Source organism: Chanodichthys erythropterus, chromosome 3 (assembly GCF_024489055.1).
Source record: "Chanodichthys erythropterus isolate Z2021 chromosome 3, ASM2448905v1, whole genome shotgun sequence".
Lineage (NCBI taxonomy): Eukaryota > Metazoa > Chordata > Actinopteri > Cypriniformes > Xenocyprididae > Chanodichthys > Chanodichthys erythropterus.
This window is the reverse complement of record NC_090223.1, coordinates 11386852-11458940: the sequence shown is the minus strand read 5'-3', so window position 1 is coordinate 11458940 and position 72089 is coordinate 11386852. Positions and strand designations below refer to the sequence as shown.

The 72089-nt window shown below is 38.7% G+C and overlaps 2 protein-coding genes across 2 annotated transcripts in view; both read right to left on the bottom strand.

The window, feature by feature from the left end:
* The window catches only part of LOC137017092 (zinc finger protein 271-like), a 6569-nt gene extending 3183 nt beyond the window's left edge, over positions 1 to 3386 (bottom strand). The window contains exon 1 of the mRNA XM_067381046.1: positions 3279 to 3386. Coding sequence (XP_067237147.1) covers positions 3279 to 3336 — 58 coding nt within the window. The 5' untranslated portion in view covers positions 3337 to 3386. The remainder of the gene's footprint in view (positions 1 to 3278) is intronic.
* A 26240-nt stretch (positions 3387 to 29626) lies between these two features.
* Positions 29627 to 61076, bottom strand: LOC137017076 (zinc finger protein 729-like). Its single transcript, XM_067381014.1, has 4 exons — positions 61001 to 61076; positions 55507 to 57171; positions 39019 to 39027; positions 29627 to 31907 (listed from the first exon to the last, which is right to left on the bottom strand). The coding sequence occupies exons 1-4, from the start codon at positions 61056 to 61058 to the stop codon at positions 30499 to 30501; spliced, it is 3141 nt and encodes a 1046-aa protein (XP_067237115.1). The 5' UTR covers positions 61059 to 61076; the 3' UTR covers positions 29627 to 30498.
* Positions 61077 to 72089: the final 11013 nt, after the last annotated feature.

Below are 72089 nucleotides of genomic sequence, written 5' to 3'. Positions count from 1 at the left end.
TCCCAAGTCGAAGCAATTAATCTGATTTTGTTTTTTAAATTGTTCTGATTTTGTCATTGAGGAGGTTCTTGATAGACTGTGTAATCCTCGTCCAGTCCCCACAGAAACACAGGCAGCCTGGCCAGTTCGCCAATCGCCGCTTTCCTCCGCCTGCCCCTCCAGTGGGCATTCCCCTGGTGTCCTGCCGAACCCAAACCCTGTGAGGGTCAAAGATAGATCCTCCGTTGAGCTCAGATGGCCAAGGAGAAAAAAGAAAAAGGCAGCCAAGCAATCCCATTCTCCTGAGTTTTCTGCTGCCATAGAGCCCAAAATGCCAATCATTGATAAAGAGGACTGGTTAATAGACTTTTGGGCTGAACTTGCTCCCAGCCTCTTCGATCTTGCTCCGGTCTCCAACGAGCCCGCTCCATCTTCCATGAGCCCGCTTCAGTACCAGTGGAGCTTATAATCGAATATGAGGGCATGTCATGGACTCCGTCTCCAGACCCCTCACCAGCGTTTGCTGAGCCCGCCCCAGGCTTCCACGAGCCCGCTCCAGCCCTCGCCAACCACGCTACCGCCCCAGCTGCCAACTAGTCTGCCTCGGCTGCCCACGAGTCCACTCCCGCTGTCCATGATTCTGTTCCAAGTGTTCCCAAGTCAACTCCAGCAGTCAACCAGCCAGCTCCAACAGCCCATGAGCTCACCCAAGCAACACACGAGCAGTAACAACTGCAGATTATGAGTTACCTGCGGTGAGTCCAACATAATGAATCCAAAAAACACGACACAGCGAATGCCGGTGGTAAACACTCGTGTTCCAATACTCGTGCACGATTTTTGGGAGGCGTTCCTTTGAAATGAGCTGTGAAGGAGGGGGGCTGTTCTTACGCATGCACTCATTTCAAAAACTCAGTAACAGTCTTTGGATTCTCAGTCTACGAAAAAATCCTCTCTATCACCTTTAAGATCCATATCAAAGGTTAAACCATTTTTGATGGTGATTTTATTATTCATGCTTTCATTTCTTAAGACTAGATTATACTGTATATGGGTGTATCTTGTGTCTTCGGCAATCGCAAAAATCAACATGTAACATTGGTTTTAGCCTCACTCTATTGGGTGCCTGTCCAGTACAGAATTGATTGTAAATATTTGATTATTGTATATAAAGCATTGCATAACTTCGCCCCACCATATTTAGTACAACCCCTTCATTTCATAAACCATCTGGTCTGTCAGATCAAATAAGATGATCCTAGACATTCAGAGTAAAACTGAGTGGTGACAAGCCATTTGCAGTAGCAGCTCCAAAGCGCTGGAATAATCTACCTCTACATCTCAGACTGGCTCCTTCTCTAAGTTATTTTAAATTAGACCTGAAATTACATTTACTGGATTTAGTCAAAAGGCTCTTAACAGATGTTTGTATGTCACTGTTTGTCTGAAAGTTAATTTTGTTATTTTATTTTATTGTGTAATCGTGCAGCACATTGGTCAACATTATGTTGTTTTAATTGTGCTTTATCCACCTTATTCCAGCGCCCCATGACGCTTTGCGTGAGTTATGGGTGTAACTTCCATTAAGATGTAAACAATTTTTAAAATGGGTACAATGAGATGACATTATTCTACTCACCATTCAACCAATGAACATTAAAAGGACATTTAAAAGTGTAAAAGCATCAACAAGGTACTTTCTACCGGCCATGAAAAAATGTGATTCTTTCCACAGCAATAACGGATGGGTTAAATACAACTATATATGATATATATCTGTATTATGTAACATACGTTGCCTTAATAAAAAATGTTCATGAACTTCAGCATTGCGTGATACTATTTCAAAGTGAAACCCATCATTTTTACAGATAATAAATTGTATCTACCTGTAAAAACAAACCTGGAAAGAGACGTGATGCTTTGAGGAGAAAAACAAGAGATTCTTTGTGCGTTCCAGTTAATTATTAATGGGATATATCGTAAATTATATTGGGAGAACAGACCACAAATGTGCAGTATATGTTGTAATTTTTCATACTATTAAAATGGTATGCAAAAGGGACAAAAGAAAATAATCACGAGGATAGAAAGCAGTGGCTGAAAAGAGCTTGTTATAACTTGTTTCGTTAAAATACCAAGTGTTACGTTATTCTCATGATGTCTGAAAATAAAACATGAAAGAAAAATTGACAGCTCATTCAGTCAAACTGACGGATAAGCTTTATTTGTAGAGCAACCTTATGATTTGAAATGATTCGTTTCATTCTTTTTAAGTTCCCCAAACCAGAAGTGTAACCCATAATTTGAAATGCAGTAGACTAGTCAGGAATAAGGTGGATATATAAATAAACTAATGAAATATTACAATCGTTTAGATAAAATAAGGAAGTTGCGATAGATGGCTAGTTTTTGATAGTTTCACCTCAAATATCTTCCTTTTATAATCATTGGAAGCCAAAATTGAAATCAAAAATAAAAAGATTAATATCATAGGCCTAACAGACCAGATGTTTTAATGTTTATTTCTCTCCTTTATCGTCACTCATTAAGCAGGTGCTTTCCTGTTGTGTGTGCTGTGGCTCCGCATGATAGGTCTCTCTCTCTTCTTGATTGCGAATAGCAAAAATGCATCACAGACAAATGGTTTAATTTGGGCGATCTAGCACAGCAAAGCAGGTAAAAACCAGTGCACCAAAGAAGACAGACACAGAGTGCAGTTCAACTATGGCACACAAGTTTATTGTCTAGAGGTGCGATATACATGGAAAATATAGGAAGTGAAACTGACAGCTCAGATTTAAAGACGAAGAGGGGACTATACGCTATTCTAAGTAAAGCAACATGCCCTTTTGACCATAATGCAACGGTTATATCCTTTAGGAGGAACTGAGAGAGGGCACAGGATGTTCTAGAATCTAACACATGCAGCCCCATGTTTTACTAAAGTAGTCGACCAATTCACTTGATACAGTTCGGTGTTCAATGTTTATCGCTTAAAAAAAATCACAATGTTGTAAACGATATTGAAAAATGTCCAAAGTTCTAGTAACACTGTTGCAAAAAATTGTGAAGCAGATATAAAATGTAAAATGAAAAAGCTAAAATAGTATTTAGTTTGAACTGGTGTTGACAGTCAAGATGAAAGTTTCTAAAAACCTCCCTTTACTGAACATTTGCTGAAAATTCAGTACCTGTTTAATAGTTTGACTGTTTATCTAACTGTGCAGAAGTGTTTTTGAATCTTTCTAACATGAATGTTGTTCAGCATCATGAATGAATGAAGAATAAACACCAACCTCTTTGTTCTTCAGTATCTTCAGTGTGTTTCATTCTGCAGGGTTCTGGATCACTCATGTTCTCACTGTCCTCTTTAATAAACTCAGTCTTTGCAGATTTCAGCTCTTCCTGATGCTCTGATGCTGGTCTGACGGGAATATCCCAGCATTTATTGGAGAACTGATGTGGGAGGAGCTTCACTGATGATGTGAGTGATATGGGAGGAGCTTCACTGATGAAACATGTCCTGGGAGGAGCTGCTCTGACAAATCAAAAATGTATCATTTATCAGTTTTTAATAACATATATATATATATATATATGACTTCAGATGCAAAAGCCTTTAAGTGCCATCTGAAATTTTCTTCTAAAATTAGCATTTTTATCAAGCTTGTATGTTTAAGTTTAGTTATTTCACTTTAATGACAATTAATAGGTCCTTTTCATTGCCATTAAAGTTAAATAATTGAACATAAACACACAAGCTTGATAAAAATGCTCATTTTAGAAGAAATTTTCTGATGCAACTTAGAGGCTTTTGCATCTGAAGTCTTCATAATATATATATATATATATATATGTGTGTGTGTGGCGACCAGGGCGGGCGAGAGCCGTGAGGGAACGGCGCAAGGCCGGTGGCACGAGATTTAATGAGCTTCACCTGGAAGGCGCACCGGCCTTGAGTCTCTCACTTTGGAGCTCCGGGAGCATAATAGGAGGAGCAACGACAGTGAAGGACGAGAGAGGACCTGGGGCCCGTTCTTCGTACGTCGCTAACTCAGTTAGCTGGATTTGATTGTTGACGATTTGGCATGATCTTGGATCGTTTGGTTCTTCGAAGCTCATCCTAGACTTGCTGTCATAGCAACAGGTCCGTAAGCTTAAACCTGCTCGGGAGCAGGCTTATTTCATGTAAACAGGATTAGACTGCATCTTTTTAAGCGGAGGTGATGTTTAAAGTCTGTCCCAGCCTCTGCTACTTTCCCACAAGAGTACCCTAATGTAAACCAGGGACAATAATAATGATTTAAAAATAAATTTGCAAATAACACTATAATGCCGTGTAGTGTCATAATATAGACACTGACAGTTTTACTCTGTGAGAGATTCATTCGTGAGGGAATAATTAATTTAATAATTTTTATTGGAGTCTTACACACATGATGTACAGATGTCTATGCCATACATGCATTTGTGCATTTGAACGATTTGAACCGCGACATATATTATGGGAGTGACTTGATGAAGCGCAGGAGATGCAGATAACTTGATCTTGACCCTTAAGAAACTTTAATTAATGCTGTCAAATATGCTTCAAAGGTAAATTAGTTGCTAATTACAACACTGAAATAAAAAATTGAATGTACAAATAATAAAAATTGTGAATATAGCCTAAATAATTGGGTAATCATGTAAAAAAAAAAAAAATAGTGCACATTTCATTTATCTAACATTTATGTCGTTCTTCTGTCATTTATTCGCTTGGCTGTTTCCTTATAAATGTCTAGAAATTCGTCAAGTTTTTCGTCAGGTGTCTTTTCTCATTCTATGATGTCATTACGTTGCCGTCTTGACTCCAGCCAATCGCTGCATTGCTGATCAATGTTTCTACTATCTTCAATGTGTTTGAAGAACCCAATTAGCTGGATCATGATTAGCACGATGATATCATCTTGGATGTGTCATTTGATCTCAGATGTAATAAGCAACGTACGAAGAACGGGCCCCAGGCCTGGACTTTATTGTATGTTTTATTATGTTTGTGTTTGTGCCGGCATTACTTTTGTTTTGTTCTTTGTTTATTTTATATTAAAGTTATGTTGAATGTTTGCCGGTTCCCGCCTTCTTCCCATATTTACGAACAACGTTACAATATACATACGTATACACTGCATTCCAAATTATTATGCAAGAGACAAATCAGAGATTTCTGTACAATAAACATTCAGATTTTAGTTTATTCTAAGAAAATGTTTGTTTGTTTATTTATCCATGTCTTTTTAGATAGCTGGTATCAATCTCAGACAAAAATAATTTGCCAGATCTATGGAAACCCTACTTAGAGGTTGTTCCACATTATTAAGCAAGTCACAGTTCTCATGTAATATGGGGAGGAAGAAAGATCTTTCTGAAGATGAAAAGCATGAAATGGTGCAATGTTGTGCAAAAGGCATGAAAACAACTAATATTGTGTGAAACTGAATGGAGATTATTGAATTATCATAAGATTTGTGAGTGATTTAGAGCACAGCAGAACTCGGTCAGATAAAGGCTTATTGAGGAAAGTTCCTGTCAAAAAAATTAATTGTATTAAAAGGGCAGCTATAAAAAAAGCCAGTGTTGAGCAGCAAACAGGTATTTGAAGCTGCTGGTGCCTCTGGAGTCTCAAGAAGCTCTCCATGCAGACTGGCAGTTGTGCGTAAAGATGCATTTTAGACACTCCAAACCAAACATCACAAAGAGAAACACAGCAGCGCTAGCATGGCAGCACCAAAAACACAAACACACCAAGCTTGTTCGAGATGCATTTGCTTCTCGCAGACCGTTTGGCACATGACATCAAGGCGCAGCAATAGCAATCCAAAAGCACAAGAAGTCATATGTTCTCGATGCATCTCGAACAAGCCTTCCATCAACAATGGCGGACACTGCATTACTATTGATGCTCATGGCTTTGCTAACCTATATCAGCATCCAAACACAGCGAATCCAACATGTTTGTGCAGCTCGCTGTTTTTTGTATATACAGAGATTACAATCGAGCTGCTATTAGCACAATTAGCTGCTATTTCAAAAATGGCGGTCAAGATTCTGTTCATTTTGTTGGGGTAACAGACACAGAGAGTGCAGTTCAATCATGGTACACAGGTTTGTTGTCTAGATCACAGGTGTCAAACACAAGGGCCACAGGCCGAATATGGCCCACAAAGGTGTCCAATCCGGCCCGGGGGATGATTTGAACAATAATAAAAAACAGTTATGCATGGTTCACCGCCCATAAATCCGAACAGTTATTAGTTTTATTTTGGCCAATATCTATTCTGGACTTGCAAACTGCTTTGCAATCATTTCCCAAACTGTCATTTGTGTGGAAATATTACAAAGTCTGTAAACAGGACGTTAACACAGCCACACACAGAATACAGACACAAAGAACACAGATGCGCCAACAGAGCAAATACCGTACCAGGCCAAGCTCACTCTTTGTGAAATATAAATATAAAAATATAGAAAAAATAGAAAAAATATAAATATTGAATTTTATATGAATGTAGCATTATTTCACAAAGCTATAAAGTCAGATCTGCTGTTTTTTTTGTAAATCTTGAAATTATACAATCTAATTAAAATCAAAAACAACTGCTCAAGTTAAAATGCAGTGGTGCCTGTATACCAAATGGCTTGTTATAGAACAAATAAACAACAAATAAATTAAATATAAATAAAAACAAAACAAAAACAAAACAAAAGAAAACTTGCAACTGGTATCAAATTTGCTCCCCACAAAAAAAATAAAAATAAAAATAAATAAATGTAGCGCCCCACTCCCTTAAACTTATGTGAAAGGGGCCCTGGATTCGTTTGTGGTTAGATCTCTCTAAATATTCTCTGATAATTATTAGCTTCGTTTCAATAAACCTTTTCTCTGCTTTTGGTATGCGTATTAACTGATTAAAATAACCACACTGTCTGTTAAATGAAATTGAACTTTGATTAGTTTACTTAAGGCAAAAATAATAAATAATAAATATAACAGAAAATAAAATGTCAAGTTTTCCCCCTTACAGATGCACAATAGTCAAGTTTGCCCTCAAAATCAACAAATTACAAATATAACACTTTGTATTTGTTCAATGTAATTAGTAAAGTTGGACAACAAATGCAAAAATGTCTCAAATATCCCTCAATATAATATAAAGTGGTGCTTTATACTCCAGTCCAACTATTCACCCAAATTGGTTCAATCAAACACAAAATAATATTCAGAAACTAATTTTCAATGTTCAAAATGGCCATAAACAAATTATGTAACCCGTTGCAGGCCTGATATGTTGCTGGGGTTCGTTGAGGCACAAAACAACTTGCCGCTTCGCTCAATGAGCAATTAAAACAACAGCGGTCTTACCAGCGCTAGTCCGCGATAGCTCTTGTGTGACGCACTTTCTTCACGAGGGAATTACAGTCCGGGAAGAAGGGAATGCAGACCGAGGAACCTGTCCATCGATGCCAGAGGAACCACTGAGAAGTCCTGGTATCTCAGGGCGCTATCTGGGAAGTCTCCAGTGAATTCAGTTAACAAAAGAGGCGATACGCGATGGTTTTCCACCATCGCGAGTCTCTCACGTGCTGATGAGCGCTGTTTCTTTAGAATCAGCCACGCAGCTGTGTTATCCGACGATCCGAAGGGAAATTTCTATCCCCTCACTCACAAACAACATTAAACCAAACTTAAATCAGTTCTCTTTTGGATAACTGCCGTAGAATGGTATTTTTACTACTTTAGTTTAACTCAGACGCTCGATCATACAGCCATAACTTCTTCCCCGTCGTCTCCCTCTGTCTCCGCCTACTTGTGCATTCAACCAATCCCGTTGCACAACAACCGCTAAGACTTATAACAAATGAACATACATTTTTTCTTTTCAATCAAAATGAACTTATACATACATACAATTAGGGGAAAACAATCCACATGAAATAAAAATATAAAATAATAAAAATTATATATAGAAAATGCTGACAAACCAAATGAATTAAACTGCAACTGGGCTTCACCCTCCCCCCTTTAAATGTCTGGATGTCCTCATACAGAAGTAGCCTAATTTCTTAGAATCATCACTACACTATTGTACTGCCTAATGTTTTTTGTGGCTAACTTTTTTGCCGATTTGAATAACTACTCCTCTGTGAACAATGGTTAGGGGCTGATCTCTTGACCTCCCTGGCTCATCATAGGTGAGTTTAACAACTGGCTTTACTCTCCTTTTTTCCCTAACTGGTTCACTTTCAGGTTGTTCACTACTTTCTCCTTCTTCCTCGCTTGAGTTTGGTGGACTTTCTTCTTCATTTTCTACAGATGAACTGGCTGAACTTGAAACATTGCTTTCTGCATCCTCTTCAGGTAACAAGTTCCCTTCCTCGTTACAACTGTCATCCTGGATCATGCCCCTTTCTTGGCAAACAGGTTCTGATTGTCTGGGCAATGCATGTTTTCTATTCAAGATCCCTTCCAGATATGAACTATAGGGTTTTGAAACATGGTACTCAAACTCAGATGATGTATCAGAGGATAGTACATCTTCATTTGGTGATGTTGGGGCATCAATATCAGATTGTTTCTTTCTCTTTGACCGACTTGTTTCCACTTTGTCTTGTGGCCATCTCACCAGCTGCCCTATGGGTAACAGTTGATCCCGGTGAAGTGTTTTGACTCTTCCATTTCCTGTTTCAGGTTTTACCCGGTATACAGGTAGGTTTGGGAGTTTTTCACACACTACATAAGGCACTGGACTCCATCTGGTTTGAAGCTTGTGTTTACCTTTCAACCCTAGGTTCTTGATCAGTACCCGATCTCCAGAGCTCAAGGATTGAAATGACACTCTTTTGTCATATGATCTCTTATTTCTCTGATGGACTTTGTTGGCTTCTTCTGTTGCTAACTGATAAGCACGTTTTAGATCTTTTTTCATTTTGCTGACATACTGTGAGTGCTCAATATCATCCACTCCATCTGGGGAAGTTCCAAAGCAGATGTCTACTGGTAGCCGAGCTTCTCTCCCGAACATTAAGAAATATGGCGAGTACCCAGTAGCATCATTTCTGGTACTATTGTAGGCGTGTACCAAGTATGGTATCTGTTGGCTCCAATTTCGTTTTTTCTCAGCACTCAGAGTCCAAAGCATGGATAAGAGGGTACGATTGAACCGCTCAGGCTGAGGGTCGCCTTGAGGATGATATGGTGTTGTCCTGGACTTTCTGATACCAAGCAGATTCAACAACTCCTTTATCAGCCGACTCTCAAAGTCACGGCCCTGATCTGAGTGAATGCGTGCTGGTAGGCCATAATGGATAAAGTATTTCTCGACTAGTATTTTAGCAACAGTGAGAGCTTTTTTATTCTTGCTGGGAAACGCTTGTGCATAACGTGTGAAGTGATCTGTAATTATTAACACGTTGCTCAAACCTTTTGAGTCTGGCTCCACAGAAAGAAAATCGATACATACCAAGTCCATCGGTCCACTACTTGTAATCTGATGTAATGGGGCAGCTCTTTGGCATGGACTTTTACGAGCAATGCAAGCGCCACAGTTCTTGATGTATTCTTGCATATCAAAAGACATCTTAGGCCAGTAGAATCGACTTCTCAAAAGTTCAGTAAGTCTCTCTACACCCAGGTGACCTAGATCATCATGCATGGCTTTGAGTACCACTCCTCGGAACTTTGTAGGTAGCACTAACTGAAAGAATTCCCCATCAGACTTCTTGGTTACTCGCTGAAGTAATCCATCCTTCATTAGTAGCTTTCCTGCTTCATGCTTCAATGCCATTAACTCTGGATCAGTTATTTTGGTTGGCCACTTGCGTTCTTTCAGGGCAGTTACAGCCTGTCTCATTGTTGGGTCTTCCTTTTGAGCTTTAATTAATTCCGCTCGGGACAACAATTCTAAAGACTTAAGTTCCAACCTGGTGGGATAGGCGTAAGCCTCGGGTATGGACTCTGGAGGTGCTCCTAGCTGTTCCACATATCGGGGGTTGGCTTCCATAGACACTTGAGAAATCACTTGCTGACATATGGACTTTACACCAGACACAGGTATGTCCTTCCACTTATCAGCTTCCTCTTCATCCTCAAACTTTCGGGACAGCAAATCAGCATCTGTGTTGGTCTTTCCGGGTCGATACTGAATGTTAAAATCATATGTAGCAAGAGCTGCCAACCACCTGTGGCCTGTTGCATTCAGCTTAGCAGAGGTCAACACGTATGTGAGTGGGTTGTTGTCGGTTCTGACCGTGAACTTCGCCCCATATAGATAATCATGGAATTTGTCCACGACTGCCCATTTCAACGAAAGGAATTCAAGTTGATGGATGGGGTACCTTTGTTCTGCTGGTCTTAACTTTCTACTTGCAAACGCCACTGGCCGCAATCCTTCGGGGTGCTCTTGATATAACACAGCCCCAAGGCCTTTTAAGCTAGCATCCACGTGGAGAACGTATGGCTTACTAGGATCTGCAAAGGCTAAGACAGGAGCATGTGTTAAGCAATAAATTATCTGCTGAAAAGCAGACGTGCATGATTCATCCCATCTCTCTCCAAAAGGCTGTGATTCTTTGAAGTAAGTCAGATTTGTCTCTTTGCTGGCCATTTTCCCTTTTTGTTTTGGCGCATAGCCCTTCGTGAGCTCTGTTAGTGGTCTAACAATGGAAGAGTAATTAGCAATGAACCGGCGATAGTATCCACAGAATCCTAAAAATGATCGCAGGGATTTCAGGTCTGTTGGTTGGGGCCAACTGATCACAGCCTCAATTTTGTCAGGGTCTGTCGCTATCCCTTCTTTGGATACTATATGTCCAACGTACTTAACTCTGCTCTGGCAAAAATGACATTTGTCAATGGACACTTTTAGCCCAGCCTCCTCCAGCCGATCCAGTACTTTCATGAGCCTCTCCTCATGTTCCTCCAGTGTCTTTCCAAAGACTATTAGGTCGCCCAAATACACCAAGACTTGGAGTAGGTTCATGTCCCCAACTACTCTTTCCATTAGTCTTTGGAACGTCGCGGGAGCTCCAGTGACCCCCTGTGGCATCCTCTCGAATTGGAAAAATCCTAATGGGCAAATGAAAGCGTTTTTTTCCTTGTCTGCTTCGGCCATGGCTATCTGATAATAACCACTTCTTAAATCGAGAACAGAAAACCACTGACTACCTGCTAGACAGTCCAATGCATCATCAATTCTAGGTGTTGTGTATTGATCGGGAACAGTTCGTGCATTCAAGGTTCGGTAATCAATACACATACGGACTGCTCCATTCTTTTTCCTTGCAATAACGATTGGAGATGCATAGGGGCTGCGGGATTCTTTAATGATACCAGCATTCAAGAGATCTTGGAGATGTTTCCTCACATCATCTATGTCCGCTGGGGCTAGCCGTCTAGAGCGTTCTCGAAAGGGTCGTGAGTCTGAAAGCCGGATGTTATGCTCTACTTCCTTAGCAAGTCCTACATCCCATTCCTGAAGAGAGAATACTTTGGTTCTTCTGCTCAACTTTCGTTGCAGTCTCTCCTTCCATTCTTCTGGAATAGGTGAATCCCCAAAGTTGAACAGTTTTGGATCAATCACTTTGTCACAAGTTTCACTAACAGAAGAAGGACTGACTGGATTTGCTAAGTACAAGTAACCAAGAACAGTCCCTACAGGAATAGTCACTTCTTTCATTGACTCGTTCTGCAGCGGTACAAGTAGCCAACTGGTTTCCACTTCATCACTTGGGACTATGACGGTTTGCACTAACACTCCAGCCGGAAGTGAAGTCACAGAAGAAGCATCCATCATCAGTACTGTTTTCCCAAGAGACTCTGTCAATTCCACCTTACATTTTGCACAGCACTCACCTCTGGGTGAAAGAGTCAGCGGTTGTGGACCCGGCCACTTCACACATCCAACAGCTTCATCTATATCAAACGGTATAATACCTGTCTGACCAAATGATGTCTCCTTCTCAGAGGGAGGCCCAACTTGAATACCCAGGGTGTGTGCAATGTCTGTTCCTGTTGACTCTTTGCATAACTGAGCCAAACGGGTGAAAAGACTGGCATTTGTACCAATGATCACTGCAGTCTGGTCAGGGCTTGTAGGATCAGGACAAATCAGTGCCAGAACTGAAAGACTTTCCGAAACACCCGTGGCTTTATCTGGAAATTCAATGTTCACTACAACATAGCCGATATATGGATAGCTAGAGTCACTCAAACCCCATACAGCCAAACCGGACACCGGATGGATTGGAACCTCTGGCAGGTATTTTCTGTACCACTTCTCAAAGATGATAGTCACTTGGGAACCACTGTCTAATAAAGCAAAGCATGGCTGTCCATTTATACGCAACTGTACAGTAGAGGGGGGTCCTATCAGTCCTTCTGGAATTTGCTTCCCACCAACGGAGGTAACTGCACTCTTCTTCGCTGAACAGGAAGTAGTACTCTTTCCTGTTTCTGAGGGCACTTCTTTTTGTCCCCATTTCATCTTTCTGTTTGACCGTATCAATTTTTGAATGACTTTGTCCTTATTCTCAGGATTTTGACATCTTGGGGCTATATGCCCATCCTCTCCACAGTTATAGCAAAACCACTCTTCGGACTCTGGGTACTGTTTTCTTGGACTTACCAGTTGTTTCTTTGGTATAGTGACATTCATAGTTTGGGCTGAAACTCCATCTTGATGACTGTCTTTACCACTGACTTTTCGTTGTAGGTTCTTCACTTGTTTTTTTAGAACAGCAATTTCTTCATCCTGTTTACTGTCACGAGCATCTGTTTTAGGACTGGAGGAAAGCTTATGATCCACTGCTGGCCGTGACTGAGTTACCATAGTGGCAAATTGGGACTTTAGCTCTTTTATTTCAGCTTTCAGAGCTTGAATCTCTTTGTGTTTATTATCAGTATCCACACTTGCGCTGACTTTCTGTACTCTGGTGTTCAATTTTGCCCGAGAAGCTTCATACTCTTCTTCAGCCCGGATTTCACTTAACAACTCAAGAAAGTTGGGAGGTTTTGTCTTCCTTTCCCGGAGTCTCAGATGAAGCAGCATCATATCATCACCTACTGTACCTCTCAGCAATTGCTCAACACGTACTTTATCTCTGAGATCTGCTGGTATGCCACCCCTCTGGACCACTTTGGTTAGGGCACGCTCCAGCCTCCTTAGAAAATCTGACAATTTCTCTCCTGCTTGCTGCTGCAACAAACGGAAGGCAAAATATAAGTCATCACCGGACTCTGCAGATCCAAAAGCTCTCTCAAGTGCATCCAAGTATTCTTCTGGAGTGACGTCAGAGTCAGAGTCACGCACAACTTTGACAATTTCTAATGCAGGCCCTCTTAAGCTCTCAATAATCCTCCTGTTTTTCTCTTTTGCAGTACATTCACTTTCCTCCACCATCAGACTTGCTTGTTCCATCCAGTGTTCAAACTGTTCCTCACCTGCAGGGGTAGGTATTGTTCCAGAAAACATTCTCAACCTTCTATAACCTCCCGTTTCACTTGAAGTTTTCCCAGTTTTTTCCAGCAAATCCCCAACAGCACGGATAATAGCATCGGGCGAGGAGTTTTCAGAAACAGCAGATGAAAACATGGCCTGAATATCTTCAGCTGTCTTTCCTTCACTCTGCAGTAGGGTGTGCACTTTCGTAGTGAAATCCTCAGAACCAGTATCATCTCCACTTATAATGACAATTTTCCAAGGCTCTGCTCCACCAACAGTCAAGACTTCAGGGGGTACTAATGTTGGATCTATTTTCTCCTTACTTTCACAGAGAACAAAGAAAGACTTGAGATTACTTTTGAACATCCTACCTCTTACTCGTACTCGGCCAAAGCACTTGATTGTCTGCATTGTCTCTTCAATCTGTGCTATCTCCAGATCTTCTGGTATAACAACCATTAGTGCATGGTCTTCACTTAGTGCTTCTCCCTTACACCAGCCCCTAAGCTCTTCTCTAAACTGCTGCATTTTTTTTTCCAATTTCAGATTAACCAGGGTTATTTCTCACTGTTAAAGCTAAATAATATCAGGGACAATTCTACAATCCCAGCGGTGCCTCCATTTATGTAGCGCCCCACTCCCTTAAACTTATGTGAAAGGGGCCCTGGATTCGTTTGTGGTTAGATCTCTCTAAATATTCTCTGATAATTATTAGCTTCGTTTCAATAAACCTTTTCTCTGCTTTTGGTATGCGTATTAACTGATTAAAATAACCACACTGTCTGTTAAATGAAATTGAACTTTGATTAGTTTACTTAAGGCAAAAATAATAAATAATAAATATAACAGAAAATAAAATGTCAAGTTTTCCCCCTTACAGATGCACAATAGTCAAGTTTGCCCTCAAAATCAACAAATTACAAATATAACACTTTGTATTTGTTCAATGTAATTAGTAAAGTTGGACAACAAATGCAAAAATGTCTCAAATATCCCTCAATATAATATAAAGTGGTGCTTTATACTCCAGTCCAACTATTCACCCAAATTGGTTCAATCAAACACAAAATAATATTCAGAAACTAATTTTCAATGTTCAAAATGGCCATAAACAAATTATGTAACCCGTTGCAGGCCTGATATGTTGCTGGGGTTCGTTGAGGCACAAAACAACTTGCCGCTTCGCTCAATGAGCAAATAAAACAACAGCGGTCTTACCAGCGCTAGTCCGCGATAGCTCTTGTGTGACGCACTTTCTTCACGAGGGAATTACAGTCCGGGAAGAAGGGAATGCAGACCGAGGAACCTGTCCATCGATGCCAGAGGAACCACTGAGAAGTCCTGGTATCTCAGGGCGCTATCTGGGAAGTCTCCAGTGAATTCAGTTAACAAAAGAGGCGATGCTGATGAGCGCTGTTTCTTTAGAATCAGCCACGCAGCTGTGTTATCCGACGATCCGAAGGGAAATTTCTATCCCCTCACGCACAAACAACATTAAACCAAACTTAAATCAGTTCTCTTTTGGATAACTGCCGTAGAATGGTATTTTTACTACTTTAGTTTAACTTAGACGCTCGATCATACAGCCATAACTTCTTCCCCGTCGTCTCCCTCTGTCTCCGCCTACTTGTGCATTCAACCAATCCCGTTGCACAACAACCGCTAAGACTTATAACAAATGAACATACATTTTTTCTTTTCAATCAAAATGAACTTATACATACATACAATTAGGGGAAAACAATCCACATGAAATAAAAATATAAAATAATAAAAATTATATATAGAAAATGCTGACAAACCAAATGAATTAAACTGCAACTGGGCTTCATAAATAAAACATAATTTTAAAAATAATATAGCCTAGGAAGTGAAACTGTCAGTTCAACATTAGTAGAGGAAGAGAGACAACATGTCTTATGACCATGATGAAATGGTCACATCCTTTAGGAGGTACAGAGAAGAGCACAGGATGTTCTACAATCTTACAATTTAATATAATATAATATACTCAGTCTGTTAACACCAACTGAAATGAACTTTAAGTGTCAATTTACAGGTGATCATCATAATAGAATTGATCAAAATGTTAAACTGGATCCTTAAATGGACTGGAAGCCAATGGAGCGATGCTAAGATTGGGGTGATGTTGTCAAATTTCTTTGCTCTGGTTAACATCCTTGCAGCTGCATTTTGAACCATCTGGAGGCGAGCAAGGGATGACTGAGGAAGGCCCAAATATAATGAGTTGCAAAAATCTAAATGTGATGTGATAAAAGCATGAATGACCTTCTCCTAATCTTAAAAAGACAAAACATATAAGTTTGGAAATAATCCATAATTGATAAAAACTATTCTTATTAACCAAATTTGTTTGCTTGGCTAAGCATAATTCTGAGTCTAAGATGACACCAAGGTTCCTAACCTGAGAAGAAATTGAGGAGAAATGATTGCCAAGTTCATTAATGAGCCCATTTCTCAATCTCAGGGGACCAAAAACAATCATTTCAGTTTTGTCTTCATTTATTTGGAGAAAGTTATTTTTTAACCATTTCTTGACATCATCAAGAAATCATGGTCCTTACCTGTTCAAATGCGTGTTTTAGCGTCTCATCCTGAGACTGCTTCAGGGGAAAATCATCGCGCTCCGAGAGAATAATTCTCTTGATTTCGCTCTGTTCCCCTGAGGCAGTACTCAGTGGTCCCAGTTCAGTCTCTCCCGCCTGCACACTCGCATTCCCTTCCAGTGCATTTTTTTCCCCAAGAGGCATCCGTACATAAAACCCCCAATAATTCCGTAAACGCTGGCCAATTTGTTCCCAAAATTAACGGATGCCGGAGGTGTGGATTAACTGCCACCTCAATACTATGTTTTTGACCTCGAAATTGAATAATGACTGGCACAATAGGATACTCCACCACATCCCTGTGCACACACCATACCTTAACCATGCGTGTCCAATGCCCCAGATTGTATCAGACTTTGATGGATTGAGGTTTGGTTACATCCTGAATCCACCAATGCCTGATAGGTACCCCCCTTGATACTCACAGGTATTTGATACCACCCAGCCTGACTGGGTTGGTATCAAATACCTGTGGGTTAAGCGGCTGGTGTGAAGAGAACAGAGAAACAGGAGCGGGGTCCACCCCGGCTGACGGCAGCCCAGCCCCCCGGGCAGGACTCGTGGCGCTGCATAGGGAACGTGGTTATTCTCACCCCGCCCCCGGGGCGGGACGCGAGGAAGGCCGGGTGGATGGGACCTGGATAGAGGGACAGGGCGAGAGAGAGAAGGAGATGGAAGAGAGGGAGAGAGAGAAGCCGATGGAAGAGGTTCGCTGCCCCCTGGGCACGCCACCATGTGGTCCTCCGCAAGATGAATAGCAGACTCCAGCGACGTGGGGCGGTGGCACTGGACCCACTCGGCCATCCTCCTGGGCAGCCGAGTGATGAACTGCTCCAGTACCACTCGGTCGATGATCATCTCCATGTCGCTGCCGTCGGCCAGCAACCATTTGCGGCCGGTGTCCCGGAGCTGTTGGGCCATCACGAAGGGTCGGCCGGACTCCGCCAGCTCCAAGGACAGGAACTACTGGCACTGCTGTGCCGCTGCCTGGGACTCCCCGGAGAGCAGCGGAACCAGCCACATTGGCCACTGGTCCCTTGGCCAACCACAGACCTCCGCCGACCTCTCAAATAGGTCGAGGAATGCCTCCGGATCGACCTGAGGCCCCATTTTGTGGAGTGGAATATGGGTGGGCACAGCTCGTTGTTCCAGAGCTTCTGGCCGAACCTCCCAGTCCATCCAGCTCCGGAACCTCTCGCGGTCTTCCTGCTGGACTTGGAGGCTGGTTTAGAAACCGCCTCTCCTGATCTTGACGTAAGTCCAGCAGGGCCTGATGTTGCTCTCGCTGCATGACCGCGAGGGACGTGATGAGCTCCACAAATGGTGCGGCGGAGGGCGTTTGCATGGCGGCGGCGTCCGTCTTCCTTCCCGGGTTTCGGCACCAGTGTAACAGAGTTCGTAATGAAAGGAAGGAAGACGACAAGGGTCGGCTGTGACTACTGGCTGCTTTATTGGCAGAACCAAACAAAAAGGCATGCAGACAGGCACAAAACAGTCATAAACAATATAATAATTCACTCCAGCAATTTCAGCAGGTCTCCAGGAGTGTGGCAGCCAGTAGTCCTTCTCTCTCTCCCTCGCTCCTGTTTCTCCTGTCGTTAAATACTCTCTCCACGCCAATTACTGCAACAAGAGACAGGTGTTTGTTATTTGCGCTTAACCCGCTCATCCACCGCGCGTCTCCTGAGGCTCTCCCCTGCTGCAGTGTTCACTGAACCATGCCCCCCTTGCCACAACCACTAATAACAGGAGCTGAAGAGGAGGGAAATTTGACCTATGATACAGAAAATTACCTGTCTCTAAGATATCAAGTGAACCACTGTAAGGCGGTACCCTTGATACCAATCAAAATTGTCATAGATACTGCTCTTAGCCTACTGATTAATCATAAGCCATCAATTAGGTAAACGTAGCTAGTGAGACACTCATTTCATGCCATGCATTGTAGATTAGTGATGGGAAGTCGACTCAAAAAGACTCAATTCCTCGACTGTCCGAAATCGCTCACTTGTTTACTGATTCTCAAATCCATAGCCTATAGTGCATGGCAGTTAAGTGCACTTGAAGCAAGGAGTGAACGAAATGAGGAGATGAATTTGTGTCACAGAGCTGTTGCAGAAACTTTGTCACATACATTTATCCTATATGTAGCTTACTTTAGAGATAGATAACAGTCATAGTTTGTAATTATAGCCTATATACCTCTGTGTCAGCTTTAGTAATGATGGTAGCTTAGGCCTAAATTAATGCACTAAATATAGGTTTGATTTTCTATGGTTAACCATGTTCATAATCATTAAACTAACCATAAACGTTAAAATAAAAATAAAAACTCACTTCAACAACAAAAAACACATAAGTGTACATTATTTTATGCATTTTTGTATGCATTGTTTTAATTTTAGTATCTTTAACTGTCCTGTCCAAGCAGTTTTAAGACAATGATCGTGTGCATTTAGCGTCGGGGAAAAAGAAATTAATTAAGTGTGTAAGGACTGCCAACTTGTCTTATTTATGACCGTTTTGATGTAAAAAAAAAAATTAGTTGAGGAGTCGATTCCATCGACTTCTACAGTGGGAGTCGGAGTCCACTCCAAATAAAACCTGGAATCGAACACCCCTAGATCCGTACACAGAAGCATCATGCCCATTCAAAGAGGTTTATTTTATTCAAAACTTATTAAAATATGCATCATCATATTGCTATATGTCCAAACGCCCCTGTCCTGTGGGCGGAGATTGTGGTCCATTTGGTGAAGGATGCAATTAAGCCTGTCCCTCCAGCCGAGATGAAGTCAGGGTTTTACAGCCCGTACTTCATAGTACCCAAGAAAGGCGAGGGGTTATGGTCAATCTTGGATTTGCGTGTCTTGAATCGGGCCTTTCGCAAGCTCCCGTTATGCCGGTCCTATTTATATCCAGATGCCGGGGTGTGGCCCAGCATGTAAATCTCACTGGCCAATTCCCATTGGCTTGTTTTGTACCATTGGAGGTGATTGGGCTCCCAAGCGAGACCCCATTACATCAGTACCGACGTAACTTCTCAATAGTAACCTAGATGTTCTTTAAAGGTGCAATATGTAACAATTTTGCAGTAAAATATCCAAAAACCACAAGTCCAGTGTAATATATTTTGTTCACTTGAGTACTTAAAACATCCCAAATGTTTCCAACTATTTGTAAATCATGAGAAAATTGCAATTTTAACCAAGGCTCCGGGACGTGTGAGGAGTCGCCTGTCAATTGCGTCATATCCGTGTTACCCTTTTCCAGTTTTATTTTTTAGAAACCATGAAAACACCAAAGACGCTTTAATATTTACATGTTTTAATAGACAAGTGAACAACTGTTTTGATATATTTATAGACAGAAAACAAATTATTGTTACAGAGCTCATTGTTTAAATCTAATTTTCTTGATTTTTTTTGTGAGTACTATGCTTTACCATGCCTCAGAGAAAAACACTATTTTGTGAAGTAGCTAACATAACATAATCAGATGCAGCTTTATTTTTATTAACAGTAATACAGCATTTTCTCCATCATACAATACGTTTTAAAATTAATTTCATGTCATTTATCAACACAAGCCATCCAGCATTTAATATGATATTGTAAAATCGAATCTTACTGCAGTGTGTAACAGTGTCTCACAGCAGCCGCCGAGTGAACGCACAGAGTAACGTTATAACATCATTTTCAACACACACAAATGTATCTAATATGATAAACAGAGCTGTGTTACCTCATACTCATGACCGGAAAAGTGGAAGCAGCACCAGCAACTGTGTCATAATAAAAGTCCCGCTGCTCGTGAGGCGTGTGTTGATCAATTGCTCCAGCTCCTCGTTCAGCTCCACAACACTCGCTCCTGCTCTGCTTCGTACTACAGTAACGTTAATAATCACATCCATTAACATGATTTCTTCCCGATTTCTATCCCTATTCTTTTGCACCATCTGTTGAGATGGAGACCACATGTCCCAATATTCCACACTTAATTTAAATATAAACTTGGCATCATCAAGATGCCATTTAAAAAAATATATTTAAATACCTTATAGTACATTTGAACTCGGGCTGACCGATATATCGCATGCGATTGTCACGCGCATTTCGTCAGTAAAGCCGGTTCCCTGATTACCGCTAAATTAAATTATTAAATGCCACTCCATTTGACAGCAGGTGATGGCAATTTAGCGGTAATCAGGGAACCAGCTTTACTGACGAAATGCACATGACAATCACATGCGATATATCGGTCAGCCCTAATTTGAACCCATAGTGTAAAACAAGTGGTAGCTAAATTTTTTTTTTTTTTTTTTTTTAAATACAGAGATAGTATATTAAAAGCACATTTAAGTTCATATTTCATGCCGTCTCAAAATAGTACACTTAGATGTTCTTAAGATTATCTTAAAGGGATAGTTCACCCAAAAATGAAAATTTGTTTATCTGCTCACCCCCAGTGCATCCAAGATGTAGATGACTTTTTTTCTTCAGTCGATCACAAATGATGATTTTTAACTGCAACCGCTGCCCTCTGTCATTCAAATAATGGTGGTTGATGGGAACTTCATCTATAAGAGTGAATAAACCTTGTTTGGACAAATCCAAATGAAACCCTGCGGCTCGTGACGACACATTAATGTCCTAAGACACGAAACGATCGGTTTGTAAGAGAAACCGAACAGTATTTATATCATTTTTTACCTCTAATACACCACTATGTCCAACTCAGTTCAGGACTCCTTTAGTGATGTCTGATCGCGCTCTGTCAACGGCAGTGATGTCTCGTGCATATACTTCAATGAGTGTCAGACATCACTGCTGTTGACAGAGTGCGATCAGACCTCACTAAAGGAGAAAAAATGTCACCTACATCTTGGATGCACTGGGGGTGAGCAGATAAACATCAAATTTTCATTTTTGGGTGAACTATCCCTTTAAGAAGTACTAAAGAAGAATTTTTAGTATATTAAGTACAAAATTAGTGCACGAAAATAGAGCACTTTAAGTATATTATAGAAGTGTACTTTTTTCACCTGGGGAGAGAGAGAGCACAGGATGTTCTAGAATCTTACACATTCAGCCCCAGATTTTACTTATGTTGTCGATCAATTCACTTGAAACAGTTTGGTGTTCAATGTTTATCGTTTTAAAAAAAAAAATCACAATGTTGTAAACTATATTGAAAAATGTCCAAAATGTTTGTAACATCATTGAGAAAAATTATGAAGTAGATATAAAATGTAAAATAAAAGGGCTAAAATAATATTTCGTTTGAACTGATCTTGACAGTCAGGCACATGCACAAGGGGCTTGAGCACCTACCCTTTTTCTTGCTCGAGAGAAAGTGCCCTTTTTTCTAGTGTGCTTTCTTTTTTTTAAATAAATGAATATGTATTCCTGTTTGTGCACAGCTTCCCTGTCAAACAAATATATTTACTGAATAAAGCAAATAAAAAAAAATAACTTTGTCGAGTTCAGATGCCCTCACTCCACGACACGCCATTCATGCCCCGCCCCGCCCCGCCCCGCCCCACCCGACCTCACCTAACCTTGAGTTTGCTGCTGGCTGAAAACTTGTGACAACTATTCCCAAGAAAATGCAACTGCTGTCTGGCGATGAGAAACGAAAAAGAAAAAAACACCCTAGATGGATGCATCCCGTGAATTTCTTTCAGGTAGGCTAGCCTATGTTCACAAACCTGAAAGTTTTGGCTATTTAAGGGTTACATTTATTTTGTCCAGCATCAACACTTCTGCCTGATTTGATACTAATGAAATTTATGTTATTTTATAATTTCAATTATTTTATTGTGCTATGCATTGCGTTTTGAATCATGGTTAAGATATCTGTTGGGCTGTCAATACCAGAAGAGGAGCATCCATGAACCGCATTATTAGACGGTTTTCTAAGGATGCATGGTTTATTAAAACTATTTAAAAATCATAATACAGCATTAGCTACATAATGCTATTCTTAAATCTATGCTTACACAGGAGAATACATCAATAAAAATTTAAACCCTCGCTCTGTTTTTGCATGTTTGACGTCCATGTCTTCTTGTTGAAAACATTACAGTGGCTGTAGAATTTTTATCTCAAAGAAGTGGCTGAATATTATTATTTAACTAATAATATATTTTTAATCATGATGGCTTTGATCGTGCTGTCCTGCCCTATGGTCCGGCCTAACAACAAAAATCAGCAGGCTTTTGGCGCCCTCTGCAGCTATTTGTTATAATATATACTGTATTAATAAAAGTTCAGGGAAAAAAAATTCTTGATGTGTTTAAATATGCAGATTAGCTTGTTTTGGTTAATTTAGAAGAAATCTACAGTAGTAGGCTTAAAACAAACACCATCTAAATGTGTAGGATTAGGGTTAAAAGTTTTCTTTCCATTAGAGTAAAAGACATGGCAGAAAAAATAGACCAAAATCTTAAAATTGTCCACTTCATGAAAGAAATATTCCAATAACACCAAAAAAAAACAAAAAAAAAAACAACAACCTTAAAACGATTTATTGATTTGTGCAAAATAAACAAATTATTAGTGAAACTATATCCCTCTCCTAGGTGCAGTCATTTATTCTAAATATATATAAATATATAGCTACTTGAAAATAGTTGGTGTTGACTTCTCTTGTGATAAACCTAGTGAATACTAAAGAAGACCATGGTCTCTGTGTGAAATGATTATTTTGTAGAAATCTGTGGAGAATAAAACAATTGCGTGAGTGTGAGGGAAGTCAAAGTTGTCTTAATATATTTAAGGGTTAATTTATTTATTTTTAAATAAATAATTATGAGAAGTGCCCTTTTTTACACTTGAGCCCCTGCCCCCAAAATGTCTGTTGACAGTCAAGATGAAAGTTTCTCAAACCTCCCTTTTCTCCCAAACCTCCTGTTTATCTAAATGTGCAGAAGTGTTTGAATCTTTCTAACATGAATGTTGTTCAGCATCATGAATGAATGAAGAATAAACACCAACCTTTCCACCAAATCTTTCTTGTCTCTTAAAGACTTTCAAAGAATTGTACCCTATTTTTATTTCGAGTTGCCTGAATTATTGTAATGGCCTCTATTTAGGTATGAGTCAGGCCTCGAAAGTGGGAACACATCACCCCCGTTCTTACGCCTCTTCACTGGCTACCTGTCCATTATAGGATTCATTTTAAATTTTTGGTACTTGTTTTTAAATCTCCCTAATGGTTTAGCACCAAGGTATCTTTCTGACTTGATCAATCTGTATGCTCCGTTAAGAGGTCTGCTGACCATTTGCTTTTAGCTGTCCCACAGGTAAAGGTGAAGAGCAGGGGTGACCGAGCCTTTGTAGCGGTGGCCCTGAAGCTTTTTAATAGTTTGCCTCTCTATGTTAGACATGCTCAAACACTTGCTACTTTTAAATCTGTCCTAAAAACTTTTTTATACTCTGGCACATCACTGAAAGCAACAAATATGAGCTGTAATTGATTGATCATCAGCTAATTTAAAAATCAAAGACAACAACAGGAGAAAGCATGGCCACAGCACTGGTAAGATAATTTAGTCTCATTACTTTTAATGAAGATGATTATGTTTTCAGATCCTGCGACTTACTTTGAGTTTGATTTGTGGCAGTTTGCGCAGTCTTGCTGAATAGATATTCAGCTGCTCATATGCGGCGTTGCGTGCTGCAGTAGCACTGTCATATCTGACTATAACATGTCATTTATCCTGTAACACAAACTCACACGTTTATTTTTTAGTATTTTTGTGAGGAGTTAAATTTACACGTGGTTTCAACAAACAGATGCATTTAGACCTGTTCAGTTTTGACTGGAATGTGTCCCAGACCACCTCCTGAGGTGGTTTGAGTGATCGGATTTATATCAGGTGACCAGGTGTAAGCAGGTCACGGGATTGCAGTTCAATCAAGGTACATTTTATTGTCTAGAAGTATGGATGATATAGGAAGTGAAACTGTCACCTTAGCATTCCCAGGTGAAAAAAAAAGTACATTTCTATATTATACTTAGTTACTTAATATACCAAAAATTCTTATAGATAATCTTAAGAACATCTAAGTGTACTGAACTGTGCTATTTTGAGACAGCGTGAAATATGAACTAAAATGTCCTTTAAATATACTATCTCTGTATTTAAATAATATATATATTTAGCAACCAATTGTTTTACATTATGGGTTCAAATGTACTATAAGTGGTTTCTAAATATATTTTTAAACACAGAGATGGTATATTAAAAGCACATTTTAGTTCATATTTCATGGTGTCTCAAAATAGCACAGTTCAGTACACTTAGATGTTATCAAAATTAAGTTAAGAAGTACTAAAGAACAATTTTTAATATATTAAATACAAAATTAGTGCACGAAAATAGAGCAATTTAAGTACATTATAGACGTTTTCTTTTTTTTTTTTTTTTTTTTTTTTTTTTACCCGGGTTAGTAGAAGAAGTGACCACGACACAATTGTCACATATATATATATATAATCACACACACACACACACACACACACACACACACACACACACACACATCAAATGTAAATTCTTGCAAAGAAAAAAAAAAAAAACATTTGAAAGCACCAACAATACATGTCTGAATACATCAGCATAATAAATGAGGTGAAAACAATAAAAAAAGTTTTTCAGCAGCTCCGTTAATATTGATGATCCTCAAACTATCAACAATTTATTTATTTTTTTACTATCAACACTCATTCAACAAGACATTCAAATCATCAGATCATCTCTATTCTCAGTGTTTGCTGTTAGAAACTGATCAGGATGCTAAAATCTAAAAGTGCTCTATTAAAAGTTAATACTGCAATAATTTATCACAATTTGACATTAAATGTAAGTTCGATCTGCCAAATATGTCAGAAGAGTAGAAATTAAATGGCGGCAACACTAGGAGATCGATTCCCATAAATTCCCATCAGATCTCAAAATTGGACTTTTTACCTGATATTTAGTAAAACTTATCACAATTTAAAAAAAAACAAAAAAAAAAACACACACACAAAATCGCTGAGGTCTGAATGAATTAACATATTTCCTCACATGTTCCCTGCTTTTGCACTAAATGTTTGTTTCAGTAGAAAGACACCAGAAAAGACGCACAAGAGGCACTGTGATCAATCAAAACAAAACAGAAATGAGACTGTAAAATGTCGCCAAACCAAATTGTATAAAGTGTGTTTGGTGGTTGTGTAAATATGATAAATACCTTGAACTGCTCTCCTCACCTCAGAAGACTCGACGCTGACTGAAACTGAACGCAAACGGGCTGCAGCTCGGAGTAATGGGCGTGTCCAAGTTTTTTTTCTTTTCTTCTTTTTTTGGTTTCTCAGGGTGCTTCTGAATTCTTTTTTGTGCATCCTCGTTTCCTTTACTCGCCTCCTTTCCTCGCGTCTTAGCTCCACCCCTTCAGGATGCGAGGGAAGGACGCAAGGAAAAGACGAGAGGACGAAGGAATTGAATCAAGTGAAATGATGGCTGCGTCCGAAAACTGGAAAATGCTGCCTTCTGAGGATACATTTCAAGGTACTAAGGCATTAAGGCACGTCCGTATCCAATGTTAGCTTTCACTTCTTCTCTCATGAGATACCTTGCTCAGATCGATTTTTGAAGGAAGCATAGATGTATCCTTAGCTGCCTTTGATATCCCACAATCCTGTGCTTTCCATTCTGTGACAGTTGAGCTAGAAAAATAAAGATGGCGTCCGAAAGTTGCGTTTGCTGCTCAGTTTGTGTATGAATGTACGATTTTGACCAACATATTTCAATTTTGATATCATTTCTATCGAGAAATTACTACTGTAGTAATTAATTATTTGTTTAGTTCTCACCAAAGCTCACGCTATATTGCTGTAGATCATTAAACTGTTACACTGCCTCAGAATTCTGTCCGAAATCAGTTTTGTGAGGTGCCTTCATGCATAAACGCTGCTGTACAAGTCATTCTCTTATAAGACAGCGAGGCAGCAAGAATCCTACGTAGGTTTTCGGACGCCGCCGATATATCCTCGCTCCATTTAGCGTCACTTCAAAGCGTCATCAGCTGCACTCGAGGGATCTACCCATATGTTGTTAAAGTTTGGTTATTTAAAAAATTATAATAAATATTAATAAAGCAAGATGCCCCGTTGAAATATATGAGGTATGAAGCTTATTTAAACTGTAAAAGTAAAGCATACATTTAAATTATTGTGACAGATATGAAAGGGGAGGAGAATTTATGCCTGCGTCACGTTTCTCGATGAGAAAGACTTCCGCAAAGGATGCACCTGTGTATCCTCGCTCATGACTCCTCAGGAAGCCTCCTCACGGTGAAATTAGAGAATTGAGATGTCCTTCAAGATGGCTTAGCTCGATCGTTTTCCGGGTCATAGGACGGAGGAGCGAGGAAACGAGGAGGGATATTGAGAAGCACCCTCAATGGTGAAAGGAGCTTCTAGTTCTTGTTGGCACTAGGGCTGGGAATCTATTCCAAAAGAATCGATTCCGAGGCATTTGGAATCGAGAGGTTGGAATAAAGGGGAATAGCCAACAGATCTTAAATTTGCCTCTTGCTTGCTAATAATAATTATTGGAAGTCCGATATTTACTCAAAAATGTTTTTTTTTTCCCCTAACATGTCGAATCAGACGAAAAAAGGCAGATGAGGACCAACTTCAGCCGATGGTGCGGAACACGCTAAGAAAATTTAGTCGGCCGACGAAGAAAAAAGGATATCCCTGTACTTGGCCGTATTCGTCTTTCCCTCGATTGCAACCAGTCGTCCTGTCCCTGCAGCTGAAAAACACCCCCACAGCATGATGCTGCCACCACCATGCTTCACCATGCTCTAGGAAGGGTCCTGGTCATCCCAAACGTCTTCCATTTAAGGATTATGGAGGCCACTGTGCTCTTAGGAACCTCAAGTGCAGCAGAGAGTTTTTTGTAAGCTTGGCCAGATCTGTGCCTTGCCACAATTCTGTTTCTGAGCTCTTCAGGCAGTTCCTTTGACCTCATGATTCTCATTTGCTCTGACATGCACTGTGAGCTGTAAGGTCTTATATAGACAGGTGTGTGGCTTTCCTAATCAAGTCCAATCAGTATAATCAAACACATGGACTCAAATGAAGGTGTAGAACCATCTCAAGGATGATCAGAAGAAATGGACAGCACCTGAGTTAAATATATGAGTGTCACAGCAAAGGGTCTGAATACTTAGGACCATGTGATATTTCAGTTTTTCTTGTTTAATAAATCTGCAAAAATGGCAACAATTCTGTGTTTTTCTGTCAATATTGGGTGCTGTGTGTACATTAATGAGGGAAAAAAATGAACAAATGATTTTATCAAGTGGCTGCAATATAACAAAGAGTGAAAAATGTAAGGGGGTCTGAATACTTTCCGTACCCACTGTACATAGCCTTCCATTGGGGTGATATTAAATGACTTAAAGGGATGAAAATTAAAATTCTGTCATTTATTTCCCACCCTCATGTTGTTCCACACACATAAGACCTTTGTTAATCTTCAGAACACAAATTAAGATATTTTAGTTGAAATCCGATGGCTCTGTGAGGCCTGCATAGGGAGCAATGACATTTCCTCTCTCAAGATCCATTAATGTACTAAAAACACATAAATCAGTTCGTGTGTGTACAGTGGTTCAATATTTATATTATAAAGTGATTAGAATATTTTTGGTGCACCAAAAAAACAAAACAAAGACTTATTTAGACTTTGGCACTCCAAATCATGATTCGATACACTGATTCATTACACTCCAAATCTTCCTTGAAGCAGTGTTTTGAAATCCACCATCACTATATAAGTTGTTATTTTGGAACACCAAAAATATTCTCGTCGCTTTATAATATTAATATTGAACCACTGTACTCACATAAACGGATTTAGATGTGTTTTTAGTAGCTTTATGGATCTTGAGATCATAAGTACCTGGGATCAATGGTCAAGTCGAGCGAAACTGACATCAGCACAACATAGGCCCTAGCGTGGGCAGCCTTCTGGAAAATGAAGGACATATTTTGATCAAAGAACCTTCCTATCCGTCTCAAAACAAACATTTTTCAAGCAGCTAGGGATGGGCATTTTCCCAAAATATTGTATTTGAATATTTGGGCTCGTAAAAACGAATATCTGTTTATTGGTTAAACGAGAACGTTATTGTTTTTTATTCATCAAGAATTTGTAACCATTTCTGAACAAGCTTATGATAAGGAAATACACAACAAGCTTACCGTTTTCTTTTAGTTCAAAGCATTACACAATATGTGTAAACAGAAAATATTAACAACGAAAGCATTTAAGCTCAAGCAGCACGAATGGGAAAAACACTAATAAAGCAGACAGCTCTGGTTATCGTACAAAACGTAAGGTACATAATACACTCAAGTCAGTATATGGTTATCGTGTTTATATTGTTTCACAAGTTCATGTTGAGAAAAACAATAATATCCACATGCTCATGTGAGAAGACACAAAGATAACGATAATACATAACTGTGTGCTAAGCTAAGTTTCTAACAGCAGCACTTTGTTTTCTGTTTGTGAATATATCTCCCTCGACTAAACTTAAAGGAAACATATGTCTCAAAATCATTTTGCTATCAGATAAGTTATCATCTCGGCTCACTATGGGATAACTTACAGCTGGGCTTACCTGTCGTGAAAGCAGTAAGTTAATGGACAGCTGTCTTTCCTCTCTGGTGTTTAGATTTTAAGTGCTTTCTCAATATGGTGGTGATAATATGATAACTCATTTCATTAATTAATTTGATCAAAAGTAATTTCATTTTGTAAGATCATTTTCATCAAAATAATTCCAAACTGCACAAGGCAGATGACAACATTAGCCTATGTGACGATCAAATAAAATAAACTTGTTAAACACGCTTCACAGTGCCACCCGGTGCATTTAGTTGTAACAGCTAGTTTTAGTGCTTAGGATTTATCATGGATTCACTGCATTTACGGCCAGCAAAACAACATAGTAAAATTCGAATAGCATTTTTATTTTTCAAATATTAATTACAGATCGAATATTCGACTATTTGTGCACATCCCTACAAGCAGCATGCCTATCAATACTTCTGTACAGTTGTGAATGCTGGATTATAACAGAGAAGCTCAAACAAAGCCTTAACAGTTTTGCCACCAACTGCTACAGAGTAATGCTCAACATCAAGCACTTGGACAAAGTCTCAAACACAGTGATATACCAAATGATTGGTATTGACCCACTAGACCTCCAGATACAATGGATGAAACTTAGAGAAGTCGGTCATTGTCTGCGCAAAGCAGAGTTCGAGCTGATCAAAAAGTGTGTTCTCTACCAAAACTTGGTAAACCAAAACTTCTCTACCTGCAGTACATTGGCAAATTGTTCAACGGTGAGATACCACCATCAGTTGAAGAAATGAGAACAGCAGCAAGAAACAGAATGGAATGGAAAAAGGTTGTTGACACCTGCAAACCACAAATATTTGCAGCCGACTGATGATGATGGATCTTGAGAGAGGAAATGTCATTGCTCCCTATGAAGGCCTCACTGAGCCATCAGATTTTAACAAAAATATCTTCATTTGTGTTCCGAAGATTAATGAAGGTCTTGTGGGTGTGGAACGGCATGAGGCTAAGTAATGAATGACAGAATTTTTATTTTTTGGTGAACTAACCCTTTAAACCATGATATGATGCTATGCAGACTATTTAAGAGAATATTGGCTGATTAGACAGCAATACTGAGCTGAAATGCAAACTGTATGCCCTCTCGGTTCCCACAACTCAGGCCTCAAATATATAAAATATTACCTTTTATAGACATGGTTTTTAAACTAAAGAGTAAAGGGAACACTGTACAGTACTTATTGAAACAACCAGTACTTTATTCACCCTTGTATACCCCACTTATACATCCTTCTAAGACGTACAAGTACAGTATCCACACCAGTGTGGTGACTGACATACTGACTGAGATGCACATTTCCTCAAGTTTGTGCATTAATGTCCTCAAATAGACAAACGGTAGAGGCTGAAAACACAGCGAGTGTCATGTGTGCTTCTCTATTAAAGATACTAAACAACAAAACAAGGCAGAGTGGCAGCGGAGGATATAACGCCATGCCATTGATAGAGATTGACATGTTACCAAACTAACTGCAGATTAAATTGGTGGAGCCTAAAAAAATGACAAAGCGAGCGAGAGAGAAAACACAGGCACACCCATAGGGATCTAACAATTTGTAATATATATAAGTTCACAATCTCCATGATTATCTTGAACAGTAGTTCATAGATGTTTTCAAGATTGATCACAATCAGATTGCCCACCCCTACAATCAACCAACAAAATGTCCCATCACTCATCATGGCTGTTAGGAAACTAATTGGTTTCTCCATCAAGTGGTTTCTCCACTGCATGGATCTTCATGTGATGCTTCAGGTGACTTTTATAAGAGAAACTCTTTCCACACTGATCACACGTGTGCGGCTTCTCTCTGCTGTGAATCCTCTCATGTGCTTTAAGATTTGCTGAACAACTGAATTTCTTATCACAGTGTGAACACTTGTAAGGTTTTTCTCCAGTGTGAATCCTCTCATGTGTTTTCAGATCTGCTGACCGATTGAATCTCTTTTCACAGTGGGAACACTTGTAAGGTTTTTCTCCATTGTGAATCTTCTTGTGCTGCCTTAAAGCACTTGCATGAGTAAAAGTCTTCTCACACTCAAAGCACATATAAGCTTTTACACCAGTGTGTATTTTCTCATGTGTTTGTAAACTTTGCAGCAGTGAAAAACTCTTTCCACACACAGAACATGAATGTGGCTTCTCCTTCGTATGAACTGTCAGGTGTTTCTTCAGGTTTGATGACCCAATAAATGTTTTGCCGCAGTGATCACATGTGAACGGCTTCTCTCCGGTGTGGATCCTCATGTGTGCATTAAGATTTTGTCTGTGTGTGAATCTCTTTTCACACTGAACACACATGTATGGCTTCTCTCCGGTGTGAACTCTCATGTGAAGATCAAGACTTGGTTTATCTTTGAAGCTTGTCCCGCACTGATCACATGTGAATGGTTTCTCTCCAGTGTGGATTCTCATGTGAAGCTTAAGATTATATTTGTTTGTGAATCTCTTTTCACAGTGTTCACACATGAAAGGCTTTTCTCCAGTGTGGATTCTCATGTGTCTCTTAAGGTGTCCTGAATCCCCGAAGCTCTTCCCACATTTATCACATGTCAACGGCTTCTCTCCGGTGTGGACTCTCATATGACTCTTAAGGTTTCCTGATTCCGTGAAACTCATCCCACATTTATCACATGCGTACGGCTTCTCTCCAGTGTGGATTTTCATGTGTCTTTTATGTTTTGAAGAATCCATGAAACTCTTCCCGCATTGATCACATGTGAACGGTCTCTCTCCAGTATGAACCCTCAGGTGATGATCAAGACTTTCTTTGCATGTGAAACTTTTTTCACACTGAACACACATGAAAGGCTTCTCTCCGGTGTGGATTCTCATGTGACTTTTAAGGCGTGCTGAACCTATGAAACTCTTACCACATTTATCGCATCCATGCGGCTTCTCTCCAGTGTGGATCATCATGTGAACCTTAAGGTGTATTTTTTGTGTGAAACTCTTCCCACACTGATCACATGCGAACACCTTTTCTCCAGTATGAAGTCTCAAGTGCGTGTTAAGACTTCGTTTGTATGGGAAACTCTTCCCACATCGATCGCATGTGAACGGCTTCTCTCCAGTGTGGATCCTCATGTGTTCCCGAAGACATACTTTTAATGCGAAGCTTGTCCCACATTGATCACATGTGAACGGCTTCACTCCAGTGTGGCTCTTCATGTGTTTCCTAAGATTTGGTTTTTGTGTGAAACTCTTCCCACACTGATCACATGTGAACGGTCTCTCTCCAGTGTGGATCCTCATGTGAATCTCTAGATTATCTTTTCTTGAGAATCTCTTTTCACACTGATCACATTTGAATGGCTTCTCTCCAGTATGAACTCTTACATGAACCTCAAGATTTCGTTTCTCTGAGAAACTCTTTCCACACTGATAACATGTGAACGGCTTCTCTCCGGTGTGGATCCTCATGTGATGCCCAAGACTTTGTTTGGTTGTCACACTCTTTCCACATTGCGTGCAGGTGAAAGATTTATTTGCCGTTCTTTTCTTTAAAAATGTATTTTTAGTCTTTGAGTGACTCAACGTTTTTTCTCCAGGTTTGACATGATGTTTCTCCTCCACTTCACTCAGTTCTTCACTCTCCTCCTCCTCTTTAAACATACCTAAAATGGAAGAAAAATTTTTTTCAGAATTTTATAGAAATAATACATATTTTAAAGTGAAGACTGAAAATGAAAATGTTTTTCTTGCCCATGATCAGTAATTTAATAAAGTGATATTGTAATCATTAATTGTTTTGTTTTTATGGTTTTTATACACTGTTTCTCTCATGAAAAGGCCTTTTAGGGCTACATTATATTGATGGCACAGTAAGCTGAAATGCTAGCCCTACCCCCTAGCTCACTGAAATGATTTTTTTTCATGAAGTGCATTTGATACGCTTTCAAAGAAGGTCAAGTGAGTAGTTTGAAAGAAATGAGGGATTCAATCTCCTCAAAATAAAATCACATGACATGGTCTTGAAAAACATGTATCTTTAGAGTTATCTTCAGATTTGAAATAGAAATCAAAATCCTCAGACCCCAGAGAGTTAATACTGGGTTTCGGGACCCATTCCTTCTTAAAACTAAAATTTTACTCTGAGCTGCTTTATACATACAGCCCCAGGTTTTGCTTAAAGTATGCTTACAACCCTGTCGGCCATCTTGGAAAGTTCATCTACTTGATGTAGTTTTGCGTTTACAGTTAAAAAACAAAACAAAAACAAAAAACAACAATCCAAAATGTTGGTAACATCACTGCAAAAAAAAAACAACAACAAAAAAAACTGAAACAGATAAAATATGTCAAATGTAACAGCAAAATTAATATTTAGTTTGAACTGATGTTGACAGTCACAAATTAAAGTTTCTCTAAACTTCCCTTTACTGAACATTTGTTAAAAACAAACAAGGACATTTTGTACCCAGTTCTGTTCAACTGTTTATCTAACTGTGATAAAGTGTTTGAATCTTTCTAACATGAATGTTGTTCAGCATCATGAAAGAAAGAAGAATAAACACCAACCTCTTTGTTCTTCAGTATCTTCAGTGTGTTTCATTCTGCAGGGTTCTGGATCACTCATGTTCTCACTGTCCTCTTTAATAAACTCAGTCTTTGCAGATTTCAGCATTTCCTGATGCTTTGATGCTCGTCTGATGGGAATATTCCAGTATTTGTTGGAGAATTTATGTGAGAGGAGCTTCACTGATGATGTGATTGTGGGAAGAGCTGATCTGACAAAACAAAAATGTACAATTTAACGTTTTTTTGGTGAATCCAAAATGGTGAATATTCATATTATGCATTTTATTCATATCCTATATTAATCATTAATTATCATTTATGACTTATGGTTATGGTGACACTTGTGGTTGATGTTGGACGCCTGCCATATTCTGCCAAAGCGAAGATATTCTCAGAATCGATGTTCCTGTGCACATGATATACCTTTTCCTGCAATAATATTTTGTATTAAACATGATATTTGAAATGTGTTAACGTTGCTATTCTGTGGTGTTAACCCACACTTTGGGTGCTATTTTTTTACTAGTAATATCAACAGTAACAGGACCATAAAATTATACAATGACTGGCTTGATAGCAGGAAACCAGAAAATGTCATACATTTTTTTTAAATCATCCAAAACAATGGAAAGGTTTAAGCTGACCTCTTTATCTATCCAAACAGACCTGGAAGGGTGTAATGTAAGTTTTTCCTAATGCTTAAGGTACATAACTGGCTTGTTCGTTCAATTGGTACCCTTACACTTATCCTGACTTGCATCTTGCCGTCTCTCGTGGCAATACTTCTGATGTTCTTCTTCCGTGTTATTATACTCAGATTCCAGAATTTAATCATCATAGACATTAAATTTTTGAATGTTATTCTACCTTTTGGTTTTATTAAAGGTGCCATCGAATTCAAAATTGAATTTATCTTGGCATAGTTAAATAAGAGTTCAGTACATGGAAATGACATACAGTGAGTCTCAAACACCATTTTTTCCTCCTCCTTATATAAATCTCATTTGTTTAAAGTACCTCAGAAGAACAGGTGAATCTCAACATAACATCGACTGTTACGTAACAGTCGGGGTGTACGCCCCCAATATTTGCATGCCAGCCCATGTTCAAAGCATTCAAGCCAGTATTAACGTCTGGATCTGTGCACAGCTGAATCATCAGAATAGGTAAGCAAGCAAGAACAATAGCGAAAAATGGCAGATGGAGCAATAATAACTGACATGATCCATGATATCATGATATTTTTAGTGATATTTGTAAATGGTCTTTCTAAATGTTTTGTTAGCTAATGTACTGTTAAATGTGGCTAAAGTTACCATCGTTTCTTACTGTATTCACAGAGACAAGAGCCGTCACCATTTTCATTATTAAACACTTGCAGTCTATATAATTCATAAACAACTTCATTCTTTATAAATCTCTCCAACAGTGTAGCATTAGCCGTTAGCCACGGAGCACAGCCTCAAATTCATTCAGAAACAAATGTAAACATCCAAATAAATACTATACTTACGCGATTAGACATGCTGCCTGACGAACACTTTGTAAAGATCCATTTTGAGGGTTATATTAGCTGTGTGAACTTTGTTTTTGTGATAGACTCGAGAATGAATGAGAAAGTCGAGAGCTCGGGAGGGGGCGGAGATGGGCGGAGAGCACAAGCATTCAAAGGGCCAGCAGTCTGAATCGGCTCATTTCTACTGAAGCCCCAAAATAGGCAGTTAAAAAAATTATTTAAAAAAAATCTATGGGGTATTTTGAGCTGAAACTTCACAGACACATTAGACTTAAATTACATCTTGTAAAAAACGTTCGATGGCACCTTTGAGTAATTTCTGTATTTTATTCTCTCAATAGCCTAAGAAAACAAAAACACAGGGCTCAATGCTAAGGATTTTTTTCTACTGGCCCGGTCAGGCCAGTGGTTCAAATTTTTACTTGCCCTGCCAAAATTTTCACTTGCCCCACAACAAAAAATTAGTTAAAGACAAGAAAATTTAACCTCAATGTATAGGGTTATGACACCAAAAGCTACTAGATTAACTTACATTTTAAATATTGTTAGACAAATAAACAGTAAGTAATAAAATAGTAACACATAATCAAATTACGAGTAATAGCAAAAATAAATACAGAAAAAACATAAATGGTGCTTTTCAAGTCTTTCATGTAGGTTTAAACAGGAGATTTTCAGGTACAGAAAGTGTAATCTAAAGTATAACTATATATAAATAACACTTTATTAAAGTTAATCAATCAATAGCAGTTACAGAAGGTTACAGAACGGTATATAAAGGTCTAAATGTATTCCATTATTTCTCGTGGCTGTACATGGCTAGTGAAACAAATGAGAATAATAGTATTTTGTGTTAAACAGGTTGTCTGAGTGCTTGTCAGTGCTTGTAAAGCTTAATTTTCATTGATGACAATATTATAGCCTATACACTCTTAATAATTTTATAGGCATATAATTCATTGTATAAGACCTAAACATTTTTTTAAATAATTTTCAAAGAAAATAAATAGCTCCTATATTATCATCAGAGCACGTCAGTTATGCGGCGATGAACTATGAAATTATTGCGGGGCAAATTTATTATAATATTAATTTAAAAATGAAAGAAAGAAGCCTAACCTAATAGTAATGTACCAAGCCTACATTAATTGGAAATGCCAAATCATAATATTGCCAAGATTTGATGCTTTTGACAATATCTTGTCGATACATGATAGTCTGTTGACGTAACCCAGGTTACCACAAGTGTGACTGATATGACGTCACACACGCAGAGCGCGTGCGCAAAAGTTTTAATCGGAATGTACATAAAACACATAACAGATATTTAAATCAGATTACGATGTAGGGCTGGGCGATAAAACGATAACGATATGTATCGCAATAGACACGTGATCGATATCAATAAAAAATGTGTTCGATAAAACGTTCAATATTTTTTTATTCTTCGTCGGAAGAAAACAGAGCTTGCGAAGAAAGTTTGGTTGCATAAACAAAGGCACTTGCTCTCTGGTAACCTAGCAACGTAGGGAGTGACACGCTAACAGCCAATCATGTAAATTTTGGTTGCGCCATATCGTTGTCTCATGCTGGTCTGCTGGATTCCGCGAGAGCGCGCGCGTCCAGTTTTGTGCAAGGGAATCCACCTGTGAGAGAGATTGCTCGCGCATTTGATGCGCGTTCGACATTTTTCAATATAATAACGCCATAGAACCCGCATTAAATGAAATATTAACGTGAGAAGAAAGTCGTGTCTGAATTTCGCAATTTTGTATTGGTTAAAACAAATGAAGAATATCTTGTTTTTCTGTTGGTGCTCGACCATTTCCGTGTGTGGCGCTTGATCACCGCCGTTCGTTGGAAATATTTAACATCAGGATGGATGATTACATGCTTTAAATCATCGATTTGGGCAACTTTGAGCAGCTCTTGAGGTTCTTATCCACAATAAATCCTTGCTGGTGTAGTTGTGTTTACCGACCTTGATGAAGCCTGGTCTTTGCGCTGTCCACTCAGTTGTCATCAGAGGGAAAACCTCTCTCTATGATTGCGCTGGTTGGGTATTTTCACAGCTAGAATATGATGGCTGCACAAATAGATTTTTAAAGGCTCACGGTTTTTATTATATTTCTTACTGGGTATTGTAATTTCAGGGATGAAAAAAAAAATTACAGACATAAATGAAATGCGGGACACTGCTTAAGTCTTGCAGGACAAAGCTCCTAATTTCGGGACTGTCCCGCAAAATGCGGGACGGGTGGTCACCCTACTTTAGACTTCTGTTTACATTTTAATTATTAGAGTTTTCCATGGTTGTTGACATTTCTGTCTTAATAACTGAGGGGATTATGATCAGAGGAAGGTTAAGTTTAAAATAAAAATGTTTAAATGTAATATATTTTTCTCCTGGTCCTTATTTTAAATGGGTCATAAAAAATATCAATAATTATCGATATTGGCCGATATGAAACACTGATATCGTGATACAGTTTTCAGCCATATCGCCCAGCCCTATTATGATATTTAGAGTACATGTGAACAGATCTGCAGTCGGACTCAATTAATTTGGATTGATGAAAATTGGTGCATGTAAATGTAGCCATTGAGATTCAACTGATTCATTCAAAGGGCTGATTCATTCAGGAAGTGTTGCTCAGAAATGCAAAACAATTCTGTGGACTTTGGAACTATGTTCGTTGGCGAAATAGAGCGAAACAGACGATTTGGTGTCTAAAATGTAAGTCACTTGATATTAAGTTCTTGTTTGTAATCATGCAATATTTGGAGAAAAACAGCGCTCTTTGTGTAATATTTGTTAACTATATTAAATTATATAAATATGAAATATATACTGGGGCATTTTTGAATTTATCACATACTATTATATTTACTGTGGTACATTTGAACTAACTTGTTGAAGAATTTATAATATATTATCTGTTAAGGGAATTAAAAACAGAAAGAACAAAGTCAACATAGCCCTAAGCATACAATGAGTGAAAGGAGTCAATGCTCAATGATTTTTATACTAATGGACAACAGAATATAAATAATGTAATGTCAATTCGGGCTAAAATAAATATTGGAAAGAAAAACAATTGAAAGCACAAACAAATCCCCTCAGTCTGTTGACAGCAATGAAATGAGTTAAGTGTCAATTTAAAGCAGATCTGAAGACATCAGCATAATAAATTAGATGAAAACAGGAACTATTGACATGAAATCATTCAGGATTATCAGCAGATCATCTCACTTTATTCTTAGTGTTTGCTGTTGGAAACTGATTGAGTCAGGATTTTAAAAGCATATAAAAGTGCTCTATATTAAAAGATAATACTGTAATTTATCACAACAGAGTGCCCCAGGGATGACGCATTTTTGTAGGCAAAACCCGGAAGCGAGTTAGCATTTTAGGACTTCCGGTTCCAACGCCGTAAAGTCTACGGGTTTTTTGAATGGGTTTTTGCTAAATCGCCTGAAATAAGGTCTGTGGTTAACAAAGCCTCTAAATATTTTCACATTGTGATCTATGACATAAAACACACCAGTTTTAACCCACTTGTGATTTTTTTTAAACCTTTACTGTGTCTTAAAATCAGCGGTTGCTAACAAAGTGCTAAAATGGACTACTTCCTTTGGCGGGGACTTTAGACCATTAAAAACGGGACATTTGGACAGCATTTCTCATGAAAAAGTGGATAAGTATTCATAACAGCACAGATCATAATCAGAGAGCATGTTTTTAAATAAAGTTGTTTTTTTAAATACAGTTTGAGCAAGCTTGGTGGTGACGACGTTGATCCGTGACCATGGTGTGCTGTAGTCCGTTTATAGCCTACTGTAAGCTTTTTATATCGGACGACTTTATTTAGACTTCAAAATCTATGTTGTGTTAACTTGTAAAGATTATCTTGATAGACAAAATGTGCAAGTGTCATAACCCTTTGTTAAACACAGAGCTTATTTTCTGCCTTTTTTTCAAAAGTCTATGGGAAAAATGTATAGTCTTTCAGCCGAGGGAACCCGTGCGCCGCTAACTTCCGGGTTGGCCTACAAAAACGCGTCATCCCTAGGGGAACTATATATGACAGAATGTCTTAATTTGTATTGTGAGCACTTCTTGTGTTTATTTGCCTCTTTACAATGACTCGCTTATTGTATTCCTCATAGGCCTGGACGATTATGGCCTAAAATGAAAACCTTGATTAACTGAACATTTCACCTTGATTTTTTGCCCTCCTAGTTCAGTGACAAGGTTTGTACTGTAAATATGATTGACTATTAAAAGGTGGGATATTTTTTCCTATTTAAAGAGTGATCTAACATAACATAGCTAACTTTCAGCAGTTATTTTATCTATGCTTCATAACATGTCTTACAGATTTCTGCTCGTTGTAAATCAGATAAAGATAAATTAGCACAGTACCAGTAGTAATAATTAGTCATACCGTCTCTTTGTTCATTGTGAAGCTGTGGGTTGTAAATGGTTACTCCAAAACAAAGTAGACAATATATGCTATAAGAAGTTTTAAGTTTCTGAGCTCCTTTAGTGATAAATCACTGGACAGCGCTGACTAGTCTCTGCGTTCCTCTGTGTGCGCGCGATTTTCACGTTTTGCGCGAGCGCGATAGCTCGGAATAATAATACATCCCGATCGTCTAATCGCTTGAATGTACAAACCTTAAAACAAACTGACAAAGTTTAGTGAAGACGCAAGGCTCACCGCTCACGCGCCATCACTATGTGTTGAACCGGCGTTCACCTCCGTGTTTTGCTTTTATGCCTCTGACTGGACGGGGCAGAGTCATGTGGCTACACACGCGGTAATGTTTTTAAGGGGAAAGTATTAACAGGATTTAAAATTAAAAAAAAAAAAAAACGAAATAACCGACATGGGAAAATCCCGCTATAAAGTTGGTTTGACTTTAGATGTTGGATATTCGACAGATATTCAGCCACGAAAAATAGATTCTTTGTGAATAATTATAAATGTAAAAATGGCTTATTTGAGAAGAGTTATAACGCAGAACTAAACACACATCACGGTTTTAATCCTTCACAATGTGTAGCAACATATTTTATCTCTAGCAGTGACATGCTAGCGCTTAGGCCAGATAGGGACCGTCTACAAATTACATGCTGGATCCATGGATCCATCCATAGGCAGTAAAACACACATTCACACCATCTGTAATTCAAACATCATTGGATTGTGAGGGAAACCAGAACAAGTGTCTCAGTGGGAAACACTCTGCTCACAACAAGAATGTTTCTGGTTCGAGTCTCAGCTGAGCCCATCTTTGTTCAGATCTGGTTTCCCTCACAATCCAATGATGTGTGAATTACAGATGCTAAGTGATTTTTTGTTTGTTTGTTTGTTTGTTTTTTAAACTAAATTAAATCCAATTAAATCACCTATGGCATGGTGTTGCCCACGCAATTTTTCATACACACACACACACACAAGCACAAGCTGATTGGCACACTGCAAAATGGTAACCTAAATAATGTGCTTCATGTGGTTACATCTAAAATGTAATTGATTGTACTGAAATAAAAATGTTATTTAACATTTACAAAGCATCAGAAAATTATTTATAGGGTGGCAAAGGGGTGGCATGAGGTCTATGAGGGGTGGCAACACCAAAACAAGTGCACATGCATAGTTTTTGGAGATTTATGGCCTGACATACACAATTGTGTCCACAAACATTGCATTACCAGAAAGTAGTCCTTTATACGGTTTAAAATTAAAAAATAAATAACAAAATTTCAATATTCATCATGGCACCAAGTAAAGGCACTATATGAAAAACATCAAACAGATTCAAACATTCTAAATACGTCTGAGCTTGTATTACTAAAGGAGATGAGCAGTTTTATTAATATTACACAGATTACTTTGATGGCATAAATCACCTGTTTTAGTGCAAGTTAAACTACAACAAAAACTTGTTTTTTGCAAACCATTTTTGAGTTTCTGTTATTAACAGAGAACACCCTATCACCCAGAACACCCTATCAACTACATACTCTAGCAACACCCCAGCAACTGCATAGCAAGAGCCTAGCAACCACCCAGAATCTCCTAACAACCACCTAACAACAGTTTAGCAATCACCCAGAACATCTATATTCTGGCCTAACTGACCAAACTATTTGTTTTTTAAACAAGACTTTAAGTTGGCTTCATGACAAGCCAGCATAAATTTGTCTTTTAAACTTTTCAGTCTAGTTGAAATGAAACAATTCAACATTTTCTCACAACTATAAACACAATCTCAAAACTATGCACCAACTTGTACAAACCTCAAACTTCCAGGTCAAAATAAAAAGTTCTTGTCAATAACTTATTCTTGTCTGACAAAATCAAACTTTGGCCTCAGATGACACACAACATGTAACAAATACACACTACTGCACTGCCCAGTAAACAAGGAAGATCAATTCATGTAACACTGTAACAAAAATACCTCTTACTGGGATTCAGGAATTATTTTGCAGCTCACTGTCTACTACACTATACAAAAATAAATTTACAGATACAGTAAAATACAGCAATGATTTCTTTCTTTCTTTCTTTTATTTTACTATAAATTGATCTTGCAGAAGATTGCAGTAGTATGCACCACAATACAGTATCAATTACAGTAAAACTAAATTCAGCATCCTCTGCACATTTGGCCAAATTTCAATTCAGTATACAGTACTATAGCAGTGTATTGGTCTTCTGACATAAGACTATCCCTAGGCAGTCATTTTTCTGTTCTGCAAAAACATATGGGTACAGAGAAAGTTGACAATCACAAGTTGTACAACATGTGCTACAGTTTACTGTACATAGTGAAATTTCCCTCATCTAAAGTACTGGTGTGTAAGTTTAAAACCCCCTGAAAATGTTTCATTCAGCTCTCATTTAGATTTTGACTGGTGTGATATCAGATTTGCTACCTAATGTTGTCATTGTTAAACGTTTTGAGAAAGGTGTCTTTGTTTTGAGAACTGAACGAATCACTTATAATGTGTTAGCGATCAAGAAAAGATAAAATACATTTAGATTCATACCTAACTAGTTTCTGTGATCTGGATCTTCTTATTGATTTCATGTTACCGTTTCGTCGGATGGCAAAAAGACCATGATGAAAGTGGAGTGAGCGATCGGTGAATCAGGTCGCAAAAAATAACGAAAATTCAAGTTGAGTTAGCCAAGAAGCAGTAATTTTCCGATTCACGAACAAATGAAAAAACAGTTCATAAGTGAACTTGGCTACGCTGTGTTTTTGACTCCCAAAAAAACAGTACATAAGAGTCAAGCTGACTACATTGCAACCGTCATGCATTGAAAGACGTGTTTTCTTGACATTATTTTGCAATACGTGGTCTTTTTTATGTCATCACATTGGAGCGCCGCTGCTGAAAAGCAGTAATACTTGGAACACTGCTAACATTTCTATTTTATTCTGTGATAATTTGGGGGTGGCAAAGCGGTAGACCCACCCCTGCAAAGCATTAAATTAACCAACAAATAAACTAGGGATGCTCCCTGGGATTCAGTATGATCCGAGTTGCCATGGAAACTCCGTCTTGCTGTTGTTTCCACTGATTTTAGGTAAGTTTAGTCCATAAAATCACAATGACATTTACGGTGCTTTTACCAAGTGAGTGCGTGTGTGTTTCAAAGCTGGAAAAAAAAAATAAGAAAAATTAAGCGTTTTCCTCTTCGTTTCGTACTTTATAGACGGTCCCTCCTATTTTACATTAAAAACTGTAGGTTTCCAATAGCTACCGCGAAGCAGATTAAAACTACATCTTCAACATTTTAAAACAAACAATTCGAGCACTACTAGCTTTTTGTTCTTATACTGAATCGTTACTGATCAATTTAAGTGTTTTAAAGCTGAATCTCTGACGAGTCAAACGTCCAACATCAAACCAACTTTATATCGTCCATATTCCCAACAGATCTCAAACATTGACTTTACATTAACAGTTCTCAATACAAACATCTAAACAATCACAAAAAAGCAGACAAAATCGCTCTGGTCTGAATTAATTCATTATGTTCCTCACATGTTCCCTGCTGCTGCACTAATGTTTGTTTCAGTAGGAAGACGCGCAAGTAGAGCTGTGCTCGATGAAAACAACACAGAAACGAGCCTGTAAAATGTCGCTTAAAGAAACTGCAGGCCTATGTGTGTTTGAAAGATGTGTAGACATAAAAAATACCGTGAACTGCTCTCCTCTCCTCTCCTCAGAAGACTTTAAACTGAACGCAACATGAACTGGCTGCAGCTCGGAGTAATGGGCGTGTCCAAGTTTTTTTTAAAAAAATGTTTTGGGTTCTCATAGAGACAGAGCGCATTTAGCCACGCCCACACTCCATGGACTTTAGCTGCATCACGTCACCTCGTATTTACCGCTGTTAAGAGATTTTCGGTTTCAGGAGGCGGAGCAAACATGAATATTAATGAGTTTCCCAGACATGCGCTATTGCACTTGCAACTGAGAATTTTAGTTCACTTTTAGTGGATTATCCCATAAAGGTAATATTCTCAGCGTCGCGGCTGATTTATGCCTAAACTACAGTTGTTTACTTCTAGGTAACAGTTAATGTTTTAATTAGCATGCACGATTTGTGCATTGGTCTGTAACAATGACAGATACTTCATGTAACAACCTTCAGCTATCGTCTACAATGAGTTCAGCTAGTTGTGCTCTTCCATAGGCTACCTGTAACAGCTGATCCCATAAATGTGTTTGGACATAATATTTTTTGTAACCTACAGACTACTGGTGTGATTATACATGTGCTTACGTGTTCAGACTAACATTCTCTGGTTTTCCAGTTGGTGACAAAGTCTGAAAATATTGCTGAAACTATATTGTCTTTTCATGGTTTCCGTTTATATACTATATTAAAGAAAGATACACTGACACCACAAGGTTTAATTTTTCAATTACACAATAAAACAAAGCATCCCAGAACACCTGAATGAGTAGATTAGTAGATTATACCAATTTCATATAACAAATAAATGGGAAAATAAATAAATAACATATATTGTTAAAAAATATGCAGCTGCCATTTCAATGCTGTATTCCTATGTTCTTCTGTTACCTCACCGTATGAAGATTTAAAATGAGGTAATCACTCTGGAAATGAAAGAAATAATGTCTAAAATCAGTGGCCAAATAAAGATTTTTGCAACCTTGTTATTCTCTGCCATGCCTTGTTTTGACCATGTGTGATTTGTGTACCATGATATAAATGGAAAAATTATTTTGATACACAAACATTAATTATTTGACATATATTAAGGTTGATCGGGAAACTTTTTCCCAGTCATATCAATGGTAAAAAGTGTCCCAGTCAACCTGAATTCACTGGTCATTTATGTTCATAAACATTCATGTTCTTAATGGGGTTTTAATTAGGGGCAGATGAAATTTTGAAATTGAAATTTTGAAAGATTTTTTTTATTTTTATTTTTTAAACTGTCAAAACATATATTCCAAATCCTGGAATAAAGATGGCAATATGGCCTTGATTTGCTTTTTATTAATAGATGCTTTGTATAATGTGTGATGGAGTGAACATATGATATTATGTGAGACATTTAATGACATTTTGTTTTTGCACATAAAGATGGGCCATGGACTTGCCAACAACAAACTTTAGCTACTGTAGCAGTCCCTTTAATATATGAAAATATGACACATAAGAAAGCATTTCTCAGATCAAAAATTACATTTTTAGTCAAAGATTTTGACATTTTTACCACTCTTTGAATTTTAATGACTTTTTTATTTACTTAAAACTATTTTGTGTCCCCCAAATAATTTGCACAAATGCTATTTGAATGTCTGGAAACACTGTAGTTTTTTAAGAAATGAATTTCACAAGGATAAAGTTTATTCAACAAGGATTAATTAAATATATATATATATATATATATATATATATATATATATATATATATATATATATATATATTTTTTTTTTTTTTTTTTTTTAAGGAAAAAAATTTCTAATGTTACAAAAGATTTCAACTGTTCTTCAAACTTGCTGTTCTGTGAATCAACAGGCACTGTATCAGGGTTTCCTTGTTTTCAGCACTGATAATATTAGCTAAGGATGTTTCTTGAGCAGCAAAGCAGCATATCAGAATGATTTCTGAAGGATCACGTGACACTGAAGACTGGAGGAACAGGAATAAACAGCCTTTTGAAATATATTAAAATGGAAAACAAATTGCAATATTACCGTTTTGCCTATTTTTGATCAAATAAATGCAACCTTGGTGAGCTTAAACAAAGAATTTTATTAATTCTTTTGAAGAGCAATAGGCCTACATCATATCAAAATGAGCAAGAATTGTGCGATAAGGGGTACGTTTCGAGGAGGTTTTAGACAGTACCTCTCATAGGCCACAATGTATTATAAGAAGGGAAAATGCAGGGTTCCTGGGTGTGCAGGAACACCCAAAGTGATGTGCAAAAATTGTAACATTCACCACTATGTCACAGCAGAGAAGAAGTGCTTTTTGAAGTTTCGTACAGAGTGAAATCTTATTACATGAAGTACATTATATGGCATAGCACACTACATGATACAGACCTATGCATGTATCAAATTCAATATATCAATGTCTTTCAATTGTTTTTCCCTTTTTACTTAATGATTTCTTGAATTTTTTATTTTTTTTTTTAAATTGATTTTGATGATCATTTTCTCTATGACTCTGTACCATTGTCACACAACCTGCCCTGAGGCAACGGAAAAATATTTTGGGATTTTTTTTTTTTTTTTTTTAATCGATAAAATGTTCCCAAATGAACCAAAAAATTATGTGGAATATTTTTTTCATGTGCCATCAACATGTGTGCAGTAGAGGGTTAAGAACAATACCAGAATAGATATAACATTTATACAGGTTTATTTCAGTTGTTACAGGCAGTGATGTACTTAATGATAACCAATAAAATATTGAGTTTTAAAACATTGCAAAGCAAGAGCACAACTAGCTGAACTGATTGTAGATGATAGCCGAAGGTTGTTACACAAAGTATCTGTCATTGTTACAGACCAATGCACAAATCGTGCATACTAATGAAAACATTATAAACTGTTACATCTTACCTATAAGAAAACAACTGTAGTTTAGGCATAAATCAGTCGCAACACTAAGAATATAATTACCTTTATGGAATAATCCACTAATGTCTTGAGATACAATGTGAACTAAAATTCTCAGTTGCTCGTGCAATTGCGCATGTCTGGGAAACTCATTCCGTTTCGAAACAGACATGCTTGCTATGAGGAGTTACCTGAAAGGTAAATATCAGTGAATATTTCTGAGCAAACTCTTATTAAGAACTACAGCTTCCAGTGCCTTGTGAGCTTTAGAACCACTCTCCAGCCATTGCTTGTCTTGGTTCTCTGCAGGCTGCCATGAAGGCAGTGTCCAAGGTACCATTCGTGCTCGTTTGTCACATGATGAAGCACACTGCTCCATAGTTTCTAAAGTACAAATCTTGTGAATAGGCCATGAAGTCAAAGAATAAAAAAATATTATTGTAGTGTGTACATTTTTACATTTTTTTTGTATTTAGTCGCAGGAAAGGGTGTCCAGAAATGTGATGATGAGTATTACTTACAAGAAACTGCTGTACCGTGTCTGCCTTTTTACAGCAGAACCAGAAGTGATTTACAATGTCTCTCACCCAGTGCAGCAGGATCTTTTGTCCAGATTGCTGAGCCGCCTAAGTATACATATAACAGATGTGTTTAATTGCATTTCATAATAAAACATTAGATTTTACAAATAAGCTGTGAATTCCAAGTCCACACTTTGTGCCCATTTGAACATATCTTAAAAACAAAGATACAGAAGATTAACTCAAATGCATACAATCTGTGAAATTCTCAATTTACATGAACTACTTGCATTAAGTTATTATACTGTATATACATTCATATTCAAAAATTAAAACTTTTAAAGTATGCCTTCGAACATATTATATAAAATACCTTTGATGTAGTATCACAAATCAATTGTTAATAGGTGATACACATTAAAAGTTGTTGTGTGACATGTATCTGTTACCATAATGTTTTTTCCCATGTATTTTTGCTACTATGAAGAATTTTATAAAAAAAAAAAAAAAAAAAAAAAAAAAACAGTTACCCATTGTAAGACACTTGCTATTCCCCTGGAAGTCAGATGTATTTTAAATGGTGGTGAAGCCTGACAGGTTTCTTTTGTCATTTTGTTAATGAAATTACACTTCAGTACAGGTAGCTGTAGATGTGTGACTAGTTGTTTCAACTTGGCTTCATATACAATAGATGCCTGTTGTCCAATTATGTCCTCCTCAGACATGACTCTGTGGCTAGCAGAAGATGTAGGGACATGTTGCTCACATAGGAATGGCACTTCATCCTCTGGTGTGAGATGTACTGTCTCTTCCAGACCAATTACAGGAAGCTCCTCAATTTTGTATATATATATATATATATATATATATATATATATATATATATATATATATATATATATATATATATATATATATAAATTAAAATTTCTAACAAAACATTTATAACACTTAATATTACCATGTGCTGTTTAAAGAATAATTACTATACTTTTAATTTGATATAAAATAGATATAATGACAATGCAATGACTGGGCATATGTGCAAAAGAACGACAACAGTCAGTCATTCAACTGATGTTGCCATTATTGTGAGTTTTTAATTATGGTGTAAAACAGATACCTAGGAATTATTTAAGGTTTTAACATAATATGTCTACTTTTATCAAGCCAAAAAATATGATTCTTGCAAACCTAAGACAGATAGAGGGAACATAGTCCTCATCAGAACTGCTGTCATCACTTTCTTTTCCCCATGTTGAATCATGTGGATCTCTAAAATCAATCCTGCAAATGTAACAGTAGTAATAGTAATAATAATACATGTGATAAATTATAATAGTGACACTAACAATAATAATAAATAACATAAACTGTTTGTGTAATTCACTGTACACAATATTTAGCTGTTTGAGTTAGCAAATAGAGTTTGTAAAATTGCAATACAACACTTACACAGTGTTATGAAGATCATTGGCATCTTCGTTCAAAGTAATGGTGGACTCATCATGGAAGTTCATCTTGGAAAAACTACACAACACCCCACAAAAAAAATACATTTGTTTATAATGGCAAGATGCATAACACTGGCTTGGTTATGCAACACTGTCATTTGTTGCTTGTGATGCTCGCTTTTATGATAAAATTATTATAAAACACATCTTTACATAGTGTAACATCTAAGATTCACCTGTCATGTAATAGCTGTTCATCACTTTCTGCCATAGAAAGGTGTTCGATTCCAGGCTCCGGAAAACACAGATCTCTGTAAAGCATATTTTAGCAATTTATCCAATGTAATTATATTTAACATTTCTATTACATTTATAAATGTATTTATTTTTTGTAATGCCTACCTGTCTGATAGCGAGTCGATGGATGAAGCTATGCTTGAGAGGGTTTGAAGAGGGATTCCAGGTCCTTTGTAAGGTGTTGACGTTGATGGTCCACTTTTTTGGTAACTTTAAAAAAAATAATTTAGGCATTGCAATATCATTTGATGTTCACTAAAGGCTACAGCATAACAACACAAGTACAATCTACAATGATTTTTCACATCATATGTATTGACAGCACAATTTTTATTGTGAGGTTATGCTGTAAAAATATGATAACTACACTGTAGCTGCTACAGTAACTAACAAAATCTATCCAATACTGGATTTCGTAAGTGTCTGAAAAAGACAATTTTTACATGCCACCATTACATATTGCGTCATGCTATATTGCAATACAATACAGCAAATATAGTTTGACAGTAAACTATCAAATTAATTGATTACTGTTTAGTCAGATGATATGAAAACGATTACCACTTGTTCAACAAATATATACACTCGTGTACATTCAAACACAATAATTGGGCATACATAGCAAACGCGGGTTCAACGATTTGCGCGAGTAGATTACATACAAAGTCAATGCAAAGACGCGATCAGACTATAGATCAGACGCGTCCTCGCGCGGGTCTAGAGACGCGATGCCCCGCGTTTGCCGTGTATGCCCCATAATACTACGTTAATCGTGTTGATCATGTTATAATGGCATACGTTTTCCTCGCTCTTTCTCTCCTCTTGTCCTAAACTCTTCTTGGGTCATTTGGTTGGTCCGTACGCTTTCGTTTACGGGAGCTGTCCTTGTCAACAGAACCAGCGGCAGATGGTAAACAGTAATTATGTTTCATAAATAAGTAACACAATCCACCATAAAACATGCAAGAAGTACATAAGGAACTGCTTGAAGCAAGCTAGTGGTTTGCTGGACGCTAGACACTTCTTCCGCATTTGTCCACGACACTGTTGTCATGTGGTTTCTACGTCAGTAAAGGCGGTAACAAAGGTAACTGACGTCATTGACAGGCGACTGCACTGCCCCGTGTCACTGTTTAGAATGGGAATTTTCTCATTATTTACAAGGAGTTGAAAACATTAGAGATATTGTTAGTAATCAGCTGGACAAAATATATAACACTAGCCTAGTGGTTTTTGGATATTTGACTGCGAATATCTTACAGATTGTACCTTTAAATGCTCATCTTGAACTAGCTCTCTTCTTCTTCTTCTCTATTTGAATTCCAGCAGTGTAGAAAGTGCTAAGTGTATTACTGCCCTCCACAGGCCAAAGTTTGAACTAATTGTTATATACTATTGAACTAGCATATGGCATATAAAAATTAGTTCAAACTTTGGCCTGTGGAGGGCAGTAATACGCTTAGCTGTGTCTACACTGCTGGAATTCAAATAGAGAAGAAGAGAGCTAGTTCAAAATTAGCATTTCTGGTTAAAACTTAAATAATTTTCAATTTTTTTCAGAAAATGAACGCTGGTTTCACTAGATAAGACCCTTATCTCTCATCTAGGATCGTTTTGAACAATTTGAAGCTGCAGTGAAACTAATTTTAACTGTTTGGTGCCCATTCAAGTCTATTATAAGGAAAATAATCCTGGAATGTTTCATCAAAAACTTTAATTTCTTTTCGACTGAAGAAAGAAAGACATGGACATCTTGGATGACATGGGGGTGAGTAAATTATCAGGAAAAGTTTATTTAAAAGTGGACTAATCCTTTAAGGACACAAAGGTGTATACAGGTATGAGACGGAGCACAACAGGTCATAGGCTATAAGAAATACATTGGAGGGGAACGTATTCAGCGACAGGTGAAATAATTCTTTGACATGGTTAAAAATAATGACCTGTCGCGTATGACATATCATGTTGCATCATTCTAACCAATGAGAACTGTAATGTATTAAAAAAAATATATATATATATTTGTTTGGTCACAGTATCCTCCATTCCCAACTCCAACCAGTCATCTGAAGGACTGCGCCGACGGGAACCTTTTGAAAGACCAGTGGAAGTTTCCACATGATGAGATGCGCCATGTTAGTTTGGAATTTGAAGATCAAGGTAAATTGTATTTAATTTGTCTTCCGGGAGACATGAAAGTATCTTCTGTTGCTTCCGAAGGGTACTACTAAATGAAAAAAATATATATTTAAACAAAATAAGAAAAATTTGGACATCTTCATCCTGTTCAAAAGTTATCACAAAACAAAAAAGCAGTCGTAGATCATCCAGGTAACCACACACAGTATTAAAAATCAGTGGTTCACATACTTATGAATGGGGTTATTTTAATAAATTCAGCTATTTTTTTGTCTTGTGGATTATATGTAAACATCTTTTATGTAAAATATTTTACTCAGGATGTACAACATGTATTTTGTATTATCTCCTTTATTTTGTTAAAATTACTCACATTTTCACAGATTCTGCAAGCGGTTCACATACTTTTTCTTGCAAATGTATTTCAGTAAGAGACATCATTTACATTATATTAAGCCATACAAGTTGTAATACCAGGGGTTCCCTGATGCAAGCATATTGATCAATGCATTTTAAACGCGGCTGCAAATACAGTTTAACATACTTGTAAGTAAGTAAATTTTATTTATACAGCACATTTAAACACAGCAAAGCTGACCAAAGTGCTGAACAGAGTATAGAAAAAATAAATAAAATCAAATAAAATCAAAATAAAACAACAGAGAAGACAATACTACAATAACACAATGCTAAAATGAAATTAAAACACCTGGGAGAAAAGATACATTTTTACATTTTAAAAATTATAATAGAAGGTGCAAGGCGAATATCCAGTGGCAACTGATTCCATAAGCGAGGGGCAGCAACTGAAAAAGCTCTGTCGACCTTGGTTTTTAAACGTGATCAAGGGACATATAAGGGATACTGATCAGCAGACCTTAAGGATCTGCTGGATGAGTGCGGAATAAGAAGATCTTTTAGATAAGAGGGGACTTGATCATGAGGGGCGATTCTAGGATTTTGATTTTAGGGGGGCTCAGCCCCCAATAAGGGTATGATTAAAAAAATATTATTTGACTGACTGTTGCTCATTTGCAGACCTACTCCCGCACGACAAGAAAAAATGTTGTATATCCATCTACAATGAAATATAAATTATTTTAGTTTTTTAGCTTTTTAGCCTTTATAATCAACAATACGGTTGGATATTCATAAAGTCACCCCATGAAAATTGATGTCATTTTAAGTATTTTAACTAACCAGCTAATATTCATTAAGAAGGCTGGGCTGAAGCCCCCCTAAAAAGGGCCTAGTGACGCCCCTGTTGATCATTAAGAGCTTTAAAAACAAACAACAGAATTTTAAACTGGATCCTTAAATGGACTGGGAGCCAATGGAGCGATGCTAAGATTGGGGTGACATGGTCAAATTTCTTTGCTCTGGTTAACATCCTTGCAGCTGCATTTTGAACCATCTGGAGGCGAGCAAGGGATGACTGAGGAAGGCCCAAATATTATTTATTGTTGCAATAATCTAAATATTATGTGATAAAAGTATGAATGACCTTCTCCAAATCTTAAAGGGATACTCCACCGTTTTTTCATATTAAACTATGTTATTCCCTTAACTAAGACGAGTTGATACATACCTCTCTCGTCTCAATTTGTGCACTAAATCCCTCTGTCTCGCGGCAAAACTTTGTTAGCACTTAGCTTAGCCCAGTTCATTCAATAGAGGCCAAGCAGAGAAGCTACCAAACACCTCCACGTTTTCCCTATTTAAATACAGTTACTCGAGTAGTGTAACTCGACCTAGGACGGTGACACAAAACAAAACGCTGCGCTTTTCTAAGCATGTAAAATGGATAACTATATTGTATGGCGGAATACCATAGCAAGTGCTCGGGAGCACTTTGACTTGGCGCAGTAATATCTTCACTCGTGAAAAGTCCTCTCACCGGCCCCCGCTCCCTCTCCTCCTCCCTCTCCTTTCCGTCAATAGAACCAACATGACTTTTACAGGAGAGGGAGCGGGGTGAAGATATTACTGCGCCAAGTCAAAGTGCTCCCGAGCACTTGCTATGGTATTCCGCCATACAATATAGTTATCCATTTTACATGCTTAGAAAAGCGCAGCGTTTTGTTTTGTGTCACCGTCCTAGGTCGAGTTACACTACTCGAGTAACTGTATTTAAATAGGGAAAACGTGGATGTGTTTGGTAGCTTCTCTGCTTGGCCCCTATTGAATGAACTGGGCTAAGCTAAGTGCTAATAAAGTTTCGCCGCAAGACAGAGCGATTTAGTGCACGCACTGAGACGAGAGAGGTATGTATCAACTCGTCTTAGTTAAGGGAATAACATAGTTTAATATGAAAAAACGGTGGAGTATCCCTTTAAAATGACAAAAATTATTTAAGTTTAGAAATAATCTGTAATTAATAAAAACTATTCTTAACAACCAAATTTGTTTGTTTGGCTAAGCATAATTCTGAGACTAAGATGACACCAAGGTTCCTAGCCTGAGAAGAAATTGAGGGGAAATGATTGCCAAGTTAATTAATGAGCCCATTTCTCAATCTCAGGGGACCAAAAACAATAATTTCATTTTTGTCTTCATTTATTTGGAGAAAGTTATTTTTTAACCAATTCTTGACATCATCAAGAAATTGGTTGAATGGAATCGGCAGCTTTCAATGGTATATACATCTGAATATCATCAGCGTACAAGTGAAGCAAAACATTGTCCCTCTAATAATATTACCTAATGGACGCATTTATAAGTTAAAGTGGAGCGGCCCCAAGATGGAGCCCTGAGGTACACCACTAATGATAGGAGCTGAAGAGGAGGAAAATTTACCCAATGATACAGAAAATTACTGTTAAATGACCTGTCTCTAAGATATAAACTGAATCACTGTAAGGCGGTACCCTTGATACCAATCAAATGTTTCATAGATACTGCTCTTAGGTAGCCTACTGATTAATCATAAGCCATCAATTAGGTAAACGCAGCTAGTCACACTCTAGAGACACTCATCTCATGCCATGCATTGTAGATTAGTGATGGGGAGTCGATTCAAAAAGACTCAATTCCTCGACTCTGAATAGTCCCATAGGTGGGGTCAACTCTTGGTGTCGACTGTGTCCGAAATCGCTCACTTGTTTACTGATTCTCAAATCCATAGCCTATAGTGCATGGCAGTTAAGTGCATTCGAAGCAAGGAGTGAACGAAATGAGGAGATGAATTTGTGTCACAGAGCTGTTGCAGAAACTTTGTCACATACATTTATCCTATATGTAGCTTACTTTAGAGATAGATAACAGTCATAGTTTGTAATTATAGCCTATATACCTCTGTGTCAGCTTTAGTAATGATGGTAGCTTAGGCCTAAATTAATGCACTAAATATAGATTTCATTTTCCATGGTTAACCATGTTCATAATCGTTAAACTAACCATAAACAATAAAATAAACACTCACTTCAACAATAAATACATAAGTGTACATTATTTTATACATTTTTGTATGCTTTGTTTTAATTTTAGTATCTTTAATTGTCCTGTCCAAGCACTTTTAAGACAATGATCATGTGCGTTTAGCATCAGAGAAAAATCAATGAATTAAGTGTGTAAGGACTGCCATCTTGCCTTATTTATGACTGTTTTGATGTAAAATAAATATAGTCGAGGAGTTGATTTCATCGACTTCTACAGTGGGAGTCGGAGTCCACTCCAAAAAAACCTGGAATCGAACACCCCTAGATCCGTACACAGAAGCATCATGCCCATTCAAAGAGGTTTATTTTATTCAAACCTTATTAAAATATGCATCATCATATTGCTATATGTCAACTTCTTAATTTCAACTGATAATTTATTGCAGCACTATGGCTGTTACCAGGTAAATAAAATCAACAAAAGCCATCTTTGCACTGCAGATAGAATTGGGGGTCTATTCCAGTGGCAGGTATATTTACACAGACTGCTTTATGCAGAGGAAACTACCTGATCACCTTTTGTTTGATTTAATCCCAAATAATTACAATTGATGATTTATGATTAAGAGCAGCATCTATGAAATATGTTAAACTGTATTTGCAGCGGCGTTTCAAACACATTGACCAATATGGTAGCATAGACTTCAGCGAAGTGTGCACTGATTTCTCTCCACGTTCTGAGCTTGTGTGCGAGTCTCATCAACAATAAATCATAAATAAATCGACCCTATAGGACCCTATATACAATGCATTAAAATGAAAGTGTCCTGTTGTGGATAGGGGCGCAACTTTAGTAAACGCTCCTATGGGTCGTATTTCAAGTGACAAACGACTTATATAGGCATATTGGTTGGAGAACATGTTGCATCTCAGACCTCAAATATATAAAATATTACCTTTTATAGACATAGATTTTCAACTAAAGAGTAAAGGGAACACTGTACAGTACTTATTGAAACAACCAGTACTTTATTTACCCTTGTATACCACCCTTATACATCCTTCCAAGACATAAAAGTACAGTATCCACACCAGTGTGGTGACGGACAGCAAATATATTTCATCAAGTTTGTGCATTCATGTCCTCAAATAGTAAGAGGGTAGAGGCTGAAAACACAGCGAGCGTCACATGTGCTTCACTATTAAAGATACTAAACAACAAAACAAGGAAGGAGATGTTCATTTTGGCATCCTTTTAAATGCTGGTGGGAACCTTGATTGGCAGCAGAGGAGACAATGTCATGCCGTTGATAGAGATTGACATGTTACCAAACTAACAGCAGATTAAATTAGTGAAGCCTAAGAACATTACAAAGCAAGTGAGAGAGAAAACACAGGCACACCCATAGGAATGTAACAATTTGTAAAACATACAAGATCACAATCCCCATGATTCTCTTGAAAAGTAGTTTGTAGACGTTTTCAAGATTGATCACAATATAAAAGATTGGTCAAGATCAGATCATCCATCACTACAATCCACCAACAAAATGTCCCGTCACTCATCATGGCTGTTAGGAAACTAATTGGTTTTGCCACAAAGTGGTTTCTCCACTGCATGGATCTTCATGTGTATCTTCAGGTGACTTTTATAAGAGAAACTCTTTCCGCACTGATCACACGTGTGCGGCTTCTCTCTGCTGTGGATCCTCTCATGTGCTTTATGATTTCCTGAACAACTAAATCTCTTGTCACAGTGTGAACACTTGTAAGGTTTTTCTCCAGTGTGAATCCTCTTATGCTGCCTTAAAGCACTTGCATGAGTAAAAGTCTTCCCACACTCAAAGCACATATAAGCTTTTACACCAGTGTGTATTTTCTCATGTGTTTGTAAACTTTGCAGCAGTGAAAAACTCTTTCCACACACAGAACATGAATGTGGTTTCTCCTTCGTATGAACTGTCAGGTGTGCCTTCAGGTTTGATGACCCAATAAATGTTTTGCCGCAGTGATCACATGTGAACGGCTTCTCTCCGGTGTGGATCCTCATGTGAACATCAAGATTTTTTCTGTGAGCAAATCTCTTTTCACACTGAACACACATGTATGGCTTCTCTCCGGTGTGAACTCTCATGTGAAGATCAAGACTTGGTTTATCTTTGAAGCTTGTCCCGCACTGATCACATGTGAACGGTTTCTCTCCAGTGTGGATTCTCATGTGAAGCTTAAGATTTTGTTTGTTTGTGAATCTCTTTTCACACTGTTCACACATGAAAGGCTTTTCTCCAGTGTGGATTCTCATGTGACTCTTAAGGTATCCTGAATCCCTGAAACTCTTCCCACATTTATCACATGTGAACGGCTTCTCTCCAGTGTGGATTCTCATGTGACTCTTAAGGTATCCTGAATCCCTGAAACTCATCCCACATTTATCACATGCGTACGGCTTCTCTTCAGTGTGGATTTTCATGTGTCTTTTATGTTTTGAAGAATCCATGAATCTCTTCCCACATTGATCACATGTGAACGGCCTCTCTCCAGTATGAACCCTCAGGTGACGATCAAGATTGTCTTTGTATGTGAAACTCTTTTCACACTGATCACACATGAATGGCTTTTCTCCGGTGTGGATTTTCATGTGTCTTTTAAGGCGTGCTGAATCTATGAAACTCTTCCCACATTTATCACATGCATGCGGCTTCTCTCCAGTGTGGCTCATCATGTGAATCTTAAGGTGTATTTTTTGTGTGAAACTCTTCCCGCACTGATCACATGTGAACGGCTTCTCTCCATGAACTCTCAAGTGAATGTCAAGACTTCGTTTGTATGGGAAACTCTTCCTGCACTGATCGCATGTGAACGGCTTCTCTCCAGTGTGGATCCTCATATGTTCCTTAAGATATACTTTTGATGCGAAGCTTGTCCCACATTGATCACATGTGAACGGCTTCTCTCCAGTGTGGATTTTCATGTGTTGCCTGAGATTTGTTTTTTGTGTGAAACCTTTCCCACACTGATCACATGTGAACGGTCTCTCTCCAGTGTGGATCCTCATGTGAATCTCTAGATAATGTTTTCTTGAGAATCTCTTTTCACACTGATCACATTTGAATGGCTTCTCTCCAGTATGAACTCTTACATGATTCTCAAGATTTCGTTTCTCTGTGAAACTCTTTCCACACTGATCACATGTGAACGGCTTCTCTCCGGTGTGGATCCTTGTGTGAATCTCAAGACCCTGTTTGGTTGTCAAACTCTTTCCACACTGAGTGCAGGTGAAAGATTTCTTGGCTCTTCTTTTCTTTAAAAATGTCTTTTTAGTCTTTGAGCGACTCAAAGGTTTTTCTCCAGGTTTGACATGATGTCTCTCCTCCACTTTGCTCTCCTCGCTCTCTTTTATCAGGTCTGAAATCAATCAATCAAAAAAAAAGAATTAAAAAAAAAAAGGATTAATTTTATTTACAGAACATCAAAATAATTCAAAGAGAGAAACTTGAAGTGAAAATGCCTTAAAAGTTAGCCCTGATGTAATGGCATAAAGTAGACAACTCATAGTAAAGAACTACCAGTAGTAAGTAGACAACTAATCAAGTAGACACCAACATCAAAGATGGTGCTGGTGTATATGGCGTGCCATCTGTTCCTTAGTGTATTTGTCTTTACTGTATTTGTAAATAGTTTGGCGATCATAGGTTACCACAGCTGGTTGACTCATAACAGTAGGACACACGAGTCAACCAGCTGTGGTAACCCATGATCCAAATTCTACTCGACATTAAATCTTCGATGGAAGGATCACATTCCACCATGCCGAGAGGATGCAATACTCATCGCTCTCCTACCTGGTGTCCATTCCCGAAGTTTCTTTGTTCATTATCCTGCTTACCTTGCCAGAGAAAGCATCTGGTCATGCAGATTTGCACTACACAACATCAGGAAAATCCAGCCTTTTCTAGCAGAACATGCAACACAACTTCTTGTCCAGGTCCTGGTCATTTCTAGGCTTGATTACTACTCTTCTGGCTGGACTGCCATCATGCACAATCAAACCTATACAAATGATTCAGAACGCTTCAGATCGTCTTCAACGAGCCCAAAAGAGCCCACGTCACGCCTCTCTTCATCTCTCTGCACTGGCTAACACTTGCTGCTCGCATCAAGTTCAAAGCAATGAAGCTTGCTTACAGATCTACCACAGGCTAGGCACCCCTACTTCCACTCACTCTTACAAGTCTACACTTCAACCAGAAGCCTGTGATCACTAAAGGAGCGAAGGCAGGTGGTACCATCAAAGAGAGGCACAAAATCAGTCTCCAGGACATTTTCATTCACTGCTCCATGCTGGTGGAACGATCTTCCCACCTTCATCTGGAATGCAGAATCCCTGGCAATATTCAAGAGACAACTAAAAATTCTTCTCTTTTGTGAGTACTTAGCATCATCTTAAAAAAATAAACTTCTATTTCCTTTAACACTAGCACTACCGGAATTCTATAACTACTAGAACTGCCAATAGCGGCCATTTTGACTGTTCATACCAGACAGCAGTGAATGTCATTTTTGTCATGTTATATTTACTTCAAAGCTTCTATGGTCATGTTTTATGAAAAATGTGGGGTAATTTAAGCATACATAATATAATATGTTCGTGATATTATTGTGTAAGAGCTACTAGACCTCCCACAAAAGTGCATGCCGCAATTTGCTTTCCGCAATTTGCATCCGGCAAGCTGGAGATCAAAGTTTTTCACCGCAGTTAAAATGTTGTTTTTGAAAGTCAAAATGTCAACAAATATAAAATGAAGCAGAATATTTCGTTAGATAAAAACATATTGTGAATTTTGGAAATGATTACATCTGTCTTTATTCAATACATTTTGACTTTTGGAGTTTACAATGCTTTAGCATTATCGGAAATGTTTGGACCACACGAATCGGAAACAATTTTATGCAGCCTCTAATGAAATCTAGAAAATCTTTTTTTACGAACCGGAATTATCTCTGAATCACTCTCAGAATCAGTGTCAGACGAACTGTCAAGAGACCAAGAGACATCGCTCTCTGCTCCTCCATCAGACTCTGCATCATCAATGTTCTCAAGCAAGGATAAAACCTCAGTGACAGTCATTTTCTTTCTTTACAACGCCTGTAATATGTGCGGTCAAATTGACCGCTATGGCCATTCAAGGTAGAAATACTCAGAACTCTTTTGTGTTTTGTAATTTTAATAAAATAACAATGTTAAAATAAAATTTACATTAATTTAAGAAAAGTCATGGAACTGTAGTTATATGGGTTTTATTTCAACAAAGTTATTACATTGCAAATCTTTAAAACGGTCAAAATGACTGCCTTGGTAGTTCTAGTGCCCCTAAAGATCTTAATTAGCTGATTCAGGTGTGTTTTATCAGGGTTGAAGCTAAACTTTGCAGGTAGGTAGATCTCCAGGAACAGGGTTGGGCACCCCTGCTTTAACCTATTAACCTTTACGAGGACGCTGACGCACAGAAGATTCTTTGTTTTAAATTAGCTCAAATTTACTGTTACATGCAATGTAATTATTATTAATATTAATTTATATTATTACGAAAAATGTTGAAATGTAAAGCTCATTGAAATGTTTCTTTTTTCATGAAGGGCATGTGATACAGTTTCAAAGATGGTGAAGTGGGTAGTTTGGTGAAAGAAATGAGGGATTTAATCTGCTTGAATAGAACATCGTCAGTAATTATAATAGAGACAAAAAAGAATAATTAGAGCCATAAGCAGGTCAAAGAGGTATGAATGTGTGACTGAAACTGAATGGGGCACAAACAATAGAGACAATACACTGAATAGATGGCAGTAAACATCAGTTAGCATTTTAGGGTCTCCTCAAAATAAAAATACACGTGACATGGTCTTGAAAAACATTCTAAAGAGTTTTAGACTTGTCAGATTTGTGGCTTTAGCTGAAGTGCATTTCTAGATTGCAACAAGGCCAGCTTCAATTTTATTTTCATAAAGATAGTTCATAAAAAAACATATTTCTAATAACTTTACAAAACTTTGGAGCTATTTACAACTATTTGTTTCATTATGACAATAATGAGACTATACCTATGCTTTTAGTGCAAAGGGTTCCTGAACTGAATCTGTTTTAGTTTGGGTATGTCATTTCTTCAGATTTTTCATAAGCGGGGGTGCTGGCTAACAGGTAGAGCAATGTCTGAAACTTGTATTGTAAGCACTTCTTGTGTCTATTTGCCTCTTCATGATGAATCACTTGTTGTATTCCTCACTTGTAAGTCACTTTGGATAAAGGCGTCTTCCAAATGAATAAATGCAAATAGTCTACCTGACTGAAAGGCTCATTATGCGGCTCATTATTGCGGGTCATTGTCACTTCAGGTGTGAATCACAGCATTATTTAGGATTATTTAGGATTATTTCAGCTTCCACACATACGGTATTTCTAAACAAATAGTGTCTTACAAAATGTAATTCAACCTCCAATACCCAGAAGTCTTGTGGACACATATTCAGTATGTGTTTGTGGCCTTATTTCATCTTAAAAAGGTTTTTTGTTTTTTCAATAACCACACATAAACATAATTCTCTCAAAAGTATAAACATGTACATACATGTTGTTCACATATTATGGTAGCCTAGTTTCTGCTCAATACAGTGTAATGACACTTTGCCATTAATATGTTTATAAACATCTTAAAAAAGCACAAATGTCAGGGCATATCAAAACTTCTCCAGTGCCCCAACAATCCTCAGACCCCAGAGAGTTAATACCGGGTTTCGGGACTCATTCCTTCTTAAAACTAAAATTTTACTCTGAGCTGCTTTTACATAAAACCACAGGTTTTACTTAAAGTGTGCTTACAACTCTGTCTGCCATTTTGGAAAATTCATCTACTTGATATAGTTTGGTTTTTACGGTTTGTTGCTAAAAATAACAAAGCACAATGTTGTGAACTATATTGAGAAAATTTTGGTTACATCATTGCAAAAAATTGTGAAGCAGATATAAAATATATGCAAAATAGAAACAGCTAAAATAATATTTAGTTTGAACTGATGTTGACACTCAAAAAAACTCCCTTTACTGAACATTTGTTAAAAACAAAGGACATTTTGTACTCATTTCATAGTTTAACTGTTTATCTAAATGTGCAGAAGTGTTTGAATCTTTCTATCATGAATGTTGTTCAGCATCATGAATGAATGAAGAATAAACACCAACCTCTTTGTTCTTCAGTATCTTCAGTGTGTTTCATTCTGCAGGGTTCTGGATCACTCATGTTCTCACTGTCCTCTTTAATAAACTCAGTCTTTGCAGATTTCAGCTCCTCCTGATGCTCTGATGCTCGTCTGATGGGAATATTCCAGTATTTATTGGGGAACTGCTGTGGGAGGAGCTTAACTGATGATGTGATTGTTGAGGAGCTGATGATGTGATTGTTGTGGGAGGAGCTGATATGATGATGTGATTGTTGTGGGAAGAGCTGATGATGTGATTGTTGTGGGAGGAGCTGATCTGACAAAACAAAAATGTATAATGGTGTTCCAGTTCAAATTGGTTCTATTTTTTAGGGAAATGAAGGGATTTCTTTATTTTATTCTCTCAATAGCCTACGAAAACATACAAATTCAGCACAAAAACATAGCGCAATAAAATTGCATGCTTTTCTTGCGTACCGGCACTTTTCACATGTTGCCGGTACTCTAACCTAGCGGTTCTCAAACTGTGGTTGGTTTGAAAAAAATCTGTATTTTCTGATTACAAAAAATATTTTTCAATACCAAAAATTAAGATTACAAATAAATATTTTTTGATTTCTAAAGACAGAATTGATTAGAAGGTTTTTTTTTTTTTTAAATGTAAATAATATTTCGTGACACCGTGCGGCGACTGATCGCTAGTTATCAATACTGCACGGAACTGCACGTGGAAACTGCAACTGCAAGAATGGATAAATTTGTAATTCGCAAGGTTAAAAATGTTGAGTAAATTGTGGACAGTCTGCCTGAATCATCTGAACCGTGTACCTCTACAAAACACAAGAGCAAGACCCCTTCTGACCAATGTAGGAAACGTCGGAAATATCAAGAGGAATTCATAAAGTATGGATTCACTTGCTCTACTGTCAACGATGTGGACCATCCTCAGTGTGTAATCTGTTCAGAAGTGCTTGCCCATGAAAGTATGAAGCCTGGAAAAATGCAGAGACATTTGGAGACAAGACACCCTGCTTGTGTTGAAAAACCTATAGACTTTTTTAGCAGGAATGAGAAGGAATTACAGATTCAAAAACGCACACTCGCAGAACAAACCCAAATTACTGCTAATGCTCTGAATGCATCTTATGAGGTAGAATACCTGATAGCACAGTCCAAAAAGCCACACACGATCGGGGAAACCTTGATTGCAGCTGTGGCTATGTGTCGGGCCATGCATGGTGAGAAAATTGCAAATGAGCTTATGACTGTCCCATTGTCGAATGACACGATAGCTCGCCATATTCATGATATTTCAAAAGACATTAAGAGTCAATTGATTAATAGGTTAAATGGAAAGAAATATGCGTTACAGGTCGACGAATCTACCGATGTGTCTAATTCTGCTCAGTGCTGGAGGGGACTTGTACCGGCAGTGACATTTTCAACAAGCTGGACACCAGACTAAAAGAGATGCGAATTTCATGGTGATGGTGCAGGTGCAATGGTAGGTAAAAACAAGGGACTCAAGGCAAAGGTTTTAGAAGTGGGTCCTCATGTTAAGTTTACACAGTGCATAATTCACCGTGAGTCTCTTGCTAGCAAAGCACTTGATAGTGAGCTTAACAGTGTTCTCAAAGGTGCAATCAAAATTGTAAATCACATAAAATCACATCCAGTAACCAGTAGACTGCTAGCCATCCTTTGCAACAAGATGGGCTCGCAGCACAAAGCGCTGCTGTTTCATACCAGAAACCTTCAGCTATAAGTGTGATTGTATATAGGCTGCTGTTCTGTTCCCTTTCGTGGGAACTATCGACGCTACGTCAGTGACGTGATGGGAATCCTCTGCATTTTTGTGTTCGTGAAGCACTATTGTATCTAACCAATGAGAGAACGCGACGTCAGAGGCGGGTGACGTCACGAACCGGAACCTATAAAGCATGCCCGGAAACAAAGAACGCTAGCTTCTGTTGTCTTCAGTAAGCGCTATTTGTATCTTGTCTGTCTTATTTACTGTTGTCTGTCTACCATCTCGCCAGAAAGTGATCTCTTGTCTGAGGACAAGAGTTTCTAAACAAGTGAAATAAGACACATAATAGACATATATATATATATATATAAAATGACGGAGAAAAGCCAGCGTTTCACTAAGTGTGCACCTCCTTGCCCGCGATTCATCGTGGAGGGAGATACACATGAGATGTGTGAAATGCCTGGGAGTTGAGCACGCACAGGCAGCTCTTGAGGGGCTGTCTGTGTGCACTGTGAGCGGCTCACTCTCAGGGCGCTGCGCTCACGCCGGGCGCTCTTTGAGGAGGGCGCCGCGGCGAGTGTTCCCCGCGGGTCTGGTCCCGCTGCTGCCGAGGCACAGCGAAGGCTGCACTCGTGGGGTTCACAAATGGATCTAGCAGAGGGGGGAGAGACGGGCTCTGCCTTATCGCTTCCCTTACCTGCTAGATCTAGTGTCTCTCCTTTGGTGGTGGAAGCACGCGCTGCGGTTTCTTCCCCGCAAAGGGAGGCACCGACACTGAATATATCTTCCTCCGAGGAGGTTGATGTTGAAGGTGTCGAGGGTGGTGATGAGGGACCGTCATCCTCATCTCCAGCCCATGAGGAAGTATGCACTAGCGGGAGTTTTGTAGCTCCACTCCTGTTGGCTTTATTCTCGAGGGAATAAAAGTCTAAGCTCGGATCTCGCGCTTGCCGAGGCAGCGCGTGGATTGGGTTTTCATTAAAGAATATATGGCTCGGATCTCGCGTTGCCGAGGCAGCGCGTAGATTAAGTCTGCAAGAATGAATATACAGCTCGGGTCTTGCGTTTGCCGAGGCTGCGCATGTATCACGTGTCCGTAATTATGCATGTGTGTGTATGTATATGTGTATATATATTCATATATTAAGGGATCTGAGCAGACGGGAGTTTCCCTTTCTCTCTTTCCCTAAAATACCTTGCGAATTATTACGAGCTATAATTCTTTTTTGTATTCTAAATATATTCAGTCTGTTCAAAAATATATATATTTATATAAGAACTGGCTGCATTTAATTTGAGGATTAAATGAAATATTGAATACATTAAATTCTGAGGAATTTAAAAGAAAGTGTCGCCACCCTTGGTCCCCCGCAGAAAGCTTGGGGACAGGGACAGGCGACACAGCCGAAGTCTTTGTGGGGTAACACAGATCTGCGGACTGTAATTACTTCCAAGAAGGCTTCGAAGAAGTCCTGATGCCAGTGGCGCGGGACATTGGAGGGCAGTCCCCTCCAGAGAGGGTTGGGTATTAAAATACTTGGTACTCATCCCTCTTTGGCGCCCTCAGGGGGCCGTTCTGCTAACCCTGCCACCCAGTGTGTTTCAGGGCGCAGCGGTCTCCACCGATCCTCCGAGGAGGGCCGGTCATCATTTGATTCGGCTGTTCCTTGCCGGTTCGCCGCTTCAGGGTGCCGAGTCAAGTGTTCAAAAAACACCAGAGGCCAGTCTCGAGAGACTGGTTCCCTTTGTAAATAAGGCAGAATGAAAACTTCTCCCAAATATTTCAAAATGGGTGCTGCTCACAATAGAAAAGGGTTACAAATTCGGGTCTCGCCCGCCCCAGTTTAATGGGGTCCTTCCCACAGTGGTGGCCCCGAGCAGTCTCTGGTAATGGAACAGGAGGTTATGACGCTCTTGCAAAAAGGAGCTATAGAAGGGGTTCTCCTCCCAGCAAGCTGTCAGGGTTTCACAACCTATACTTCATTGTTCCAAAGAAGGGACAGATCAGGTCCGAGGAGCTGGTTTGTTGTGATAGACCTGAAAGATGCTAACTTTCATGTATCCATCCATCCTTCTCATAGGAAGTTCCTCAGGTTTGCTTTCGGGGACAAAGCTTACCAATACAGGGTTCTTCCTTTCAGCCTATCATTATCACCCCGCACGTTCATGAAGTGCGTGGATGCAGCGCTGGCTCCATTGAGACTCCAGGGCATCTGCGTGCTGAACTATATCGACGATTGGTTGATATTAGCTCAAACAGAACAGTTGGCAGTTCAACATCGAGATGTTGTTCTGTCGCACATGAAAAAAGCTTGGGCTGAGGCTCAATGCCAAAAAGAGTGTGCTGGTTCCGAGTCAGATTGCAAACTATCTAGGAGTAATCTGGGATTCTACTCACGATGCAGGCGCAGCTGTCTCCTGCTCGTGTGAATTCCATTTTCGGAGCCGTGAATGGGGTGAAGTTAGGCCAGTCACTCACTGTAAAACAGTTTCAGAGACTGTTGGGTCTGATGGCAGCTGCGTCCAACGTTATTACTATTGGCCTTCTGCACATGATACCCTTACAGTGGTGGCTCAGGACCAAGGGGTTTTCCCTGAGGGGAGATCCTTTTCACATGATCAAAGTCACGCGGCGATGCCTTCGTGCTCTGGTCATGTGGAAAAAGCCTTGGTTCCTGTCCCAGGGACCCGTGCTGGGAACTCTCGTCGTCGCGTAATGCTTACGACAGATGCTTCCCTCACGGTCTGGGGGGGCGATCATGAGTGGTCGCTCGGCTCAGGGTCTAAGGGAGGACCATCAGCTCTCCTGGCACATAAATCGGCTGGAGATGATGGCGGTGTCTCTAGAACTGAAACACTTCCTCCCAGACCTGAGGGCCACCACGTGTTGGACCGTACGTACACCACGACGGGGGTCTCTCTTGACCAGTCATTCACTGTAAAAGTTTCAGAGACTGTTAGGTCTTATGGCGGCTGCGTCCAACGTGATAACTTTTGGCCTTCTGCACATGAGACTCTTACAGTGGTGGCTCAGGACCAAGGGGTTTTCTCCGAGGGGAAATCCTTTTCGCAAGATCAAAAGTCACGCGGCGATGCCTTCGTGCTCTGGTCATGTGGAAAAAGCCTTGGTTCCTGTCCCAGAACCCATGTTTGGGACTTCTCGTCGCCGCGTAATGCTTACGACGGATGTTTCCTCTCATGGGCTGGGGGCGATCATGAGTGGTCGCTCAGCTCAGGGTCTCTGGGAGGACCATCAGTTCCTGGCACTTAAATCGGCTGGAAATGATGGCGGTATTTCTTGCAGTAAAATACTTCTTCCCAGACCTGAGGGCATTAAAATGTGGGAGCAGACGCCCTGTCGAGGCAGGGGCCGAGGCCCGGGGAATGGAGTCTCCATACTGAGGTGTGGAGCTCACTTTGGAAAACTTTGGTCGAGCTGAAATCGACCTATTTGCTTCAGGGGAATCAACCCAGTGTCCACTGTGGTTCTTCCTATCTCATTCAGCACCACTGGGTCTGGATGCCATGGTACAGACGTGGCCGAGGCTGCGTCTGTATGCATTTCCCCCGTTCGCTCTGCTCCCGGGAGTTCTGGAGTAAATACGCCAGGAAGGGGTCAGTCTAATATTGATAGCCCTGTACTGGCCAACCAAAATATGGTTCTCAGACCTAGTGCCACTTCTAGATGGCTCCCTGATGGAGCTTCCTCTCAGGCAGGACCTCCTGTCTCAAGCGGGCAGCATGATAATTCATCCATGCCCAGAGCTATGGAGACTGTGGGCCTGGCCTCTGAGGGGGCCAGGCTCATACATGCTGCTCTCCCAACTGAGGTTGTGGAGACCATACTCCACTCCAGAGCTCCCTCCACGAGGAAGTGTATGCGGCCATTTTTGGCCATAGTCCTCTGGGGGATTCCTCGGTAGGTCGAGCCCCCTTTTGATACGCTTCCTCCGTGGTACTCTGAGGCTGGGGCCTTCAGTACCTACAAGGACGTTGGCCTGGGACTCGGCTGTGGTATTAGAAGGGTTAGCCGAGGCTCCCTTCGAACCACTAGAGGAAGTTTCAGAGAAATTCCTCACCTTTAAAGACCATATTTCTACTGGCTATTTCATCTCTTAAAAGAATAGGAGATCTTCAAGCACTTTCAGCTGCTTCTTTGTGTTTGGAATTTGCACCTGGAATGGTCAAAGCGTTCCTGCACACTAGACCAGGCTATATGCCTAAGGTCCCCACCAAAGTCCCAGGTTCCATCGTACTTTAGGCCTTCCATCTTCCTCCATTTACAACTTCGGATCAGGAGAAACTCAATCTGCTCTGTCCAGTGAGGGCTTTAGATGCATATGTCCACAGAGCTGCCCTGTGGGGAAAAACAGATAAATTGTTTGTGTGTTTTATGGGTCTCATTAGAAAGGAGGTCCAGCATCTAAGCAGAGAATGAGCAAGGGGGTGGTCGAGGCTATCACACTTGCTTATGAGGGGGCCGGACAGCCATCTCCATTAGCTGTCCGTGTTCACCCGACTAGGGGTATGGCGGCCTAAAAGGCCTTAATGTCAGGAGTATCCATTAATGACATATGTGGTTCTGCTGGATGGTCATCCTAGCACACCATCAGATTTTATAATCTTAATGTGAGTAGAACTCCGGGTGCTTGGTTTTACAAGATAGTAGCCAGGCACTCGGAGGCACGGCGTAGTTGGGACAGCGTTCCCATCACGTCACTGACGTAGCGTCGATAGTTCCCACGAAAGGGAACGTCTTGGGTTACGAGTGTAACCCTTGTTCCCTGAGTAAGGGAACGAGACGCTACGTCACGTTGCCGTACCTCCAGCAGGCCTGGAGCGCTTACTTCAGACATGTCACAGAAGCTAGCGTTCTTTGTTTCCGGGCATGCTTTATAGGTTCCGGTTCGTGACGTCACCCGCCTCTGACGTCGCGTTCTCTCATTGGTTAGATACAATAGTGCTTCACGAACACAAAAATGCAGAGGATTCCCATCACGTCACTGACGTAGCGTCTCGTTCCCTTACTCAGGGAACAAGGGTTACACTCGTAACCCAAGACGTTTTCTGCCTGTCCTGGTTATGATAATGTGTTATATTTTGTTTGTTGTTGTATTTAACTTTTGTCCTTGATAGGTGTTGTATGGTTTATGGGGTGCTGATACATTTTTAAGTGCTGCCTTTCTTGGCCAGGGATCAATTGAAAAAGGGACTAGTCTCAATATGATTTCCCCTGGTTAAAGAAAGGAATAAAAAAAATAAATACCGAAGTCCGGTGGTTATCTCGCGGGAAGGCACTCAGCCGGCTTTAAAAACTTTATTTTTCCAGTTCCACACTGCCTGAATTTTGGATCGCAGTAGCAGAATACAGAGAGTTATCCGGTGCGGCAATGGATGTACTGCTTCCGTTTGGCTTTACTTATTTGTGCGAGCAGACTTTTTCCGCTGTTACATACATGAAAAACAAATACAGATCACGTCTTGATGTTGAGGATGATCTGCGAGTAGCCATATCCAACATCAGGCCACAGATTACGCTTTTGTGCACCGAAAAACAAGTGCACCCATCCCACTGAAAGGTAAGCCTAAATACTAAATATTATGGAAGTTTGTTTCCGCCACGTAAGAAAATATTTGAAAAGATAATTGCGATTTTTTTATCTAAAAATTGCGAGTTTACATTTGACTTGTTTTCTCATAATTGTGAAATATAAACTTATAGTGCGAGTTATAAAGTTATAAATGATATAAAGTCGCAATTACCTTTTTTTATTTAACTTTTTTTGTTTATTGTTTGTGTATTGTGGGTCGCGAGTTCTCGTCGATGTTAGTTTAGGGGTCGCTGGCTAAAAAGTTTGAGAATGACTGCTCTAACCCTCATTATTCATTAATTGTATACATCGCGCGTTCTGAGCTTTTATAAACATGAGTGACGCATGTTCTACAAAAGTGGCATATATTTGCACAAGATGTTCCTATGGTAAAATGCGCAACCCATTTGAATTGAGAATGTAGTGAAACGCTATGGAGAAAGTCAAACATGATCTAAAAACAGCCACTAAAAAGGGAAAACATGTTGATCATCCTGCTAGCTTTTTAAACTTCATGACCACCTTTACAAGAATTTATCACATTCTTTTGTATTTACTGTGGTAAATTTGAACTAACTTGTTGAAGAATTTATAACCTTTTTAAGGGAATTTAAAACAAAGAACAAAGTCAACATTGCCCTAAGCATGCAATGAGTGAAATTATGTTCATTGACCTTCCACTGTTTTATACTAATGGACAACAGAATATAAATAATGTAATGTCAATTCAGGCTAAAATAAATAATTTAAAGAAAAACACCAACAAATACCTCTGTCTGTTGACAGCAATGAAATGAGCTTTAAGTGTCAATTTACAGCAGATCTGAAGACATCAGCATAATAAATGAGGTGAAAACAGGAACTATTGACATGAAATAAAGAGCCCTGATTGATCAGACTTTCAATAAGTCATTCAGGATTATCAGGATCATCACTTTATTCTCAGTGTTTGCTGTTAGAAACTGATTGAGTCAGGATGCTAAAAGCATATAAAAGTGCTCTGTATTAAAAGATAATTTATCACAATATGACTAAGTCTGAAACTTGTGTAACCTTAAATGTATTGTTTTATTTTAAGTTTCAGTTTAATTCATTATTTATTTTAGTTTGTTAATTCATGGTTTTATTTAAAAAGGGAAAAGAAAGAAAAAGAAATGTTGATTTGGATGTGAAGACTAATAATTGATTTAGTAATGTTTTCATTTATTTTCAAGTGTCTTATGCAGAGTTATATTTATATATTAGTTGGGAAGTTGTTTTTTGCCTCGGCCCCTTTAAGGGAGCGCGCTTAAGAAGAGAAGAGAAGAGAAGAGAAGAGAAGAGAAGAGAAGAAGCAAGTTGTACGAGGAGTTACGCAGCCGTTCATGCTGTTATGCTGATACTTCTGATTCTGATTAAAGAAAGAAACGTGAATTATCACCGTTGTAACCCGTGTTTGATTTATGTTATTCCTCATTGTATTCCTCGCTTGTGTCGCTAAATTAATAAATATAAATGACATTAAAAGAAACAAGTTTGATCTGCCAGAGATGTCAGAAGAGTAGAAATAAAATGGCAGCATGCAACACTAGAGATTGATTCCCAAGTTGGTTAGATGTTGGATATTCGACAGATATTCAGCCATGAAAATGTTCAATAGATTCTTTGTGAATAATTATAAATGTAAAAATGGCTTATTTGAGAAGAGTTATAACGCAGAACTAAACACACATCACAGTTTTAATCCTTCACAATGTGTAGCAACATATTTTATCTCTAGCAGTGACATGCTAGCGCTTAGGCCAGATAGGGACCGTCTACAAAGTACATGTTGGATCCATGGATCCATCCATAGGCAGTAAAACACACATTCACACCATCTGTAATTCACACATCATTGGATTGTGAGGGAAACCAGAACAAGTGTCTCAGTGGGAAATGCTCTCCTCACAACAAGAAGGTTTCTGGTTCGAGTCTCAGCTGAGCCCATCTTTGTTCAGATCTGATTTCCCTCACAATCCAATGATGTGTGAATTACAGATGCTAAGTGGACTAAATGTGTGAACGTGTGTTTTAATGCCTGTGGATGGAGCCGAGGCTGGGTTATTTTATTATAACCTTGTACGGAGGTTCAACGAATGTCTATATCGGACATTCAGAAGACGTTAAAAAAAAAAGTTAATTCTGGCTCCTCAGCAGTCGTCTTTTCAACATATGACTTTTGTGACAAAGATGTTGAAAAGACGTCTTTTGGACATGATTTTGCTTAGTGGGAATAGTGTCATTATTCAACTCAAGTTAGTTCAATGTTAATTCAGTTCAATATCAGGATTGATGAAGCAGAGTTCATCAATTATGAAAGAAAATTTGAGTAAGCTATTATGCACCTTACTTACTCGGATCAAAATGAGAACAAACGCGACTTGCCACATGAACACAGTAAACAAACTTCCTAGCAATGACACAGCACTAAAATCAAACTAGAAACAACACAACATTAGGTAAGACAAAACATTTTATTTTTGCAACTTGTTTATTGACTAATTAATAGCAATTTGCTGTGGAATAGACATGTGCCGATCGGGTTCAGTCAGGTTTGTGTGTTCCCGGCCGGGAACCGAGGAAGACATTTCTCAGTTCTGCACGGGTCCGGGTCCAACTTTCAAAATACTAGCACATTTATGGGTCTCTTTGGGTTTGGGTATGAATGTTTGGACCTTTAAAGACCTCTAGACGGTTGTATGTTTATAATTTTCTCTCTAATATTGTCAATTTTGCAAGTAAAGAAGTTCATAAAGTCATTAATGCTGTACTGTTTGGAAACATCAGAAGTTGAAGCTCTATTTCTCGTTAATTTAGCCACTTTATCAAATAAATACCTATGGTTGTATTTGTGTTCCTTTAAGAGATTTGAAAAATAAGTAGGGCTGGGCAGTTTTTCCGATTTTTCCGACTAATTCGAATTTATGTTTTGCCTCAATTTTATTATTTTTGGAATCGATAAATCGCGATTTTGAATAAAAATGTTAGCAAGTGTTACAATTAGACATGTTGACAATACAGCAATGATAACCATATTAGGAGAAGAAAATGATCCGACCTCATGATGGCGCCGGCGCGCCTGATTAACCGTTGTCATGTGACGCTCCATGAATGTAGAACCTATGCGTAGAACACATCACTGTTTTTTTAAGGATTAGTCTACTTTTAAATAAACTTTTCCTGATAATTTACTCACTCCCATGTCATCCAAGATGTTCATGTCCTTCTTTCTTCAGTCGAAAAGAAATTAAGGTTTTTGATTAAAACATTACAGGATTATTCTCCTTATAGTGAACTTCAATGGCCTCCAGATGGATGAAGGTCAAAATTACAGTTTCAGTGCAGATTCAAAGGGATTTAAACGATACCAGACGAGGAATAAGGGTCTTATCTAGAGAAACAATCAGTCATTTTTGAAAAAAATACAACTGTACATGCTTTATAAACACAAAATATCACCTTGAGCGTATTTCCAGTTTCTGCATTCTTCAAAATGCTTACGCTGTATGTCCTGCGCCTTCCCTATTCTACTTACGAAACGAACGCAACGCTTTTCCGTAAGGCGTAGGACATACAGCGTAAGCATTTTGAAGAATGCGGAAAACGGAAATACGTTCAAGGTGATATTTTGTGTTTATAAAGCATAAAACTCATCAGTAAGATCTGGCCATCATTCGGACTGGTCTGGTACTTAAGGCTCGTACAAATAGGGGATTAAAGCAGTATCAAAATATAGTGAACTGATA

Coding starts and splice junctions, on each gene's coding strand:
- LOC137017076 (XM_067381014.1), bottom strand. CDS start 61,058: ATGAGTGATCCAGAACCCTGCAGAATGAAACACACTGAAGATACTGAA. Junction 57,172..61,000: donor AGATACTGAAGAACAAAGAG/GTTGGTGTTTAT, acceptor GATTGATTTCAG/ACCTGATAAAAGAGAGCGAG.